General features: G+C 51.6%; 1 long non-coding RNA gene across 2 annotated transcripts; it reads left to right on the top strand.

Annotated features, from left to right (window-relative positions):
- Nucleotides 1-28,947: 28,947 nt before the first annotated feature.
- LOC138521317 (uncharacterized) lies at nt 28,948-34,911 on the top strand. Of its 2 annotated transcripts, none has more exons than XR_011283011.1 (6): nt 28,948-29,027; nt 29,246-29,362; nt 29,478-29,543; nt 29,664-29,728; nt 29,830-29,914; nt 32,932-34,911. It is a non-coding gene; the product is annotated as an uncharacterized lncRNA (long non-coding RNA). The 2 variants fall into 2 exon arrangements; XR_011283010.1 differs by lacking the exon at nt 32,932-34,911 and adding an exon at nt 30,337-30,570.
- The last annotated feature ends 37,178 nt before the right edge of the window (nt 34,912-72,089 follow it).

Raw genomic sequence — 72,089 nt, 5'->3', positions numbered from 1 at the left:
CACTCATGTCCCCCTGCACCCCCACCCCCTAGCAGTCAGTGGCACCCTCCACCAGGCCCCCACTCATGTCCCCCTGCACCCCCACCCCCCAGCAGTCAGGGGCACCCTCCACCAGGCCCACACTCATGTCCCCCTGCACCCACACCCCCCAGCAGTGCGGGGCACCTGCCAGCAGGCCCCCACACATGTCCCCCTGCACCCCCACCCCCCAGCAGACAGGTGCACCCTCCACCAGGCCCCCACTCATGTCCCCCTGCACCCCCACCCCCTAGCAGTGCGGGGCACCTGCCAGCAGGCCCCCACACATGTCCCCCAGCCAACACGTCATCACAATCCAGATCCCAAGCTCCTATGCCCACCCAAATCCCACCCCACGCCACCCCAGTCCAAACACCCAACCAAGCTTTACATCCATTCAAAATGGAAATACCCATTACATGATAGATAACAAATAAGCAGTATGCGCATGAGTACAAGTCCGTCAGACCCACACAATGGCAACACATGGCTGTGAAAACCCACATTGTGACAGGCATGAAACCAATGAGAGAAGTCCACACATTGAAGTAAGAAACAAAAATGTATTACAGTGTAAATGAAGTGAATGAAATCTAAACAAACAATAATGGCAACAAATATCAAAATGCAGCATGTCCACAAAAATAATAAATAATGAAAATGGGAATCCAAAATAACCGTAAAGAAATTGTGTCCAAAGTCACCGTCCAACAAAGCAAATCCAAAGGGAAAGTAAAGTCAAAATCCATTGCTCCATGGTGAAAAAAATAATAAAAGATGAAGGCCACAAATCCACTGTCAAACTATGTACAAAGAGCAAATCCAGGGTCCATGATCCCAACGATGTAAATGAAACCTAAAATAAAACCTACCTAACTAATAACTATATACAAAAAAGTGGGGCATATCCAAGCGCCCCAAATTAAAAAAAAGAAATGAAACCTGACACTAATTAACTATATACAAAGGCGGTGGGCTAGTCCAGCGGCTCACTCCGTGGTGTCCCGGGCCAGGGCATCATCGAACTCCTGTTCGATGTCCCGGAGGCGGTCCTGTTCCATGGCCCCGAGGGTCCGCAGGGACGCCGACATGTCCTCCTCCAACTCCCTGCGGATTGCCTCGAGGCACTCAGCCTGCCTCAGGGCTCTCTGCATGGAGTTCTCCGCCCTGACCATCGTGAGCCGCGCCTCTTCCGCCCGCCGCCGCTCCGCACCTATCTGCTGGCCCAACCTCTGCCACACGGAAGACACTTCCCGTCCTGGGTCCTCCTGCCCTCCGGCCGATGCCTGCCCCTCCGGTGTAGATTGCCCCGAGCCATGATGCCTCCCACGTTGACTCCGCTGCTGCCTCCGACGCAACTGCCTCTGCCAGCACGACGGCATCCAGGCTGATGGAATCCACCGACGCCGTCGTGCACGTGCCCTGCCCAATGATGCCGGCACATCCTCCATCTGCTGGGGTCCAGTTGCTGTGGTGTCCACCCCTGCTGGACCCCCGACTCCCGACTGTGGCAGGGATGGGATCCCCACCAAGCTGGCTGCGTTGGTCAGGGCAGGTCCACAGGGGGCCCTGGTGGCATCTGGGCCGGAATACGGCACGGAGAACGACTGGCGTATAGTCTCCACAGAGGAGGAGAGGACCGCCAGATTGGCCGACACATGTATGAAACCCCGACCACGGCCGATCCCAACTGGGCCACGTCGGCACGGTGCTCTTCGTGATGACGTGCAAGCTCCTCCCGGGAAGCATGCACGTCATCACGAATGACACCCATGCGCAACGCGACACCAATCAGGACCTTCTCCATACGGCCACGGGTCCCCTCGTCTGCAGGTGGAGGGGAGTCAGATGACATGGACATCCCCCCTACCTGCGGACGGGCCTGGGATGGGGCATCCCTGCTGGTGCATGGTGGTGCAGTCACAGTGTCAGGGACAGTGACATGCACAGGCCCCTCCAATGCGACCTGTGCTGCCTCCTGCCCCTGCCCCTGGACTGCACCACTTGCACCAGCAGGGATGCCCCCACCAGGCCCCATGTGCTCCGCAGTAGCGGCCTCCTCCTCCTCTGTGGAAACCACAAACCTGGATGGCTCCACACCGTCTTCCGCCGTTGCAAGCCCCTGTGGGGGCTCACCCACCCCTTCCGCTGCAGCTGTGGGGGCATCCCCACCGCTTTGCTCCACAGCGCCGTCTCCGCCCTCTTCTTCACTTGCCGCTGTGTAGAGGGAGACATAGAACACAAGCATCAGGGTACTGTACAATGGTCCTCTAGACAGGAAGCAATAGCAGATGAGTGGCACTGTCAAAGATCACTTCCATCATGTCCCTCCACAACACATGGGTCAGTGCAGGCAAAACACATGCAGTAACAGGCATGGCACATGCTATGGACATTTGCATACATGTCCAAGGGACTCTCCAAACATACAATATTGTTATGGAACTCGCATGCATCATGGGTCATGCCTATCACATGCACACACATCACCGTAGTTTCATCCATCTGGCCTTGTACACCCCAGACACAGTGGATACAAGGATAACTAGGCTGCATCTGTGAATCTGTTCATTGTCACAGACATGTGTCATGCATCCATGGCATTCACAAGTCACAGACACGCAGGTCAGACACACAGACATGGATACCATACATGTACATGGCATCAGCACCCATCCCTCACCCCCACCCATGTCCAGGAACAGAGACTGGCATGCTCTCATGTGTCCAATCCGCATAGGGCTCCCCATGTTGCATTTAAACACATGCACCAACCGTGTGGTTCACACATTACTGGCCTCACATGCATGACCATGATGTCCCTGCACACATACATGTGTACATGGCCTATGTCACACATACAGGCAAGCATCAGACAACCAGCACACTGCAACATGCCCTGTCTCACACAGCAATGCTTGCCCACTTACTGCTCAACTCCAGACGGGTCTGCCTGGCAAGGATCTGGGCGTGGAGCACTGGGTCTACACGTTCCAGGACCCTCAGCTGGATGGTACTCATGCGGCCCCGGCCCCCCTCCACGAGGCGACGGGCCTTCAAGAGGGTCCTGGACCTCAGGTCCTCCCAGCGCTTCTTGACTTTCTGGATGTTGCGGGTTGCCACCCCTTCCGTGTTGATGGCAACCACCAAGTCATCCCAGATCCTGTCCCGTCCTTCCTTGTTGGTGCGTAACGATCCGAAGAGGGCATCATACTGCCCCAGGACTTGCTCCACCAGGACACCAACTTCGGTGGCAGTGAAGCTGGTGCCCCTCTGCCTCTCTGGCCGGGGGTTGCCACTGGTGCCAGATGTTGCAGTGCCCGACATGGCAACCCCAGAGGCAGGAGTGGGTGGGCAACTGGGTCCTGGGGCTGGGCTGTGGAGCGATGGTATACCAGTCGGGAGTCTTCTGTTCAAGCAGGGGTGGACACAGCAACTGGAGCCCTGCAGATGGCAGATGTGCAGGCACAAAATGGCAGGGCACGGTGGCAGCAGGCAGGCAGCAGCAGATGGCTCGTGGGAGGCTGCTCGGGGCTCTGGGGGGCAGTAATTCGGCCTTCTGGGCAGGAGCGTGGTCTTCCGTGTGCTTACGCGTGGCCAGCTTGATACGGAGTGAATTGGCACGTGAAAATCCTGCACGTCAACGTGAAATTCGAGGAAAGGGCCTTAGCGCGTAAGCGCGTCAGCACGCATACGCGATTCCATTGGACCAAAGGCCCTCAGCACGTAAGCGCTTCTGTGACGTGACGCGCGCAGGTGTTTCGCTCATAGCACGTGATGACAGAGCACACGTGGAAACACTGCACGTCAGAGTATCATTGCGTGTAATTGGAGGAAAGTGCGCGTACACGCAATTGACCTGGGTACGTGTATTGCAGGGATGCGCGGGAATTCTCACACGCGATTTTCTTGGGTACGTGTATTACAGGGGTGCGCGGGAAGTTTTACACGCTCGCCAACAACACGTATCCATGGAATTGAACGGGGCTAAGGCTTGCGCACAAAATAACTTGCTAATCCGGAAACACGTACGCCAGCAGGAAGCAGGCGTACGTCGACCCGCGCAGCATAAAAGTGCGCGCCAACAACAAACAAGCTCAGACGCCAGGATGAATATACCGTTCCTAGCAGCAGTGGCCGTGGGTTACCAAAGGAGGAGGAGGAGGATAGTGAGGGCCTGAATTTTCACACCCAGAACCAGCCTTTTTGGGATGCCTGATGACCAGGTGTATGGGAGGTACAGGTTTCCACCTCACATAATACTGGACCTGGTGAGTGAGTGGGAGGATGACCTCACATCACCTACCCTGTGCTCCCAAGCACTCAGCCCCCTGGAGAAGGTCCTTAATGTACTGCACTTCTTGGCCATTGGATCATTTCAGCAGACAAGTGCGAAAGTGGGTGGGGTGTCACAGGCCACGCAGTCACGCTGCCTACACCAGGTCTTGAACATCATCACTGCACGCCCATCAGTCCGCAGGCACATATACCTGCCCAGAACACCTGCAGAAAGGCAGGCTGCCGCCCTGGATTTCTACGGTGTGGCACAATTCCCCAAAGTGCTAGGTGCCATTGACTGCACCCATGTGGCACTACATCCCCCCAGGGCATCTGAGCACATCTATAGGAACCGCAAGCACTGGCATTCCATCAACGTGCAGGTAGTATGTAATGCCAAGGGAATCATCACCTCAGTATATGCCAACTATCCAGGGTCCACCCACGACAGCTTCATTTACCGAATGTCTACCCTAAACCGGGACATAGAAGCTGGGCGGCATGGCGATACATGGCTGCTTGGTGAGTATGAATGCCACTGCACATGCATGCATGTCAGATGCAGAGTTATGTCACTACCCCACTAATGATACCCATCACCTCCTCACCAGGGGACAGTGCCTACCCTCTGAGCACCCACATGATGACGCCAATTCGGAACCCCATCACGCCTCCCGAGGTAAGATACAACACAGCCCATATTGCAACCCGGGGCATAGTGAAGCGCACATTCGGAGTGCTCAAGTCACGCTTTCGCTCCCTTGACCGTTCTGGCGGGCAGCTGTTATATGCACCCCCAGTAGTGTGCAGGATCATAGTGGCAGCATGTGTCCTGCACAATGTTGCAACACGCCGGGGCCTGGCTGTGGACATGGTGGTGCCCCCACATCCCCAACCACATGCACTCCCGCTGCGCATGGGAGGGGAAAGGGCACGGGGTGAGGAAGCCGTACGCAGCTGGTGGCTAATTACTTCACATACACATCACACCCCTGTGGATTGCACACAGCCCTGGCACATACCATCTGATAAGCAATGATGACTCGACCTGACAATTATGATGAACAAAGGGACAGTCAACTGTCAGAACCATAGCAGCCTGAGATTGTTCATGTGGAAGTGTCACAATGTGTGCATCCCTACCTACACAAACACCACCAATGCAGTGTCATCAAAAGACACACTTCCATGCAGCAAAAATGTATACCCACTTGCAAAATACAACATGAGAACAGTGCCATGTCACCCACCCCCTCCCCGGCACGGCCACACAACACACCATGGCATGTCATGCAATGTGAGAGCATACAAATTAATCCCCACAACATGCCCCAAGTGTCACCAACTACAGTGTCCCTAACGGAAACTGGCCACACATGAAATGCTCACAGTAATGCAGGACCAACTACACACATTACCAAATACTTACCAAGAATACCAATCACCTACACAACCTCCAACCTACCATAAACATGACAGTACAGACTTAAGAAATTGGTAGCCTCACTACCTGATAATGCCAGCACTTCGAACACTTCCAAGTATACAGTGTTAGCGCCACGCAAGAGTGTAGGTGCACTGCTTACAACATGGACTCCAGTCCCAAAGTAGACTGCCTTGTGAAGACATGAGAAATGGACCTGCAAATTAGGAGGATGAGATGGATGCAGAGGCACATTTCAATACACCATGCAGTGTACAATACAACAACAATATGCACTAGGAATGTATACACAGTATTGACTACAGACTGCCCACACATCAAATGGGAGTCCAACGTCACCGTGTACGTCAATGTAACTTGGGCACACCCTTTGCAAGCCCATGGAAACGGGAAGCAGGAGGGGTGTGTGTCACACAAACCCAAGCATCTGACCCAAATTCAGGACAAGCCTGCATGTGCCCAGCCACAATACAGCGTATGCCCACGGGGGCCACACAAGGCAACACACTGCCCAAAAAATCAAAAATAAAAAATCAAAAAAAATAAAAAAAATCAAAAATGGCCATTAATGGGCCCTGGGGGTGGGGGAGGCCACCCAGGAGGTCCGAGGACAGGGTGCACACCAAAACCCACCTGTGTGGATCTTGCGAAAAAAAAAAAACACCTCCATGGGCTCATGGCCTGCACGGCTACCCTATTGTGAGAGAATCACTGCTGTCGCTCTCCGCAGACTCTGCAGCTGCCTCAGGAGGTGGTGGCACTATGGGAGGCAGCCCACACAAAGCCCTAGTCTGGTCCTCCATGGCAGCAAGCATGCAGGTCTGGAAGGTCTGGTTCTGGAGGATAATCGTGCGGAGGTCCCCATGCAATAACTCACGGGATGACCGGACCTCCTCACGAGTTGCCTGCATCTCAGCTGAGAGCATACGTGTGAGACGCTCCAGCTGCTGTTCTGTCCTTGTGTTTGTTGAAGCCTCAAGCTCAACAAGAGTTGTCCTGAGGTGACGGAGTTCCACCCTCAGGGCTTCCCTGTGGCCCTGGGACTCTATGGAAATGGCTTCCCGCAGAGTCGCCAGTGCCGCCCGCCTGTCCCTGTCGGACGCCAACATGTCCTCCCTGTGTGACTGGCAGATGGAGACTGTTGCCTGCTGTAGTCGCTCCATCAGCCTTTCTGGGGGGACAATGGAAGTGGCCACCCTATCCCTGGCCTGAGCCATCATCTCTGATGATGCTGCCTGTTGGGTTGCCATACCGTATATGGATTGCTCCCATGCGGTATTGCCAGGTGGCGTACGGCCACCACGTCGGCAGGCACCACACCTGTCTGGGGCAAGGCGAACTGCGCCTTGCTGTGCCGGCACTGCCTGAGGCTGCAGGACTGCATTCCACCTCTGATCTGCTGGCCCAGGAACAGGATCAGATGTTGCGGAGTGTGACCCTGCATCCGTAACCACCAAAGGTGGACCTGCCAACACTGACATCCCCATTGAGGGTTCTACCCCTGGTGCAGGTGGGTCGGACAGAACAGAATCCCTCCCAGGAACACTCATCTGCGACGGCAGATAGGTCTCATCATCCGAATCGACACCTGAATACAGCTCGGGGGAGGTGCACCCAGAGACACTCCTTGAGAGCACGACCTGCAGCAGTTGTGGGTTCTCACCCACCACCACACCACGTCCCTCACTGGTGGTCGGTCGGCCCTGAGACCCCTCCTGGGTCTGCACCATCTCCACTACCCCAGCAGTATCAAGTGCGTCATCCCCTGCAAAGACATGAAAGAAAAGAAATGGAAACAGGCATTAGCACTATGGCACACAATTAGGGCTGAGAAGCTACAGAACCAGTACTTGATTGACACATGTCCCACATGACTAAAACCCTCCATTGCATGCACCGTCACTGCGTATGAAGGGGAGGCAAATGGCACACATTGATGACACCAAGATGGAAGATCAACTCATTTGCTGCATGCTGCTTAGCAGTGGCATCACACATTGGCCTGTGATTGGCAGGTCAAATACACATGCCATCACACAGATGGCATGTACCATAGCCATAAAGTGAAGAGGGAGAGGAGGGCACCACTTGTTCATTCAGTCTAGTTTGCTCATGAAATTGCTTTTTTAATTGAAATAGTTCAAATGTTTAACCTGGAGCTGCCAGTCCAAAATGGTCCTATAGCACAGGGACATGTCTAAACAAATGATATCCAGAAAACAAAGTCAGTCCACTTTACCATAGCCATGTCAGACATGTGACAATAGGACTGAGAAATGCCTAGTAAAAGTGGTGGAATGCAAACAATCTGCCTGAATAAACAGAGAAAAATAAGCAACAATGTTGTGGCAAGATGACACTTCAAGGGCAACTGGCGTGGTGTTGGGCTAGATGTCTACTGTTGGCAGAAGGGATACTGCTATACCCAAATGTTGGTGCACAGAATGTATTGGATGAAGCACATGGGTGACCCAAACCACTCAGGCACCCACACCCTCACCTGGCACCCAAACAGAAGCCCTCACACACACACCATGCACATGGATGACACACACATGCATGTGCACTCACCGGACAATGCCTCGTAATCTGCCAGTTCTCCAACGCCTTGGATCTGTTCCTCTGTGACGTAGGTCCCAGCAACATGCTCATGTGGAGTGAGTTCTATTTCCTCTGCTGGAGACCCACCTCCAGTCACTAGAGTAGCGGCATGACTTGAGGCCAGTTTATTCTTTGCCCTGCGCTTCAGGTCATTCCAGCGCTTGTAGCATTCAGTAGCTGTGCGCCTCACGATTCCAAGGGCACTTTTGATATCCGCGATGGTCTGCCAGTGTGCCAGACGTTGTGCAGGTGTGATCTTGGATCCTGCAATAATCACCATTTCGCGGTCATGTGCGGACACATACTCTACAAGTGCATTCAGTTCGGCCTCATTGAAGCTGGACTTCCTTGGCGGGCCGGACAGTGTAGCCGTGTCTGGGGCATCAGCCTCTACTGGACGAGCACTTTTCCTCTTCCGCTTGGAAGGTGGTGGGGATCCTGAGTGTCCTACGCCGCTCTGGACACTAGGGGCAGAAGCCCCGGTGGACTCTGTACTAGGAGTGTGGGATTGCACACTCAGCATGGGAGTTGGTGCAGGCATTAGCTCAAGTGTGATGGTGTCAGGGGGAATGTCAGCAGGATGGACTAGGACTGACACTGTCCTGGCTGGGTGTGTGAGAGGTGGGGTGGATGGAGCCGCAGCTGCCCCTGCAGCCTCCCCACCCTGCCTACTCAGGGCAGCAGATGACCTAGCTGCCCCTGATCCACGTGGCCTGATGACACCAACGTGCACCGGTGCACGTGGCCTAGACCTGCTGACCTGGAAGTCAGCCATGGAGTCACCCTGTGCCAGGTCTGGTGCCACAGTGGGCTGGTCCAACAAGGGCTGAGCATGGATGGTGTCAGCCACGCTACCCTCAACCAGGGGGGGGGGCATGGGTGTCCCTGACTGGTCCTCCACACATGGGGGGCTAGGGGCACCCTGCAAGTCACGGCCATGTCCCCTACCGGATCCACCACGGCCACCACTTGGGGCTCGGCCACCTTTGCCACCCTTACGGCTTGGTCGCCTCCCAACCATGGCATTGATGTTATTGTGCGTATGGGAGTCACTGTAAACTATTGTCCTGGGCAATTGGGGGTCAAAGGGGTTGGGTACCAGATGGTAATCGTACCCATGTGCTCTAGCAAGGCTGTATGTCACCCCTGGGGAAAGATGACGGGTCACGCAACGCACAGGCACCCCAAAAAAGGGAAGTAAGGTGCACGCAACCCCTCCTAGACCACGTGTGTGGAAAAATAAACCTGCACTACGCTGTGGCACCCAGAAATAGAAGAATGAACGTATGCGTGTCACACGCAGCCTAGAATGACCTCTGAAGGGGTACGCGACACACGGGGCAAGCACAGATGTTAAATACGTGCGTGACTCACCGTCTGCCAGGAAAAAAAGCATGAAAAAGACACGCGTGTGCGCGTTGGCAACACCCCCGACAAAAGAAGAATTGTACGCTGTCTGAGGAGACAGGACAACAGTAGAAGGGAACACTGTTTGAGGAAACAGGCCCAGGAAAAAGAGGAAAAGAGAAAAAGCTGTCAGAGGTAACAGGGAGTACGAACTTGAAACACTGTGAAGTAAATCGCGTGTGAACCGACAAGAAGTACAGATTTCACCCACTCGCTCTCCACGAAAAGCACGTACAAGGAAATGGTGTTCTACACGTACCTTTTATACACACGTCACAGACGCGCATACGCGCTGAGGCCATTTCCACCAATTACACGCTTTGACACTCGGACGTGTATTTTTTTTTTACACGCGCCATTCTCAACGGCCATGCGCGTGACGTCATGGATGCGCCTGGTGGCCTTTGGCCCAATGAATTAACGTACGTGTGCTGACGCGCTTACGCGCTAAGGGCCTTTCCTCGAATTACACGCAGACGTGCTGGATTTTCACATGCCAAATCACTCCGTATCAAGCTGGCCACGCGTAAGCACACGGAAGAGCACGCTCCTGCCCAGAAGGCCGAATTACTGCCCCCCAGAGCCCCGAGCTCCTGCCATCTGCTGCTGCCTGACTGCCTGCTGCCCACGTGTCCTGCCATTTGCTGCCTGCACATCAGCCAGGGGTGCTGTTGCTGTGACCACACCTGCTGGAACCGAAGACTCCCGACTGGGATACCATCGCTCCACAGCCCAGCCCCAGGACCCAGTTGCCCACCCACTCCTGCCTCTGAGGTTGCCATGTCGGGCACTGCAACATCTGGCACCAGTGGCAACCCCCGGCCAGAGAGCCAGAGAGGCAGAGGGGCACCAGCTTCACTGCCACCGAAGTTGGTGTCCTGGTGGAGCAAGTCCTGGGGCAGTATGATGCCCTCTTTGGATCGTCACGCGCCAACAAGGAAGGACGGGACAGGATCTGGGACGATTTGGTGGTTGCCATCAACGCGGAGGGGGTGGCAACCCATCCAGAAAGTCAAGAAGCGCTGGGAGGACTTGAGGTCCAGGATCCTCTTGAAGGCCCGGCGCCTCGTGGAGGGGGGCCGGGGCTGCATGAGTACCATCCAGCTGAGGGTCCTGGAACATGTAGACCCAGTGCTCCACGCCCAGATCCTTGCGAGGCAGACCCGTCTGGAGTTGAGCGGTAAGTGGGCAAGCATTGCTGTGTGAGACAGGGCATGTTGCAGTGTGCTGGTTGTCTGATCCTTGCCTGTATGTGTGACATAGGCCATGTACACATGTATGTGTGCAGGGACATCATGGTCATGCATGTGAGACCAGTAATGTGTGAACCACACGGTTGGTGCATGTGTTTAAATGCAACATGGGGAGCCCTATGCGGATTGGACACATGAGAGCATGCCAGTCTCTGTTCCTGGACATGGGTGGGGGTGAGGGATGGGTGCTGATGCCATGTACATGTATGGTATCCATGTCTGTGTGTCTGACCTGCGTGTCTGTGACTTGTGAATGCCATGGATGCATGACACATGTCTGTGACAATGTACAGAATCACAGATGCAGCCTAGTTATCCTTGTATCCACTGTGTCTGGGGTGTACAAGGCCAGATGGATGAAACTACGGAGCATGTCCTGGGGCAGTATGATGCCCTCTTCGGAAGGAAGGACGGACTCGGATCTGGACGGACATCATGACTGCCATCAACGCGGAGGGGGTGGCAGTCCGACTATTCCATCATGTGAAGAAGCGCTGGGAGGACTTCAGGTCCAGGACCCTCAAGAAGGCCCGGCGCCTCCTGAAAGCAGCGAATGCTAAGGGGCGCCAGGGCCACTTGTCGGAAGATCAGATGAGGGTCCTGGAACGCATATCCCCAGCGCTCCACGTCCAGGTCCTTGAGAGGCAGACCCGTCTGGAGTCGAGCGGTAAGTGTACATGCATACTGATTGTAAGCTGTGCGTGTGGTGGTGTGGCAGGAGTGTGCAGGTTGCACATGTGGTTTTATGTGGCCAAGTATGGGGGGGTACAGGGCCGTGAGGCAGACACATGCGAGGGCTCTCATGTGTGACACATGGATGGTGCTTGTGTGTGTAGGCTTGCATGGCAAAGGATGTGGAAGAATGATTGGCAGGTGTGACATGGATGCCGATCTGAACACTGCGACAGTTGGTGGAGGTGTACACATGCATGCAAGTGTGGTGGTGTGTGTGCATGTGTAGTGCACTCCCTGTGTCACATGTGATGTCTGGCTCACCTTTGCGTGATGATCCATATGTGTATGGATGGTGCTGGCTGTTGTGATATGGCTGTGGTATAGCTCATGTGTGCAAGTTGAAATGACATGTGTGTTGGGGATTGTGATGCCATGTCTGAGGTTTGCCAATGCCACTCATGTACAACTGTCATGTGTTTATGAGTCCATTATACAGTGCCCTGATGCCTGTGTTTTATTTCTCCCTGTCTGCAGCGTCAACTGATGAAGAGGGCGGAGAAGGTGCTGTGGAGCACAGCGGCAGGGGTCGCACCACCAGCCGGAGATGCAAGGCCCGGCTCCCCTCCCAGGTTGTGATCTCGTCGGGGAGTGAGGAGTCCGGTGCCGCGTCCAAGGCCGCAGCTGCCGAGGGGAGGTCCAGGAGGCGGAGGTTGGAGTTGGACTCCTCGGCAGCAGAAGGGGCAGCTGGGACCCCACAGGGCCCAACGGAGGAAGATGGCATGGAGTCATCCAGGTTGGTGGGGGGTTTGGTGGAGGAGGAGGCCGTGCAAACAACAGAGGCGGGGTCTGGTGGTGGGGATTCCACTGGTGCTAGTGGTGCAGTGCAGGACCAGAGACAGGTGGCAGCACAGGCCGCCGCGGAGGTGCCTGTGTGCAATCCTATCCCTGCTCCTGTCACTGCATCATCTTGCACCAACAGGGATGCCTACCTCCAGACCCATTCTCAGGGACGGGATTGGCTTACACCAACTGGCCTTCCTCTCCCTGCGGATGTGGCTATCCTGCAACAGGTTGAGCCTGTCCAGTGTGGGGTGGCGTTGCATCAACGGGCCATGCGAGCTGACCTTCAGTCTTTCCATGATGAGACTGCACGTCTTCTCGCATGGCTCGTTGACCGCGTTGACCCACTGGGACAGCTCACCATGGCCGGATTCCTCCGTTTCCTGGACCTTGTTCCGACCCCCTCCTCAACGGAACCCCCTATGCCCCAGTCATCCTCCATGCCATCTTCCCACCCATGTATCACCTAGGTGCCCTGTGGAGCTGCCTCTGACCGTGCGGCCAGGCTGGTGGACAACAGATCCCTGCCACAGTCGGGAGTCGGACGTCCAGCAGGGGTGGCCACATCAACAACTGCACCCCAGCTGGAGGAGGATGTGCAGGCACCATCGGACAGGGCACATGGACAGCAGCAGCAGCAGCAGCAGGAGGCTGTAGGTGGGAGCTACGACGGCTCGGGGCCTTCGACATCGGAGAGGCAGGCATCGGCCGGAGGGCAGGAGAATCCAGGACGGGAAGTGTCTTCAGTGTGGCAGCGGTCGGGCCGCGCCATAGATGCGGAGCGGCAGCGGGCAGAAGAGGCACGGCTCACGATGGTCAGGGAGGAGAACTCCATGCGGAGGGCCCTGAGGCGGGCCGAGTGCCTCGAGGCAATCCGCAGGGAGTTGGAGGAGAACATGTCGTCGTCCCCGCGGACCCTCGGGCCATGGAACAGGACCGCCTCCGGGACATTGAGCAGGAGTTCGATGATGCCCTGGCCCGCACCATCCAGAAGTGAGCCGTTGGACTAGCCCGCTGCCATTGTATATAGTTAATTAGTGTTAGGTTTTATTTATTTTTTTAATTTGGGGCGCTTGGACTATGCCCCACTTTTTTGTATATAGTTATTAGTTAGGTGGGTTTTGTTGTAGGTTTCATTTACATCGTTGGGATCATGGACCCTGGATTTGCTCTTTGTACATAGTTTGACAGTGGATTTGTGGCCTTCATCTTTTATTATTTTTTCACAATGGAGCAATGGATTTTCACTTTACTTTCCCTTTGGATTTGCTTTCTTGGACGGTGACTTTGGACACAATTTCATTACGGTTATTTTGGATTCCCATTTCATTATTTATTATTTTTGTGGACATGCTGCATTTTAATTTTTGTTGCCATTATTGTTTGTTTTGATTTCATTCACTTCATTTACACTGTAATACATTTTTGTTTCTTACTTCAATGTGTGGACTTCTCTCATTGGTTTCATGCCTGTCACAATGTGGGTTTTCACAGTCATGTGTTGCCATTGTGTGGGTCTGACGGACTTGTATTCATGCGCATACTGCTTATTTGTTATCTATCATGTAATGGGTATTTCAATTTTGAATGGATGTAAAGCTTGGTTGGGTGTTTGGACTGAGGTGGCGTGGGGTGGGATTTGGGTGGGCATAGGAGCCTGGGATCTGGATTGTGATGACGTGTTGGCTGGGGGACATGTGTGGGGGCCTGCTGGCATGTGCCCCTGACTGCTGGGGGGTGGGGGTGCTGGGAGACATGAGTGGGGGCCTGGTGGAGGGTGCACCACAGTTCTGGGGGGTGGGGTTGCAGGGGGACATGAGTGGGGGCCTGGTGGAGGGTGCCCTGCACTGCTGGGTGGTGGGGGTGCAGGGGGACATGAGTGGGACATGAGTGGGGGCCTGCTGGCAGGTGCCCCTGACTGCTGGGGGGTGGGGGTGCTGGGAGACATGGGTGGGGGCCTGGTGGAGGGTGCCCCTGACTGGTGGGGGTGGGGTTGCAGGGGGACATGAGTGGGGGCCTGGTGGAGGGTGCCCCACAGTGCTGGAGGGTGGGGGTGCTGGGAGACATGAGTGGGGGCCTGGTGGAGGGTGCACCACAGTGCTGGGGGGTGGGGCTGCAGGGGGACATGAGTGGGGGCCTGGTGGAGGGTGCCCTGCACTGCTGGGTGGTGGGGGTGCAGGGGGACATGTGTGGGACATGAGTGGGGGCCTGCTGGCAGGTGCCCCACAGTGCTGGGGGGTGGGGGTGCTGGGAGACATGAGTGGGGGCCTGGTGGAGGGTGCCCCGGACTGGTGGGGGGTGGGGTTGCTGGGAGACATGAGTGGGGGCCTGGTGGAGGATGCACCACAGTGCTGGGGGGTGGGGTTGCTGGGAGACATGAGTGGGGGCCTGGTGGAGTGTGCACCACAGTGCTGGGGGGTGAGGGTGCAGGGGGACATGAGTGGGGGCATGGTGGAGGGTGCCCTGCACTGCTGGGTGGTGGGGGTGCTAGGGGACATGAGTGGGACATGAGTGGGGGCCTGCTGGCAGGTGCCCCTGACTGCTGGGGGGTGGGGGTGCTAGGAGACATGAGTGGGGGCCTGGTGGAGGGTGCCCCTGACTGGTGGGGGGTGGGGTTGCTGGGAGACATGAGTGGGGGCCTGGTGGAGGGTGCACCACAGTGCTGGGGGGTGGGGGTGCAGGGGGACATGAGTGTGGGCCTGGTGGAGGTTGCCCCACAGTGCTGGGGGGTGGGGGTGCAGCAGGACATGAGTGGGGGCCTGGTGGAGGGTGCCCTGCACTGCTGGGTGGTGGGGGTGCAGGGGGACATGAGTGGGACATGAGTGGGGGCCTGCTGGCAGGTGCCCCACAGTGCTGGGGGGTGGGGGTGCTGGGATACATGAGTGGGGGCCTGGTGGAGGGTGCCCCTGACTGGTGGGGGGTGGGGTTGCTGGGAGACATGAGGGGGGGGCCTGGTGGAGAGTGCACCACAGTGCTGGGGGGTGGGGATGCTGGGAGAAGTGAGTGGGGGCCTGATGGAGGGTGCACCACGGTGCTGTGGGGTGGGGGTGCAGGGGGACATGAGTGGGGGCCTGGTGGAGGGTGCCCTGCACTGCTGGGTGGTGGGGGTGTAGGGGGACATGAGTGGGACATGAGTGGGGGCCTGCTGGCAGGTGCCCCTGACTGCTGGGGGGTGGGGGTGCTGGGAGACATGAGTGGGGGCCTGGTGGAGGGTGCCCCTGACTGGTGGGGGGTGGGGGTGCTGGGAGACATGAGTGGGGGCCTGGTGGAGGGTGCACCACAGTGCTGGGGGGTGGGGGTGCAGGGGGACATGAGTGGGGGCCTGGTGGAGGGTACCCCACAGTGCTGGGGGGTGGGGGTGCTGGGAGACATGAGTGAGGGCCTGGTGGAGGGTGCACCACAGTGCTCGGGGGTAGGGGTGCTGGGAGACATGAGTGGGGGCCTAGTGGAGGGTGCCCCTGACTGGTGGGGGGTGGGGTTGCTGGGAGACATGAGTGGGGGCCTGGTGGAGGGTGCACCACAGTGCTGGGGGGTGGGGGTGCAGGGGGACATGAGTGGGGGCCTTTTGGAGGGTGCCCCACAGTGCTGGGGGGTGGGGGTGCTGGGAGACATGAGTGGGGGCCTGGTGGAGGGTGCACCACAGTGCTGGGGGTGCAGGGGGACATGAGTGGGGGCCTGGTGGAGGGTGCCCTGCACTGCTGGTTGGTGGGGGTGCAGGGGGACATGAGTTGGACATGAGTGGGGGCCTGCTGGCAGGTGCCCCTGACTGCTGGGGGGTGGGGGTGCGGGGAGACATGAGTGGGGGCCTGGTGGAGGGTGCCCCTGACTGGTGGGGGGTGGGGTTGCTGGGAGACATGAGTGGGGGCCTGGTGGAGGGTGCACCACAGTGCTGGGGGGTGGGGGTGCAGGGGGACATGAGTGGGGGCCTGGTGGAGGGTGCCCCACAGTGCTGGGGGGTAGGGGTGCAGGGGGACATGAGTGGGGGCCTGGTGGAGGGTGCCCTGCACTGCTGGGTGGTGGGGGTGCAGGGGGACATGAGTGGGACATGAGTGGGGGCCTGCTGGCAGGTGCCCCTGACTGCTGGGGGGTGGGGGTGCTGAGAGACATGAGTGGGGGCCTGGTGGAGGGTGCACCACAGTTCTGGGGTGGGGGTGCTGGGAGACATGAGTGGGGGCCTGGTGGAGGGTGCCCCACAGTGCTGGGGGGTGGGGGTTCTGGGAGACATGAGTGGGGGCCTGGTGGAGGGTGCCCCACAGTGCTGGGGGGTGGGGGTGCTGAGAGACATGAGTGGGGGCCTGGTGGAGGGTGCACCACAGTGCTGGGGGGTGGGGGTGCTGGGAGACATGAGTGGGGGCCTGGTGGAGGGTGCACCACAGTGCTGGGGGGTGGGGGTGCAGGGGGACATGAGTGGGGGCCTGGTGGAGGGTGCCCCACAGTGCTGGGGGGTGGGGGTGCTGGGAGACATGAGTGGGGGCCTGGTGGAGGGTGCCCTACAGTGCTGGGGGGTGGGGGTGCTGGGAGACATGAGTGGGGGCCTGGTGGAGGGTGCACCACAGTGCTGGGGGGTGGGGGTGCAGGGGGACATGAGTGGGACATGAATGGGGGCCTGCTGGCAGGAGCCCCACAGTGCTGGGGGTGGGGGTGCTGGGAGACATGAGTGGGGGCCTGGTGGAGGGTGCCCCTGACTGGTGGGGGGTGGGGTTGCTGGGAGACATGAGTGGGGGCCTGGTGGAGGGTGCACCACAGTGCTGGGGGGTGGGGTTGCTGGGAGACATGAGTGGGGGCCTGGTGGAGGGTGCACCACAGTGCTGGGGGGTGGGGGTGCAGGGGGACATGAGTCGGGGCTTGGTGGAGGGTGCCCCACAGTGCTGGGGGGTGGAGGTGCTGGGAGACATGAGTGGGGGCCTGGTGGAGGGTGCACCACAGTGCTGGGGGGTGGGGGTGCAGGGGGACATGAGTGGGGGCCTGGTGGAGGGTGCCCTGCACTGCTGGGTGGTGGGGGTTCAGGGGGACATGAGTGGGACATGAGTGGGGGCCTGCTGGCACGTGCCCCTGACTGCTGGGGGGTGGGGGTGCTGGGAGACATGAGTGGGGGCCTGGTGGAGGGTGCCCCTGACTGGTGGGGGTGGGGTTGCTGGGAGACATGAGTGGGGGCCTGGTGGAGGGTGCACCACAGTGGTGGGGGGTGGGGCTACTGGGAGACATGAGTGGGGGCCTGGTGGAGGGTGCACCACAGTGCTGGGGGGTCGGGGTGCAGGGGGACATGAGTGGGGGCCTGGTGGAGGGTGCACCACAATGCTGGGGGGTGGGGGTGCAGGGGGACATGAGTGGGGGCCTGGTGGAGGGTGCCCCACAGTGCTGGGGGGTGGGAGTGCAGGGGGACATGAGTGGGGGCTTGGTGGAGGGTGCCCTGCACTGCTGGGTGGTGGGGGTGCAGGGGGACATGAGTGGGGGCCTGCTGGCAGGTGCCACTGACTGCTGGGGGGTGGGGGTGCTGGGAGACATGAGTGGAGGCCTGGTGGAGGGTGCCCCTGACTGGTGGGGGGTGGGGTTGCTGGGAGACATGAGTGGGGGCCTGGTGGAGGGTGCACCACAGTGCTGGGTGGTGGGGGTGCAGGGGGACATGAGTGGGACATGAGTGGGGGCCTGGTGGAGGGTGCACCACAGTGCTGGGGGGTGGGGATGCAGGGGGACATGCATTGGTGGGCAGTAGTGCAAGGTGACATGTGGGTTGGCTGGGGGGCATGGGCATGGTGGATGGGCTGCCTGCGGGACATGTGCAGGGTAGTCCCCTGTGGTGTGGGCCGCCTGCAGGGGCCATTGAGGGTGTAAAGGGAACACCTGGGAGGACCCGCACGGGCAATTCACGTGTAGTGCTCCCCGCGCACCCCTGAAATACACATATCCTGATGGAATCGCGTATGATACTTCCCGCGCACCCCTGAAATACACGTACCCTGATAGAATCGCGTGTGATACTTCCCGCGCACCCCTCAAATACACGTACCCTGCTGCTTTTGCGTGTGATACTTCCCGCGCACCCCTGGAATACACGTACCCTGATGGAATCGTGCGTGATACTTCCCGCGCACCCCTGAAATACACGTACCCTGCTGCTTTTGCGTGTGATACTTCCCGCGCACCCCTGGAATACACGTACCCTGATGGAATTGCGTGTGATACTTCCCGCGCACCCCTGAAATGCACGTACCCTGCTGTTTTTGCATGTGATACTTCCTGCGCAACCCTGGAATACACGTGCCCTGATGGAATCGCGTGTGTTACTTCCCGTGCACCCCTGATGTACATGTACCCAGGACAATCGTGTGTGAAACTTCCCGAGAACCACTGAAATACACGTTCCCCGCTTGGCGTTTGCTGTTTGGCAGCCCTGTGAACTGGTCCAGGGTTAGCGCAGCCCTTTGCGATGATTTGGGAATTTTGAAGGCTTTTCCTTACGCGAGGGCGTTCTTGGGGGCGTAACTGGCGCTGCTGCAGGGTCGCTGCGCCACTCTGCACCACGGCTGGTTTTTGAGGCTAAAATCCATCAATACGCTGTGCGATGAAAAGGATTTTATTGCACGCGGCCGGCGCAGTGTATCGCACGGCGACACTGTGCGCCAGCCGCGTGCGCCACTTTTGTGCGAAATTCTATGAATTACCCTGTTAATTTCTCTCGGAATACAGTTTCAGAACTGGGGCCATAAACTGCAAATCTCCTATCGCCCCTCATCACACATCGAGAGAGGGGAATCTCTTAAGCAGATATTGATCCGCTGAATTCAGAGTTCTTTGGGAATCAGCCCCTGAGGGTCCCTTTCTGTGCAGGGATGGTAATTTGGCACCAAAGTGGAAAGAAACTGAATTAACATTTTAGATCTGTTTGTTTATAGAAGAACTAGTCTATCATTTGAACAATTTAGTTACTATTTGAGTCTTTGGAAACTTTTAAAATGTTTACGAGTAAGGGACATTTTACAAATATGATGGTACGTTGCCTTTTCCGCATGTGAGAAAAGCCTTCTTTACAACAGTAGCCAAAAGCAGATGAGTAATCTCTTATTACTGTAACCTTTTTAATAATGCAGCTTTGGAAGGAAATCTAGCGTTTGAACATTGGCAACCCTACTTTTAGGTGCAGCTACCATGAAGGCCTTAACCGCAAAGATCTGCTTGCGGCAGACGCGTAAAGACCGCTCAGCTGAGATTCAGAGGCTAATCAATTTCAAGTCGTCTCTTGGTGGCATCACTCAACGATGACGTTAAATGGGCTGAGAAACAAGAATACATTAATCCAAGATGTGACTCTGCAGATGCAATGCATCTTTTGCTGGCTCCCCAAAATCAATTCCATTTTGGGGAGCGCTGCTTGACAAGCAGTTTTTCTGGGACAATTACTTTAAATGAAAGCGGTTCCTCGCATATTTAATGGCTTACTTTGTCTCACAGGGATAGTGCATCTGTTGGACTTTTCAGTGTATATAACGCGATAAGGAAACGAAAACGCTCCCGCAAAGTTCTCAGTAGACAAAGCAGCATTTTAGAGTTTATCTCTGAGAAAGCACATCCGCTGATGCTAATCTTTGTAGCCTGAGATTTGACCACAACCAGAGTTCCCAAGGAAATTAACGCTTAGCAAAGTTGTGAGGAATCTTGTCCAACTAACAACCAACTTGGTCTTTACCATCTAACTGGGCACACCTGACCGATACCCCAGCAAATTAAACCATTGGGTCCAGGAAGTGAAGAGGTGAAACTGATTTCATATGGATAGCTGTGACTAATAGGCCTTGATAGAGGGCATGATTGTTATGCCAAGGGAGGATAGCAACCATTACCCTATATGCACAACCCTTAAATTGGAAGGTGCAATAATAGATGCCACACCAGCGGGTTCTAATATCAATCGATCTTCTAAAAAGAGAGGCAATTGATAATGGAGGCAGATGTTATCCGTGGCATACTTGACAGAGGATTGTCTGGGCTGGCCATCATGCTTGAATAGCTGATTGGCCCAGCTGTGTGTGTGTGTGTGGGAATGTAAACAACCTATTGAGAAGATTCAACCTTTCTTCTCCACCTGCTGTAAGGCAAGAGACAAGCGGGTTGTCAAGGAGAATGCATGGCTCAACAAAGATTGTAGGGAGTCAAAGAGAGTGCGATAAGTTGCCTTAGGGAAGGTGATGCCATTCAAAATTACAAGGTAAAGGAGGGCAAAGCTTGAAATCAGCACATAATCAACTCTGAGAAGAAATGATTTCCTGAAGCAAACGGCACGCAGCCGGAGAGGCTAGTAGAGACAAAGGGCCACATTCTGAGGTCGGAGGTAACCACGCCGCTATTTGCGGCATAGCTGTCTCCGAACTCGTCCAAACTCCGGCCTGGTGAATGGAGTATTTATCGGTCCATTCCGAGGTCGGAGGGACCGGTAATTCCCCATTCACCAGGGCCATTCCCCATTCCCATTTGAGTCCCCATAGGGCTCAATGGGAAGGGGGAAGGCGGCAATAACGGTACCGTAAATTACAGTACCGTTATTGACCCCGGAGTCCCTTTGCGGGTCCCGTCCTTAACGCCTGCTAAAAGCAGGTGTTAAGGAAGGACCCGCAAAGGGAACTCGTAGTAGGGCGGTAAGGGTTTAACGGCACTGGTCTCGTTACCGGTGACCGTTAACCCTTACCGCCCTACTCGGAATGAGGCCCAAGGAACCAAAAACGATTATTGGAAATTGACCAGAGGAAATGTATCTTATTCATCCCAACAGAAAAGTATTACTGGGAAGGTGTGGCCTGCACAGTTTTTCAATGTGTGTGGTGAAGAAGCGGGAGAAGGCACATCAACAATTTCAGACACCCCAAGTATAACAGACGCTGATATGCCTTTCGTAGCCCTTACATTTACCTTAGAAGAGAATGAGGAGGCTATATTGTCATAGAAGTCTTCAAAGGCACCTGGACCTGATAGCATCCCCGTGGCCCTCTATAAGTCAGCCCCTACACTTTGGAACTCAGTCATGCACAGAATACTAGAAGCTGTGATCGGTAGAGGAACGATCCCTAGATGTTGGTAACCAGCTATAGTGGTTCACAAAAAGCGTGATAGGAATAATCCTCAGAATTATCGTCCTATCCCAGTTTTGCGCCCAATAGCCAAAATATATGGGACGCGTGTTCTGGGCATGGAAACTGAACTTCGAGAGAAGTCACTTATTTATAGCTCACAGGAAGGATTTATAAGTGAAGAAAGAACAACTGATCAACTTTTTCGACTATTTTTGCTCATCCAAAAATATGTTACTGTGAAACAAGGTCATTTGCTTTTTGATTTAATTGACTTGAAAGCGGCTTTCAATCGCATCAATAGATTCAACCTTTGGGAAGCAATAGGAGAGGTTGGTATCAATCCAGAATGTATTAATGCAGTCAGGTTCCTGTACATAGATAGCACTGTTTTTGTTAGATTTGGAGTTATTGGCCATGAAACAAACCACTTTGCCATAACCGAAGCTTATAACACGTGCACATTACTGCCCCATTTGTATTCAATTGTTTTTGCAAAAGAGTGGCATCAGAATTAGAGGAGGCCTGAGTCGATGTCACACTTTTGGTAGGCATTTGTAGCAGTCTCTTCCCTATGCGTATGATATCGTACTTATAGCCAAGACCAAAAATGCATTAATTAAACTGCTGACCATATTGAAAAACCTTTGTCAACCGAGAGATCCGGTAATAATTGTTGAGAAAATTAAGACCATGAAAATTGGGTCCTGCTGCGCTTTTAGGAACACTTTCATAATAAACTTTACATCTTTGGAAGAACTTTTATTTTCAATTGGGAATGTGTATTGCCCAAACAGTTGCACTCTGGGCAGAGCAGGTGGACAGAGCTAAATGTGCAATGGGACATGCCACTAATGCCTTGATTAAACTCAACACCAACGTAGGGAAGACTGGGTTCTCTTCTGCCCTGCTTACATATAAATCCAAAGGCCAAGCGACTGCATTGTATGGTTCAGAAGTTCGATATAAAGGCAGCATATATACCTTCGTGGTAGCAGAGAATATGCATTTATGAAATCTTTAATATCACTTCCGTCTCCTACCACAAACCTGAAGGGGCACTACACACTAGACATAAGGAGAATTGACAATATGATAACGCTTACGCCTGAGCTTTTTGAGCCCGAACACGGACAAGATCAGAGTTGGACCCTTATTGAGTTCAACTAAAGGAGACCTGTGGCTTGGTCCAAATTATGAAGGTGCCTTGGTTTAAGTATGCGTTCCTCAATTGATAAGGCCTATGTAGGATTTGGGATAAGACTGAGGATATTGTGGCAGATGAGCAAACAAGGGTGTCAGCGGCTTACTGGGGCATAAGGTGAGAATAAAACACAGTGCTCTCATTTCTAATAGCAGAGCACTGGACTAATTTGCGATTGAAACAGATTAATTTAAATCCTACCTTGATATCATTTATCAACCACGTGGTCTGGATGGAATTGGCATGGTTCTAGGACCAGGAGGTCAACCTCTTGATGCACATATTTTACATGGAAGTGCTGCAATTGGACCTGCTAATGGCATGTGCTAATTTCCTTTTCACCATTAGAAATTATGCACAATTTTGGTTTTGCCGTTATTAAAGCATAAACATTTGAATGACCTGTCTTTTCACACTAAAACAAAACGACATTTAAGTTGTATTTTCGAAGGTTCCCCATGCAGTCAACTTTGTTCTTTCAGGAAATTATGGAATACAGGACAAAAAATATTGTGGGCTTTGCAAACTAGGCTAATTTGGAAAAAGCAAGGCCAAGGCTCATAAATTCTACTAGCCCGCTCACATTGGCAAAGAGGTTTTCTGAAAGGCAAGTGCCATTTACATGGTTCTCTACATTGCTGGTGAGTATGGGGATGTTTGAAACTTGTATTTGTCAATTACTGCAAACTAGCTTTGTTGCTATATAACGAGGTGCGACATGCATTTCTGGTACTCTCTTATGAATAGTGCTAAGGTCTTCACGAGTGGCTGTGTGAATGAGCCACCCTTGCGGCAAAAATTGTTCTGTCACTGAAATTAATAATCAGATTCCGGATATGCTTCTGGGCACAGTTAATGAGTACAACTCAATCGATACGGTGGTGGAAACCAAAGATGGTGCAAGCTGTCCAACAGAATTTCTCAAGTCACTCGAACCCCCAGCAGTGATTTGATTTTGATTTTGTACAATTATAAAGCACATACCCCATGGGGACCCGGCAGAAGCCTGCATCTGGCGCAGATGATCCTTAAACACAAATCATACGGAATTGAAGAACTTGCTACAGCATGGTTTACAGGAACAGGTAGGTCTTCAATTGTTTCCTGAACATCTCAATGACTGAACTTGTCATAAGCTATCTGGAAATGAGTTCCATGTTCGGGGACCTATACAAGAGAAATGCCTGTCACCCCATGTGGAAGTTCTGGAGGAGGGAACCACCAATAGACCTTGTCGAGCAGATCATAACCTGCGGTTAGGGCAGTATGTAGCAATCTTGGATGATAGTTAAGCTGGAGCCAAGTTCTGGACACTCCTAAAGACCATACATAGGATCTTAAACACAATCCTTTGTTGTACTAGGAGACAATGAATGTTACTGTGAAAAGGAGAGGTGGCGGTTTTTCTGGGTAGATTGAAAATCAATCGCACCGCCACATTTTGGGCTACTTGCAATCTCTGAAGTTGGTATTTAGGAATGCCAGCTAAGAGGGCATTGCAGTAGCCTATGCTGACATTGACTAATGTTCCCACTACTATCGGGCGATCTTTCTATGCAATAAGAGGCAGCAGTGGTTTTAATAGTTTGAGCTGAAAATAAACTGATTTCACAGTCTGATTAACTTGTAAATTGCAACTCAGACTAGACTGCCAAATGCAGCCTAGGTTTTTGACTTTCTGAGTTTATTTGGTTGGAGCTCCAAATAAGGTGGGGCAGGGAATAGGTTTTAACACATTTGTCACTTTAGTTTTTGAACCAAAAACAATGATCTATGTTTTTTGCGGATTTAGTAGGAGTTTGTTCTCCAACATCCACTTTTGAATGTTGTCCTCACAAGAGATGATTCAGTCCAGCGCCTCCAGAGGATGTTTTAGCATGACAAAGATCTGGGTATCATCAGCATAGGAGTGATAACAGAGATTACATTGGAATAAATGTCTAGCAAAGAACAAATGTACAAATTAAATATCAACAGTGACAAAGAAGAGCCCTGCAGAACTCCACAAGTGACAGGTAGAGGGTGAGACAAATATGAACCAACTTTATCCTGTTGAACATGGTCAGCCAGAAAAGGAAGTAAACCAGGTTACTGCCTCATCAGATACTCGGGCCACTGACAGCAGTCTGGACATTAAGATATTAAAATCTACAGTGTAGAAAGCTGCCGGTAGATCCAGCATGACAAGCATGCTGACATCACCATCATCAGCAGCCTCAAGTAGATCATCCCAAACGGCAGTTAATGCCATCTTGGTGCCATGACATGGCATGAATCCTGACTGTTAAGAATCAAGGATACTGTTCTCCTCTAGAAACTTCTGGAGTTGTACCATCACAACCTTTTATGAGAATTTTGGCTGGCCACAAAAGACCAGCAATGGGGTGATAGTTGAATTGTATTGTGTAGTCCAAACTTGGCTTTTTTAGCACAGGGTTGAGGTACGACTTCTTCAATTTTGGCGGCACACAGCCTTCGGTTAGTGAGGGATTAATAGAAGATTGAACGTTTTCATTAAGAGCCAATGCATGTAGCGTGAGAAAGGCAGGAACCGGGTCATATGACTGGTGGTGGGTTTCAGATTACTTATCTGATTGGTCACATTCTCCAGACTGACCTGGGAGAAGGCACATTTGGATAGTGACTTCTGATTTCCGGGGGATGCCACCTTAAGAGCTGTATCAGTGTGTGGAGTTGCATATTGAGCAGCATTAATATTCATCCTAATGGAAAAGAAAATATTGAAGTTATTGACCACTTTTTGAGATGTTTGGAAACTGGTATTGATACAGGAAGGATTGATAAAGTGTTTAATGATACTGAACAGAACTTTAGGTCTATTATCAGCCAGATTTATCTGACTTTGAATACATACAGACTTGGCCTTGAGAATCGCGGCCATGTATGTCTTCAATGTAGAGTTAACCTCAATGTGGTCGCTCAAATTCCTAGTCTGAAACCATCTCTTTTCTTTTTTCCGATAAAGGTAATGCCACTAAATCACTTTCGACTGAAGTTTGGGTCACCCATCATGCTGCTTCTCCATCTCAACCCACCTATGCTGTGTAATGGCACAAGGCTGTGCGTAGAAAAATGGTTTCCCAGGTTAATTGAAGCGACAGTGTTGACCGGGAAGTGAAAAGGAGAAGATGTATTCATCCCTGCATTCCACTCATTCTGAAAGACATGCCGTTCAGCTTCAAACGCCCACATTTCCCGCTCATGCTGGCATTCGGTATCACGATCAACAAGGCATAGGGCCAGTCAATCAAGTGCACAAGTACCAACTTGGAATCTCCATGTTTCTTCCCTATGTCGCGTGTTCTGGAGTGGGTTCCCCCAATCAGTTGTATATCTTTGCTCCAACTGGCAAAAAAAAATGTTGTTTATAAACAAGCCTTACAGTGAACATGTACTTTGGTAATATTAAACTTTAGGTCCATAATTGTTGGCACCATTGGCATCATGTCACCCACCATGCTGCCCTGGAATCTCCATATTGTTCTCAGATACAGTCATACGTTTCAGAATGAGTTTTTAAGAAGAACAATCCTTTGTCTTGTGCAGTCCTTGGAAGAAAACATTTTAAAAATATGAAAAAATCGAAAAATGTAGTGCATTTTTCTCAAACCATTGTCTTGTGTAGTCCTTATAAGAAAACATTTAAGAAATATTAAAAAATCGAATGATGTAGTGCATTTTTCTGTTCCCCTTTCTTATGGAGCCTTTCCGAAAAGCATAAAGCTACCTTAAGTGGTTTCTAACACATAGTACCTACGAGAAAATGAAATCCCGGGCAACGCCGGGTATATCAGCTGGTATATTTTATAGAGCCTTGATTGGAGATTCCTTATAATTTTGGACTGTTTAGCCTTTGCTATTTGTGTTTCTACTGGATCACATACACACCCTGCCTGAGATTAATGCCTTGCCTCTGCTCGTGCTACCACAAAAGGCGAAGGAGGCATACATATTAGCTGTGCCTTTTCCCTTTATGATTGGGAACACTGTTGGTAGCACTGCAAGGCTGAGTAAGTGGCTTCACCAGGGCTCAAGTCGAGGGTACACGCGGGTGGATGGTGTCCACCCACTTTTTTCAGAGAGTGGACTCAGACCCCCCAGCTAAAATGAGAAACATTGAGTGTCTTCTGTGAATTTATGAAATGACACCAACCTCAGTGCTCGAACCACAGACTTAAGATTCACAGGGCAGACACTTCACCACTGCACTACAAAACCTGATGAAAAATAACAAACAACTAAAGGTGATATGTCCCATTTTGGTACTGATTGTTCCAGGGGAAACATTGGTATTGTTTTCTTGGAGTTTAAATCACGCACACCTTTAAACGTTTTCAAGAACACTGTTAGAAGAAAATATCCCCTATTTGTTTTGTGTGTGTGTGTTGATTTTTAGGAAAGGAAAATGTCATTTGTCCTGTGCAATTTGGGTGGTTATGCAAAGCCAATTCAATGAATTATGCATATTTCACCTGGATATGCTCATTTCTGGCGACGTCACATTGCCATTGCGTTTGTTAATGAGTCCCCCCACTTCTGTTTTTAGGACTTGACCCCTAGGCTTCACCATTACTCACCCTTGTACTCCTGCACAACAGAAGTCCTTTCGTCACAGTAACAGTGCACCTAAGGACCTGTCAGCACATCATTAAGATCGAAGAGATTACACTGATGTTCAATTGTGCTGATGATGAAACAAAGGTGGTGCCAGGGTAGCAAGAGGAACTGATGAGAACAAGGCAGGAAGTAATGTGTTGAATCATTATTTTTATTTTATTCTCATTTGAGTATAAAATATATCAAAATCACTGAACATTTTTAATTAATTCTTATTAAAAAAAGAGAGACAGAGAGAGGGTATCCCAGAAAATTCAACATTCTAAAAACCGAGCTAGACATCAGCACAGAGATGTCCTTTTGAAAAAAGACAATAAAGAAAGAAAGCTGGGTGAGGACCAACTGGTTTGTGCTCTCACATTCAACACACAACATAACAAAATCAAGAAAATGATATCTAATCACTGGCATTTACTCCAGTTGAATATGTTGGCACTACCTAAACCTATCTATGCCTTTAAAAGGGGCAGGAATATTAAAAACTGGGTGTCTACGGCAGAATGGAATCAAATACAAGAAAAACAACCCACTATTACAGCGGCCTGGGGTATGCCCCCTTTTGTGGGACACTACCCTTGTGGCAATTGTTGCAATTGTTCCAGCACTTCATCTATGGCCACTATTAATATTCATGAAAGGGATTGGACGCTAAGGCAACATACCACCTGCCTTAGTTCCAAGGTAATATACGTAATAATATGCCCTTGCAAAAAGGCTTACATTGGAAAGATATCTCGATCAGTCAAATGACGTATAAGTGAGCATAAATCCAAGATTAGAACTGGCCAAATGACTGCCCTGTTGGTTATGCACTTCTTAGAGCTGAATCACAGTCCAGAAGATTTAAAATGGTGGGCTTTAGAAAAGGTTTTCGGTGCGGATGCTGCCAACACTGTAGCACGTTTGTCCCAAAAGGAACAGTGGTGGATATACCACACGAAAAGTTTAAGCAGGTGGATGAATCAGTAAGAGGAAAGAACTGATTCTCTATTCCTTGATGTGTTCTTTTCAGCTGACTTTTCTGGAAAGACTGTCTCTTTATAGTTCCTATTTTTCATTCATGTTTTCTCTTTTGTAGCATGCACCTTTGGGGTGGCACGCTGTACTTAATCTATAGTGACTTTGAAGATTCTTATGATTTGTATTATATATATATAGAGTCGTGGCTATTAAGCAGTACTTTTCTACTCTTCTCTTTTCGAGCACGAGATCATTTCAACTTTTCTCTTTTTTCTTTTTGATTATGGTCCTTTGGTCCGTGTTGTCCTCTTTCGTGCCCCTGAGGTATACCTTTCTTGATGTTTCCACTCAGGTTCCACTCTGTCGTGAAGCACGTGGCTATATATTTGAATGTTAAACATTCTATTATTTTGAACAAGGATTTCATGGAGATAGTCCTTCGTCAATTTTTACTTTAACTTCCACACTCGCCATAGCACTAATATGCATGCCATGTTATGCACAGGACTCGATCACCGGCTCTGTCCTTTATTTGTGTTTACGTACGTGACAGCCGCATTAAAAGACGGACTTATGCTTTACTTTTCGGGCGCTGCCGTTTGGACGCCAACCCCTCACGTGTTCTATTCGGGACTCGAGCTGGGATCGAGGTAAAAAGTCTGCCCCGTGCGCATGCCTTTTTTTATACTCTGTCTGGCAAAGTGAGAGTGTAGTGAATCGCTTTATGATAAATGTGCTTTCTCAGTCAAGCCACATCTTCGTGTATGATTCCATCAACATTCTGGAATCATACACGAAGATATAACCATGGTAACAACTAACATTCTTACAGAGAGCTCTTTTGCTCACTCTACTTTTTCTTTTTCAGACTCTAAAGGGGCGAGCCTCCGTTACGGCTTTGAAAACAGAATACTGCTTTCACTTCCCCTCTGCATTACGCACCCGATCTCGTAGCGCACAGGAAGCTGCTGCTATACTTAGTTAGGTGAGATTAACTCCTTCACCTTCTTTATCTATAGCCGTCCTTTGCACTATGATATTTTGCTAAATCCTGGGTATTGACCTATAATACGTTCTGTTTCCCTCTCTCTTTTTTTTAGAGAAGCATCTTTTCAATACTTGTGAAACACAGTTTGCATATGGAAAGAAAAACCTTCGGACTGAAGGTATTGCATCTTTCTTTTTGATTCTTTATCCCTTGTAGCTTCTCTCTACGCTATGACACCTTGCTAATTCTGGGGTATTGATTCACTATACAACCGTTCGGTGTTTCCCTCTTTTTATAGAAGCATTGTTGGAAATACTTGTGAAACACAGTTTACATATTGAAGGAAAAGCCTTCGGATTGAAGGTATTGCTTCTTTCTTTTGACTCATTTAGATCGTTGTTCGTGCCTTATGTGCATCAGGGTCCTTGACTTGAATTTATTTTATGTTGTATTTTCTATATTAGATTGAATCTGGGGAACTATTACCACAGAGCATCTCCAGAGACCACTGGGTCCTAAGCCTCATGGCGAACCATTTGGGGTTTGCAGGTAGGATCCAGATCATAGTTTGGCTGAATCACGGCATGGTTAGGGTGTTCGACTGTAGTTGGAGCTACTGCACGAATTGTTAGTGTAGAAGAATAGGGAAACTATGCTTTAATAAAATATGTTCTCTATCTGTTTGACCATTGACCCTAAAATCCCTAAGGGGTTTGGATGGATTATAGAAACAACACATATATGTATGCTATAGTTTCTTGGGCATTTGCTTGATTAATACATCTTGCGAGTATGAGGACTGAATGTATACAGAGGGTCCGCATAAATGGCTTAACGTTTGGGTAAGAGGTGGACCACAACAGGTCCCTCCCCTAGTTTTGACCTAAAATATTGCTAGACAAACTGAGTGAGAAGAGACAGGAGTTTTGTGTTTTTTAACAATATTTTAACTGCATGCTATTTGTTTTTAGAACTTTGTTAATGTTCACCTATCCTGATGAAGACACACAAAATATGTCAAGTCAAAACTATTTGCCAACTGGGAAGCCATTTTTCTAAAGAAGATGTATATGCTGGGGCACCAATAGTTGATATTTTGTTTGGAGTGAACTATTGTCAGAAATATATATGGAAATGAATTGGATTTTTATTTCAAAATAATTAAATGTTTTAGGAATTATGTTAGTTTGAATGAATGAATGAATGAATGAATGAATGAATGACGTTAGGATGATTTTTGAATAAGAATTAATTAAAAATGTTCAGTGATTTTGATATATTTTAAACTCAAATCAGAATAAAATAAAAATAATGATTTAACACTTATTACTTCCTGCCTTGTTCTCATCAGTTCCTCTTGCTGCCCTGGCACCACCTTTGTTTCATTATATGGTCTAACCTCAAGGTGCCAGTGGCGGCTGATGAGGTTCCCATCTTGGGTTTGTTCAATTTTGCTGATGAACATGTACACTAAGAACCTTTTCATTAAATGGTGGTTCATAATCTTTGTTTAATAACATAATTACTATTAACCAACAAAACATTACCTTTTTGTGTCGAGCTGAGGAGGATAAAAGGTTTATCCATATGTCAGATTATTCACATTTTTACAGAGGTGCAAAAATGCCTGCCAATTTAGCACCAATGCTGCTGCTTGTGTAATAGGGAAGGGGGCAGACAGGTTTTCCCAATAGGCGTTATTTAAGAATGTTTGCTTCTTAACATGAAAAGAAATGCAGTCCACTGATTTCTCTTCATGTTGTGCAGCAAACGTAGTACTAAAAAAAGTGGGATTCATTTTTTGCAGGATACGATTTGGGACGAAATCTGTTTGTTTCATTGTATATTATCTCAGCATTTGTTCAATTTCTTGCATTGGTGCAAATGGTAGATAAGCTGGCGGCACTCAAACCTGTGATTGGCTGATTGCACAAAGATATTTGCTGCAGGCACGCTGACTCACTGAACTATTTTACACCGCACTGACTGACAGAATTGTGAAGCAACTGAGGGGGGCGTGAGCTTCCTCATTGTAATTTTGTTGTGGTATAATCACTGCAGTGTCCTTAATAAAAAGGATACAAACCTCTTCTTGCATCAATGAATGCAGGCATGTGGTTACATTTTATTTTTTAGATGTGGTTGTCTAGATGCATTTTTGGTTCCTCTTCTACAGTGATTGTGCTGGTGAACAAACTTCCTGTACATGTTGCTCTTAGCAAGGTCTGGCCTTGTCATTTCTTACAGTGCACGATTTGCACACAAAAAATATATGTGTGCCCCTACAGAGCATATATAGAGAAGGCTTGTGCCGGCGCCACCCTGTGCCTCCAGCGATGCGCCCAATACCAGCACTGAAGCCATGGCCTGGCAGAATTTGTGGCTCATTACAAGTATGCCAGTATTCTTGCGGTAAATCTACCAGAATAACGCCAAACGGATTTACCAATATCTCCACTTGGTCTGGCGGAATGTCCACTGGATTACGAGTGGTGGTAGCCGGTGTAACTCCCCATTTCATGGAGTCCCATTGGAATCCATGGGGGATTTTGCCGGAATTACAGGCGCCGGTATTACCAGCACCTGTAATACCGGCGATGTTTGCCGGTAAGGTGCCAGAATGACCTCCAGCTCTTAGCTGGAGGTCATTCCGCCACCTCAGCAGCAAACTCGTAGTTGCCCAGTGCAGTAATGTGCCGGTATACGTTAATGCTGGCACGTTATTACTGCACCCAGCAGCTTGTAATGAGTCCCAATGGGCCTCATTACACGGATGGCGGTGAACCATGGCGCTATTAGCGGCATGGTTCATGCCGGTAAAATACCGGCACCGCCTTGGTGGAAAGGGGAATTACCGCCCTATTCCAAGGTTGGCGGGGTGGTAATTCCCCCTTCCACCATTGCCCTTCCCCATTCCCATTTTTGCCCCATAGGGCTCTATGGGAATGGGGAAGGCGCTAATTACGGTACCGCAAATTGCGGTACCGTAATGAGCTCCCTGGTCCCTTTGCGGGTTGGTTTTTAACGCCTGCAAATAGCAGGCGTTAAATTCCCCAACCCGCAAAGGGACCTCGTAGTAAGGCGGTAAGGATTTACCGGTACAGGTAAAATACCGGTACCGGTAAACCCTTACCGCCATCCGTGTAATGAGGCCCAATGTCTGGTGTCCCCCACACCTGCCCACCATCCCTCCCATGCCGACTGCCAGACATATGGGGGCAAAGAGGGGGCCAAGGGTTGGGGAAGGAGGAATTTTGCTTAACATATATTTCGTTTTAATGTCTTGTACTTATTTCAAAACATGTTCAATCTTTACATCCCGTATGAAATTTGGAAGAAATAAATATTGTTTAAAACAAAAAAAACACTTTCAGATGTATAAATTGAGCACAGCCATTTACACTTCAAAATGAGCATTGGCAAAGCCAAAGGTTTTTGCTTTTCTAAAGGCAGACATGTTGCCCCATGGAAATAATTTTAACATCAAAACTCTATATTATAATTTTCTACATATGAGCCCAATACAATGAATATGTTACTAATGTGGCGTTTTTCCCTTGCTCCAGGGAGGGACTGGAATGGAGGATAACGGCCTGGCCTGGCAGCGCGAAGCGATCGGCCCGAGCAAGAAAAAATAATTCGGCAAAAACCCATCGAAAAAAACAATGTCGATGAATGAACATAGGGCAATGCAAAGGGCATGTAACCACAATATAAGTATCTAGTGAAATGAAAAGCAAGGTCCAGGGTTGCTTACTCAGGTTTGTATCCAACCCTCTCCTTAGGGCACAAATCCTACTGTGTTACCCTATTCACCCTTTCATCCTTTTTCTGCTCACACTGCAGGGCACCTTCCCTGCTACACAACTATTCATGCCTTGTCATCTCACACGCAACACCTTCTCATTTGAACAATGTTGTGGAGTATTTTCTCGTTCTGCCTTCTTAATAATCTGGACCTGCAACCCTCCCCTCCCCCTTTCTCTCTCTCCCCAAGTTTCAATGATCATGCATTTCTGAGCTCCCAGGGCACTCCCACCACCCAGCCAAAGGAGACCGGCTTTAGTACTATTATCGTCTCTGCACCCCCAGCTCTGAAGGTTGCCTTTCATTTTGCAACACGCTCATAACTGGTGTAAGACACTCTTTTAAAATGTTCCTCTTCCCTCTTTATGAGCGTGTATAGTCTGTGAACTTCTACATATGTCTGGCCTGTGGAATGTTAGCAGACCCTGCAGATGGCCTTCAGAATATTTCATCTGGATAAAGTACCAATTCTGCCATAGTTTTATCAATATATTTTGTATGAGTTTGGCATTGCACGTTTGTTTTTGCTCTGTGAAATTGACACTGATTGCTGATTGTGCAAACAGATGAGGAATGGGGGACATTTCTTTGGTGATAGATCATCTGCAAGTTGTGGTCTTATGCTTCTCTTTTTACCCAGTGTCACCAAACTAGTAAAAGCTCATGGCAGAGCTGTATCCCACAGACTTAGCAGGTGAGTGGAACCGTAAGAGGGTCCGTGGCACCACTGATATGCTTAAACTACTGACAATCCTTGCAAGGACCATCTACCATGTGAGATGAGACAGCAACCAAGCCCAGCCTCTTCTGTCTTTACACACCCATAATGCCAGGTAACCACCCAATCACCCCTACCATACCTTTTATCCAAGTCACATATTCAACTTTCTCTCCAACCCTCTCCCTAGCCCATACCTTTCATCCTTTTCCATGACTCACCTTTTTATCTCAAATTCTTTTTTTTTTTGCTGATCGCATATTTTTATCCAACCCCTTCCTTAATCCACAATTTGCACATTTTGCCGCGTCTCAACTTTAGGAGGAATTTTCCAAACCAGCCCTTTGGGAAAGGTCAACGTAGTTGGTGAACAAGGTCAAATATACTATAGTCTACCAAACGCTCCTATCCACAATATTCCGAAGAAGCCTGTGTGGGTGAAACGCGTAAATCATTCTGCCTAAGTCCATTTATTACTGAAAATAAATAAATGCAGTTTAAATGGTGAAATCTGGTGTGAAGCTTCAGATTACCTGAAGACTCTGGTGATCATTGTCTGGACGAGTGCTGTTTAATGTAGGGAATTCCTACATCAGAATGAGAACATATATATATATATATATATATTTATATATATATATATATATATTGTTTATTGTGATTTAGTTTATTCAACTTTTCACAAATTAATACTACAAAATATCAATTAATAGAAAACAGAAGATAAAAGATGCACCATGGCAACTCATTGACAACTTGGGCACCACCTCATGCTGGTGAGATTGCCTAAGAAGATGAATTTGTTATGTCAAGTTTCCTTTTTTATGAGTCTAGCAAAGCTTAGCAAAGTCTTGATATGTTATTTGTGCTGTGAAAAATTGTCTGATTTCATGTGTCTTGCTTGGTTGTCCATTTGTTTTAATTTGTATCTTATTCTTATGGATTTTATGTACTTGATATTTTGAAAGGTTGATTTATTTCAGCCAATACAAATCAAAATAAAAAAAATTAAAAAATTAAAGATACCTCCATCAGTAAAACCCAAGAAAGAAGGGAGCCCAGGAGGCCCACCAGCACCCCCCCCCCGACCCCCACAATACAATTCCCAGGATGATTGCAATTTTCCTCTACATCAGTGAACATAGATATTACACAGTTGGTCTGATAGCACAGCGAGTAGATAGCTCGCTTTGACATTTGTACAGAGCCTGCTGACGAGATTCGAATCCCAGCAGGGCCAAACTCAGCCTTTCATCCTTCTGAGGTCGATAAATGAGCACCACACACCGTGGGTAATAATAAGCACCGCTCAGATACCTGAGGGTTTGTAGCGCTATATAAATGCAAAATTAATATATATATACACACACAAGCTGGTAACAATCTCTGAAGGAAACTACACTACACCTTACCCTCCAACACATTAAACAGCTATTCCATAAAGCAAGGCACAAACTGTAACTGTAAAGTGTCAATAAAAGAGAAGAAATAGCAATGTATATATTAATTATGACACATGAACCTCTCTTGAGCAGTCCTTCCCTAGCAGGTAAGTAACATATTCAATTACTCAGAGTCAATGTCCAGGACAGTACGTGGTTGTAGGGTAAGAAGTCCCCAGTTCTCCTCTACATGTATTGCCAGAGCCAACAGGTAAGTACAGGTGTCTTTCAAAACACTTCTTGAAGAAAGCAGGCAAGCAAGCAAAACTAGAAGTGGTCCCCGAGACCCACCACACCCTGGGCTACACAGCGGGGAAACCTAGGCCACAGCCAGGTAATGGTAGTGCTGTCGAGTGGACTTTGCACACATTCAATCCGTATGGTGAAAGGCGGGCACAAGTGGTGTAGTCACGCTTGCATCTCAGACTCCTATTCATTTGGTGATCACCACCCAGGCACACAGAATCACTGAGAACACTACGTCCCCAATGTTATTTCTGTTGTTAGTGGTCCAGCTGTCACAGGTGCAGTGGTTAATGTTGGTATTAGTATTCGGTCTGGCTATGCAGTGGTTTTGATCTCCAGTTCTGGGAGTGTCTCTGGCAGACCTTGAGACCACCAGCACACAGCAGCAAAAGAGGTGCACTAAGCAAAACCCAGCTGAGAGGTCAGCAGGCCTGAGTTATGGCAGCTGCAAAGAACTGGCTCCATCATCACAGTTGAGAACAGCAGCAGCAATGTTCCTGGGCTACAAATCAAAGATCTGCAGAGTCCCATGCACCAGCTCAGGGCGGTGACAGTACCAGCAGAGAAGCATGGTCGTACAATGCCCAGCCCCAGGATGGTCCATGATGGTCCAGGGACACTTCCAAAGTCCACCGATAGCAAGGAACTGATACTGGGTGTAGGATCAGTTGTTTCAAGGTGAAATCCAGTCCTGGTCTGCTGGCTCCACTGTCTCCGAAGTCAGTGGACGCACTTCCATCTAAGAGGACACTATCATTGAATTAGTACATAGTGCTGCCACTGATGGAGGCCTGGGCGTTTGCTGCATGTTGCTCCCAGGACCCAAGGGGCACTAGCACAACTTCAGATCCAACATCTCTGGGTACAGAATCTGAAGAGAATGATGTCCCTGTGAGTATACTTCTATCCTCTTGGGAGAAGGCCAGATTCACAGAGTGGACCTCCAACATCTTACCCTTATGTCTGCAATTTCCTTTCCCATGGACAATTGGTTCACAAGCCATACATGCCCCAAATGTCTTAAAGAATGGGAGCGTACCCTAGCTAGACTCTTTTATTGGGACCGGAAGCCCCACTATCCTTACCATGGCCACCCTGTGATTTACCCGCGTTATTCTTTACTGGGCCTCATGGGATGCATGTGCATCACTAGTACCGACCTCTATCGATTTTCTTCTTTGCCTCTTCAGATTTATGGGACGTCCCCTTGTCCTTACGGGGGCACCCTACGGAAGAGGCATAGGTCTGCAACTACTGTCGATGCCTTTGGGTCTAGCGCCATAGAGTCTGCTAGCTGCTGCTTAAACTCAAGGGACCAAGGATTAAAAATAGGTTACAGCATGGTCAAACTGATGAAGCCTTCAAAGGAGGCTACTTAAAGACCATCCGCCCATCCACTCAGGTTTTTAAGGGAGCCACTCCCAAAAGTAACCATGTTACATGGTCCTTCTCCTTATAGTCTCTGAACTTCATGAGTATAGGGAAGGGGTCTCCTCAAACTTCAGGTGCGGAGCCTATTTAGATTTGTCATAATCTTTTCTTTCAGCCGCATGCAATCGCAACAATGCACTACATCTACTCTGGGGGAGTCTAATAATGAACTATGTAAGCTGATCAGAAGCACTAATTCCTTGCACCTCTGAGACAAACTCAAAAGCAGTCACCCATTCAATGATGTCCTTCTTCTCATCATAAGCAGATGCTTACAGAAACTTGGATCAGGAGAGGAACAGCAGCCAACACTGGAGCTATTACCACCATTTTGATTGGCAAAATTAGTTTCCATCTTGAGATTTTATAACTAATTTCTCTCTATTGCCTCTCCCCGCATGTTCTTCTCAATCCTACCAGCTTCAATCTGGGTGAATTTGAGCCTTAGTTCAACGTCTTTGGTTCACAGCTTTTCTTTTCCCAGAGGTAGACTCTGATGGGCTAGACGCAGGTCTAGACAATGGAGAGGTGGTTTCACAGGGACACAATCTTGGGTCCTGCACCAGCATCACCCCAACAATCATCAGGGAGACTAATAGCACTAGATTCGCAATGGCCTTTGGATTAACTAATTCATAGGACCAGAGGTACACAAACCCTTGACAACCCACAATGCTTTCTATAGTTCTACTTTGTTCTTAGCCAGGGATTCTGCAGTGTAGGCTTCCATGTCTATGGATTCTTGCAGTATATACTATCTTCAATATTAGTCCTTTGTGTCCTTATTAATGTTGACCAATCTGTGATGCCTCACAGAGTCCCACACATCTGTATCCTATCACTGGGAACCAATTGTTAAGAGGGAATTTCAGAAGCATCCCAGGACAAACCCTCAAAAGGGTAACGTAGACAGGGCAGAAAGGCAGGCTTTAGGAGATCAGGTGCTGGGGTGTAAGTAGAGTTAACAACACATTGATGAATCCAAGTAATGAAGCAGCGCACAAATGTATATACATATACTATTTATTGTGCCTTAATCACACATGCAAGTAAAATATTCATGCAAGTAAAACTCAAGTATACTATATACGATAAAACACTCATATCTTCACATATACAAATATATAGAATACATATATATATATATATATATATATATATATATATATATATATATATATATATATATATATATATATATATATATAAAAAATGTAATGAAAACACTTTGTTAAGGGGACGTCATGGTTAAGTTGCGCCTATGAACCTATGAAATTCTATGAAAAACCTTTGTTAAAGGGACATTCTGGTTACAAGTAAAACGGAAAACCCACAGAAATTCACCAGTTATGGTAAGCTAAGCAACCATAAATCGTGCCACCACCGTGCACAGCTAAGACTAACACCCAGGACATCAAAGATGACATCACAAATTTCATTGATGACATCACATATCTGGCCCACTTGTTTTTGTTCACTGACATATATAGGCCAGGTGGTTTTGTTCACTGACAGTCAGAATATTAAAATTGAAAAAGGTGCTATATATCTAGACGTTAATCTTGTCATATGTTCTTTAAGTACTTTCCTTAGGGTTCGGTCTCAGCTCATGGTGCACATACATGGGTAAATGAGCAGGCCTCAAACACACAATTCATTTGTATACATGAAGATAAACTTTAATGTCATTAACATTTTCTGATGATGCTGTTTCTTTCGTCCTTACTTTAGTTTCCCTATATGTGCCTCTGATTTGTATGCATTGTGGTTATTCATATGTATTGTTTGTACCAGCACAAGTGTTGTAAGTCTTGAATTGTTAGCTAATTATTACATGTTTAACATTACTCAACATTCTGATACGATAGCATTCATTACTGTAATATCCAAAATTACAAGATTATAAATAGTGTACTTCTATGGTGCATGCTGCAGTCATTGCCTATGTTTATATATGATTACGTTTCTGCATTAACAACAACACTCCAATACAATGATTTTAGAAGAGTACATTCTTTAATAGATTTACAGGGTAATTCATGGAATTTCGCACAAAAGTGTCGCACGCGGCTGGCGCACAGCGTGCCCGTGCGAATGTCTGCGCCAGGCGCGTGCGCGAAAATCGATTTCCGCGCACAGCGTATTCATGGATTTTCGCATCCAAAACCAGCCGTGGCGCAGCGTGGCGCAGTGACCCTGCAGCAGCGCCAGTTACGTCCCCAAGAACGCCCTCGCGCAAGGAAAAGCCTTCAAAATCCCCAAATAATCGCAAAGGGCTGCGCTAACCCTGGACCAGTTCACAGGGCTGGCAAACAGCAAACGCCAAGCGGGGAACGTGTATTTCAGTGGTTCGCGGGAGGTTCCACACGCGATTGTCCTGTGTACGTGTATTTCAGGGGTGCGCAGGAAGTATCACACGCAAAAGCAGCAGGGTACGTGTATCTCAGGGGTGCGCGGGAAGTAACACACACGATTCCATCAGGGTACGTGTATTCCAGGGGTGCGCGGGAAGTATCACACGCAAAAACAGCAGGGTACGTGTATTCCAGGGGTGCACAGGAAGTATCACACGCAAAAGCAGCAGGGTACGTGTATTCCAGGGGTGCACGGGAAGTATCACACGCAAAAGCAGCAGGGTACGTGTATTTCAGGGGTGCGCGGGAAATATCACATGCAAAATCAGCAGGGTACGTGTATTTCATGGGTGCGCGTGAAGTATCACACGCGATTCCATCAGGGTACGTGTATTCCAGGGGTGCGCGGGAAGTATCACACGCAAAAGCAGCAGGGTACGTGTATTTCAGGGGTGCGCAGGAAGTATCAAATGCGATTCCAGCAGGGTACGTGTATTACAGGGGTGCGCCGGGAACACCACACGTGAATTGCACGTGTGGGTCCTCCCAGGTGTTCCCTCTACACCCTCCACGGCCCCTGCAGGTGGCCCACACCACAGGGGCCTACCCTGCACATGTCCTGCAGGCACCCCATCCACCATGGCCATGCCCCCCAGCCAACCCACATGTCACCTTGCACTACTGCCCACCAACGCATGTCCCCCTGCACCCCCAGCCACCAGGGGCAGCCTCCACCAGGCCCCCACCCATGTCTCCCATCACCCCCACCCCCAGCCATCAGGGGCAGCCTCCACCAGGCCCCCACTCATGTCTCCCATCACCCCCACCCCCCAGCAGTGCAGGGGCAGCCTCCACCAGGCCCCCACTCATGTCTCCCATCACCCCCACCCCCCAGCAGTGCAGGGGCAGCCTCCACCAGGCCCCCACTCATGTCTCCCACCAACCCCACCCCCCAGCCACCAGGGGCAACCTCCACCAGGCCCCCACTCATGAACAACTCATGTCTCCCTGCACCCCCACCCCCCAGCCACCAGGGGCAGCCTCCACCAGGCCCCCACTCATGTCTCCCATCACCCCCACCCCCCAGAAGTGCAGGGGCAGCCTCCACCAGGCCCCCAATCATGTCTCCCATCACCCCCACCTCCCAGCAGTGCAGGGGCAGCCTCCACCAGGCCCCCACTCATGTCTCCCACCACCCTCACCCCCCAGCCACCAGGGGCAGCCTCCACCAGGCCCCCTCTCATGTCCCCTATTACCCCCACCCCCCAGCAGTGGAGGGGCAGCCTCCACCAGGCCCCCACTCATGTCTCCCTGCACCCCAATGCCACCAGGGGCAGCCTCCACCAGGCCCCCACTCATGTCTCCCACCATCCCCAGCCACCAGGGGCAGCCTCCACCAGGCCCCCACTCATGCCTCCCATCACCCCCACCCCCCAGCAGTGCAGGGGCAGCCTCCACCAGGCCCCCACTCATGTCTCCCACCACCCCCACCCCCAGCCACCAGGGGCAGCCTCCACCAGGCCCCCACTCATGTCCCCTATCACCCCCACCCCCCAGCAGTGCAGGGGCAGCCTCCACCAGGCCCCCACTCATGTCTCCCTGCACCCCCACCCCCCAGCCACCAGGGGCAGCCTCCACCAGGCCCCCACTCATGTCTCCCATCACCCCCACCCCCCAGCAGTGCAGGGGCAGCCTCCACCAGGCCCCCACTCATGTCCCCTATCACCCCCAGCCACCAGGGGCAGCCTCCACCAGGCCCCCACTCATGTCTCCCATCACCCCCACCCCCCAGCAGTGCAGGGGCAGCCTCCACAAGGCCCTCACTCATGTCTCCCACCACCCCCACCCCCCCAGGCACCAGGGGCAGCCTCCACCAGGCCCCCACTCATGTCCAACTCATGTCTCCCTGCACCCCCACCCCCCAGCCACCAGGGGCAGCCTCCACCAGGCCCCCACTCATGTCTCCCACCACCCCCAGCCACCAGGGGCACCCTCCACCAGGCCCCCACTCATGTCCCCTATCACCCCCACCCCCCAGCAGTGCAGGGGCAGCCTCCACCAGGCCCCCACTCATGTCTCCCACCACCCCTACCCCCAGCCACCAGGGGCAGCCTCCACCAGGCCCCCACTCATGTCCAACTCATGTCTCCCTGCACCCCCACACCCCAGCCACCAGGGGTTGCCTCCACCAGGCCCCCACTCATGTCTCCCACCACCCCCACCCCCCAGCAGTGCAGGGGCAGCCTCCACCAGGCCCCCACGCATGTCTCCCACCACCCCCACCCCCCAGCAGTGCAGGGGCAGCCTCCACAAGGCCCTCACTCATGTCTCCCACCACCCCCAGGCACCAGGGGCAGCCTCCACCAGGCCCCCACTCATGTCCAACTCATGTCTCCCTGCACCCCCACCCCCCAGCCACCAGGGGCAGCCTCCACCAGGCCCCCACTCATGTCTCCCACCACCCCCAGCCACCAGGGGCACCCTCCACCAGGCCCCCACTCATGTCCCCTATCACCCCCACCCCCCAGCAGTGCAGGGGCAGCCTCCACCAGGCCCCCACTCATGTCTCCCACCACCCCTACTCCCCAGCCACCAGGGGCAGCCTCCACCAGGCCCCCACTCATGTCCAACTCATGTCTCCCTGCACCCCCACACCCCAGCCACCAGGGGTTGCCGCCACCAGGCCCCCACCCATGTCTCCCATCACCCCCACCCCCCAGCAGTGCAGGGGCAGCCTCCACCAGGCCCCCACTCATGTCTCCCATCACCCCCACCCCCCAGACACCAGGGGCACCCTCCACCAGGCCCCCACGCATGTCCCCTATCACCCTCACCCCCCAGCAGTGCAGGGGCAGCCTCCACCAGGCCCCCATTCATGTCTCCCTGCACCCCCACCCCCCAGCAGTGCAGGGGCAGCCTCCACCAGGCCCCCACTCATGTCTCCCACCACCCCCACCCCCCAGCCACCAGGGGCAGCCTCCACCAGGCCCCCACTCATGTCCAACTCATGTCTCCCTACACCCCCACCCCCCCAGCCACCAGGGGCAGCCTCCACCAGGCCCCCACTCACGTCTCCCATCACCCCCACCCCCAGCAGTGCAGGGGCAGCCTCCACCAGGCCCCCACTCATGTCCCCTATCACCCCCACCCCCCAGCCACCAGGGGCAGCCTCCACCAGGCCCCCACTCATGCCTCCCATCACCCCCACCCCCCAGCAGTGCAGGGGCAGCCTCCACCAGGCCCTCATTCATGTCTCCCACCACCCCCCAGCCACCAGGGGCAGCCTCCACCAGGCCCCCACTCATGTCCAACTCATGTCTTCCTGCACCCCCACCCCTCAGCCACCAGGGGCAGCCTCCACCAGGCCCCCACTCATGTCTCCCACCACCCCCACCCCCCAGCCACCAGGGGCACCCTCCACCAGGCCCCCACTCATGTCCCCTATCACCCCCACCCCCCAGCAGTGCAGGGGCAGCCTCCACCAGGCCCCCACTCATGTCTCCCACCACCCCCACCCCCCAGCCACCAGGGGCAGCCTCCACCAGCCCCCCACTCATGCCCAACTCATGTCTCCCTGCACCCCCACCCCCCAGCCACCGGGGGCAGCCTCCACCAGGCCCCCATTCATGTCTCCCATCACCCCCACCCCCCAGCAGTGCAGGGGCAGCCTCCACCAGGCCCCCACTCATGTCTCTCACCACCCCCAGCCACCAGGGGCACCCTCCACCAGGCCCCCACTCATGTCCCCTATCACCCCCACCCCCCAGCAGTGCAGGGGCAGCCTCCACCAGGCCCCCACTCATGTCTCCCTGCACCCCCACCCCCCAGCAGTGCAGGGGCAGCCTCCACCAGGCCCCCACTCATGTCTCCCACCACCCCCACCCCCCAGCCACCAGGGGCAGCCTCCACCAGGCCCCCACTCATGTCTCCCACCACCTCCACCCCCCCAGCCACCAGGGGCAGCCTCCACCAGGCCCCCACTCATGTCCCCTATCACCCCCACCCCCCAGCAGTGCAGGGGCAGCCTCCACCAGGCCACCGCTCATGTCTCCCACCACCCCCACCCCCCAGCCACCAGGGGCAGCCTCCACCAGGCCCCCACACATGTCTCCCATCACCCCCACCCCCCAGCAGTGCAGGGGCAGCCTTCACTAGGCCCCCACTCATGTCTCCCATCACCCCCACCCCCCAGCCACCAGGGGCACCCTCCACCAGGCCCCCACTCATGTCCCCTATCACCCCCACCCCCCAGCAGTGCAGGGGCAGCCTCCACCAGGCCCCCACTCATGTCTCCCTGCACCCCCACCCCCCAGCAGTGCAGGGGCAGCCTTCACCAGGCCCCCACTCATGTCTCCCACCACCCCACCCCCCAGCCACCAGGGGCACCCTCCACCAGGCCCCCACTCATGTCCCCTATCACCCCCACCCCCCAGCAGTGCAGGGGCAGCCTCCACCAGGCCCCCACTCATGTCTCCCTGCACCCCCACCCCCAGCAGTGCAGGGGCAGCCTCCACCAGGCCCCCACTCACGTCTCCCACCACCCCCACCCCCCAGCCACCAGGGGCAGCCTCCACCAGGCCCCCACTCATGTCCAAGTCATGTCTCCCTGCACCTCCACCCCCCAGCCACCAGGGGCAGCCTCCACCAGGCCCCCACTCATGTCTCCCACCACCCCCACCCCCCAGCCACCAGGGGCACCCTCCACCAGGCCCCCACTCATGTCCCCTATCACCCCCACCCCCCAGCCAGCAGTGCAGGGGCAGCCTCCACCAGGCCCCCACTTATGTCTCCCACCACCCCCACCCCCCAGCCACCAGGGGCAGCCTCCACCAGGCCCCCACTCATGTCCAACTCATGTCTCCCTGCACCCCCATCCCCCAGCCACCAGGGGCAGCCTCCACCAGGCCCCCACTCATGTCTCCCATCACCCCCACCCCCCAGCAGTGCAGGGGCAGCCTCCACCAGGCCCCCACTCATGTCCCCTATCACCCCCACCCCCCAGCAGTGCAGGGGCAGCCTCCACCAGGCCCCCACTCATGTCTCCCTGCACCCCCACCCCCAAGCCACGAGGGGGAAGCCTCCACCAGGCCCCCACTCATGTGTCCCACCACCCCCACCCCCCAGCCACCAGGGGCAGCCTCCACCAGGCCCCCACTCATGTCTTCCATCACCCCCACCCCCCAGCCACCAGGGGCAGCCTCCACCAGGCCCCCACTCATGTCTCCCATCACCCCCACCCCCCAGCAGTGCAGGGGCAGCCTCCACCAGGCCCCCACCACTCATGTCTCCCACCACCCCCACCCCCCAGCCACCAGGGGCGGCCTCCACCAGGCCCCCACTCATGTATGTCCAACTCATGTCTCCCTGCACCCCCACCCCCCAGCAACCAGGGGCAGCCTCCACCAGGCCCCCACTCATGTCTCCCACCACCCCCACCCCCCAGCCACCAGGGGCACCCTCCACCAGGCCCCCACTCATGTCCCCTATCACCCCCTCCCCTCCAGCAGTGCAGGGGCAGCCTCCACCAGGCCCCCACTCATGTCTCCCTGCACCCCCACCCCCCAGCCACCAGAGGCAGCCTCCACCAGGCCCCCACTCATGTCTCCCACCACCCCCACCCCCCAGCCACCAGGGTCAGCCTCCACCAGGCCCCCACTCATGTCCAACTCATGTCTCCCTGCACCCCCACCCCCCAACCACCAGGGTCAGCCTCCACCAGGCCCCCACTCATGTCTCCCATCACCCCCACCCCCCAGCAGGGCAGGGGCAGCCTCCACCAGGCCCCCACTCATGTCCCCCAGCCAACATGTCACCACAATCTAGATCCCTGGCCCTTATGGTCAGCCTCCAAATGCCAAACACCCACCCGAGTATTGCATCCACCCACTTAGAAATGGCAAAACATGATAGAACCACAATTGCTAGTTTGCAAATGAACACATGTCCCTCACATACACCCAATGGGTGTCAGTGAATGTCAAAACCCATATCATGATATGCATGAAACCAATGAGATGATAGTACACATTGAAGTTTGAAGAAAAAATATGTATTAAACGCAACATAAATTGAATCAGAAATAAAGAAACAATAATTGAAATTTAAAAAAAAAACAGCAGGTACGTGAAATAATGCAAAACCACAAATCATAATGCAAACGAAAGGTGTCCAAAGTCACAGTCCACAAAAGTTAATCCAAAACCGAAATCAAAAACCATTGCTCCATGGGGAAATCATAAAAAAAAAATGAAAATCCAAAAGTCAACTATATACAGATAAACAATCCAGGGTCCGTGATCCCAACCGAAGAAATGAAACCTATCTAATAACACTACCTAAAAAAATAAACTATATACAAAAATGTGGGCCATTGTCCAAAAGGTCCAAAAAAAATGCTAAACCAAAGGAAACATAACACTAACTACAGAACTATTTACAAGGGCAGCGGGCTAGTCCGACGGCTCACTTCGGGATGTTCCGGGCCAGGGCATCATCGAACTCCTGCTCAATGTCCCGGAGGCGCTCCTCCTCCATGGCCCGAGGGTCCGCAGGGCCGTCCACATGTTCCCCCCCAAACTCCCTGCGGATTGCCTCGAGGCACTAGGCACGCCTCAGGGCCCTCCGCATGGAGTTCTCCGCCCTGACCATCGTGAGCCGTGCCTCTTCCGCCCGCTGCCGCTCTGCATCTATGGCGTGGCCCAACCGCTGCCACACGGAAGACACTTCCCGTCCTGGGTCCTCCTGCCCTCCGGCCGATGCCTGCCCCTCGATGTCGAAGGCCCCGAGCCATCATGGCTCCCACCACGTTGCTGCTACTGCTGCGCCTCTGCCCGTGCACTGCCTCCTGCTGCCTGCACATCCTCCGCTGGCTGGGGTGCAGTCGTTGATGTGGCCACCCCTGCTGGACGTCCGACTCCCGACTGTGGCAGGGATGCCTCCTCCATCAGCCTGGCCGCACCGCCAGAGGCAGCTCCACAGGGCACCCAGGTGACTGATGGGTGGGAAGATGGCACGGAGGACGACTGGCGCATAGGGGGTTCAGTTGAGGAGGGGGTCTGAGCAAGCCCCATCAAACGGAGGAATCCTGCCTGGGTGACCTGTCCCAGTAGGCCAACGCGGTCAACGAGCCATTCGAGATGACGTGCAGTCTCCTTATGAAAAGACTGCAGGTCACCTCGCATGGCCCGTTGACGCAACGCCACACCAGTCAGGACAGGCTCAACCCGGACCCGGATAGCCACGTACGCAGGCAGAGGAAGGCCAGTTGTCGTGAGCTCATCCCCTGCCTGAAAACTGGTCTGGACGTAGGCATCCCTGCTGGTGCAAGATGATGCAGTGACAGGATCAGGGACAGGATTGTACACAGGCACCTCCGCGGCGACCTGTGCTGCCTCCTGTCCCTGGTCCTGCACTGCACCACTAGCACCAGTGGAATCCCCACCTCCAGACCCCGTCTCTGTTGCTTGCACGGCCTCCTCCTCAACCAAACCCCCCACCAACCTGGATGACTCCATGCCATCTTCCCCCGTTGGGCGCTGTGGGGTCTGTATTGCTCGCCAATTGTGCACGGACAGTAATTTATCACCAGTGCCGCCGCAGAGCCAATACTTTGAACGCAGGTAGACAACGCAATGACTTACAACCACACGCACGCTTAGAGAGTAAGTAGCACTTATACGGCTATTTATTCATAGTTAGGCATATATACAATACAAGCATAGATCAGATAAATCATAGGAAATTAGCAGTAATACATCACCATGGGCGTAACTTGACGAAACCTCATCTCGCCAGAAGCGGCTGAAAGACCCCGATAACAGCCAGGCCAAGAGCACAACAGCCCACAGGTATATCGGACCAGGGCGTCCCCCCTCCGACTGAGGTCTTTGTGCTTATCCCGTCTGACCGTTGAGGGTTTCCGCATATATGCCCTCCTCAACAAGGGGTGGCAACTTCTCGAACCTTCTGGCAAATGCGCTTGCGCATTGATGGGTGACCGTTGGTTGCCAGCTGGGTCAACCAACAGTAACCTCAAGGTGCACAGCGCTTCCCTCTCCTAAACGCCCCGGAAAACAATTCCATAACTCATCTCAAAACCTTGGCGCAAGCATAGCAAACCAAAACAAACTTTGTTATCAGGTACCAGCCGGCACCTGAGGATCTTAGCTTTCCCAGCACCGTGTCCTTGGCTGAGAAGGCCTGCATTCCAAACCCATCAGCGAATAACGTTGAAAACATGTTGTTTCGCAAAGAAAGTGCAGCTTTCCACTGAGGCATGGATAAATATCCATCATGGCTCTGAGTTCCCCCAGAATGCACTGCGCACCAGCGCCATGTTTTTTAGCTCGAACACCACAATCCACCCTTGGATATTTACCTTCCATAGCCCAGTGGCAAAGGAGGCAGTCTTTGAAACCGCCGAAATATTAGAACCAAGTTGGGAATACATTGAATACAACAACAACAAGCTATTATGATAGCTAATATAATACAAATGCAAGCAAAAGCATAACGCAGTGTACCTCCAATATCAGGAACCCATGAAAATAACCAATCCCACCAATTCCCAGTATGCTCTTGGGACACTTGAGAAATGAGATCTCTCAAACCTCGGATATGACTTTCAATGGATCGTGAATGGTCACTTAGATTGAAACAACACATACCTTCAACTGCGTTACAGCCTAAATTATGCTTCAGCAATAAGTAATCAACAGCAGCTCTGTTTTGCAAAGTAGCTTTTCTAATAACTTTGCTGTCAAGGAGTAACTCTTCTAAAGCTTGAGAAGTAGGATTGAGTCCTTTTACTACTAAACATGCTAATTTGATCAAAGACTTGTACCCCCCAGCAGCTAAACGCCACACTCCCACTAATGAAAGGGTTAATGCTAGAACTTCAGCTTCTGATAGCAAATGCACATGGGAATCACAATCGGGGGATAGACCCACAGATTTGAAAGTTGATCTTTTGCTTCGGGATATTGCTGGGTGTAAAGCAAACATCATTAGTCCTAATCGAGTTAAGGCACATGGACCTCCAGAAATGTTAGCTGGAATGTAAGTGTATGTGATGTTACCACATGAAAAGAGCCATCCTGTTGGAAGTTTCACATGATTCAAATGACTGGCAGCTATCACGGTATGATTGCAAGACATAGTATTATTCACACTGGTACATGTGCTTGGAACTCGTGAACACAATCGTTTCTCGAACACAGTTTGATTTTTCTGTTTGGTTAAATTTAGCTGTTGGCATTTGCCAATTTCTTTAGTATTACAGGTCATAAAGTAGCACACATCGCCTTGAGTTATATTGTAGGTTATAATGCGTGTCAAGTTTCTCCATTTGCGATCCGTTTCCTGGCAAAACCTGCAGTACTCATAGACAGAAAAGGATTGTCTGATATCGGAATCTTGAACTAACGAATCATTGTGTGTGACGCCAAAAATGTGCTTTAGAACTGGAACTGGCGTCGGCACTGCAACTAAACATGTAGTCAGTAAAGCTTCAGCATTGGGCACATTGGTTAAGCAAAAGTGCGTAATGTTGAGTACTTGTTGTGCCAGGTATGTCCACATATTCTCCGTTTGGGTAATCATCGGGGAATATTTTCGCCGTCCTAAAGACGCCTCTTGCATAGCTGGCAATGATGTTGTTTGCACTTGCACCTGACGTGTTCGTCGCCTTCCATGAATCCATGTCGTTGGTCTGGCTGGCTTTTCGGCATCGGTATCGAGCTGCTTTTGGACGTCATTGCTCCTCATCATCGGTCTCCCATGGATCATTGGCACAGATATGACATTTTATATCCGGAGCATCATGCCGTTTGACTCTCCCAAATGGAGTCCATTTAGTTCCACAATCACACCAGCCAGACACAGGATCTACAAGGCAAACCCAGAGAAGAGATATCAGTGTTGAAAATCACTCCCTTAGGTAACATTTGTCTGCGGGCACATACTGCCATTTGTCTTTACCAGGTTCCATTATTAAGACTATCTGGTCTTTGCCTGATGCAATAACATCTGCGGGCACTGGTGGACCACTTGGCCTTTCGACCTACACCTTTGCACCCGGTATCATGCTGTCTGAAGAGCCAAAACCACGATCCCCACGGGTAGTTAACACTGTGGGAGGCTCCCCTTTTTTAATCATGGACAACTTAACAGGGATGATAATTAGCTGAGCCACTCTATCACCCTTATGACTCGGTAACACTTGGTCCCCACTATTCATCAAAATGACTTTGATCTCGCCTTGGTAATCAGCATCAATGACCCCTCCAAGCACTTGAACTCCCTTCAATGCTAGTCCAGATCTAGGAGCAATCCATCCCATATGCTCTGGAGGAATTTGTACCCCAATCCCTGTTTCAATCACAACAATCCCTCTCGGGTCTAATCTGATTTCTTCATGAGAATACAAGTCTACGCCTGCTGACTCGGGAGTCGCCCGATAGGGAGCTAAAGAGCCCGGGGTAATTTCCCAGTACAATAGAGTCTCTCTAACTAGGTTAGGTTGAATCTGTAAAGCAGGAGTCATTAGTCGCAACAATGGAGTCTCATGATTGTTCACCGGTCTATTATTCAACACTTGCACCGCATCAAACACACGATCACGCCAACCTGCCAAACTGCCATCTCCAGACTTGCGTATCTGTTCCTTCAACAACCCATTCATTCTTTCAATTAACCCTGACGCTTCCGGGTGATAGGGCACGTGGTAAAGCCACTCTATACTCTTCTCCTGACAATAGTCCTGAATTAATTTTCCTTTGAAGTGTGACCCGTTGTCACTTTGAATTTGCAAAGGCACTCCGTAATGCAACGTGATCTGATCTAGCAACTTAATGGTATTCAGTTGTGTGGCACGCTTGCATGGCAAAACCATCATGTATCCAGAGTAGGTATCCACAATAGTGCATGCATACTGACAACCTTTGCTGATTGGCAGAGGACCGATATAATCGATCTGCCAAATTTGACCTGGTAATTTTCCTCTTCGCAACGTGCCGTGAACAATCTGAGGGATAGGCCTATGCTGTTGGTGTTGGCACACCGGACATTGCAAGATAACTGTTTTCACTACCTCTAAAGGAATACTAATTCCTCGAGCTTGTGCCCACCTGATAGTAGCCTTTTCTCCAAGGTGCCCACATTTCTGGTGAGCCCACTTGGCCAAACCCTCCAAATCGTCTTCCTGAGCCTCCGCATCCACAGATGAAATCTTGGTGTGTTCATCTGCAACAGAATTAAACCAACGTTCCAATGAATCTGTCGCACAATGCACATCCACATGATACACCGTGATAGCATTTCTGCAATATCTTGCCACAATTCTTTTCCCCACAATTCTTTCGAATGAATCTTCCACCCATTCTTTTGCCAGGTTGGCAGCCACACCGCCAACCCATTCGCCACTGACCATGAATCTGTGTACAAATGACATCGACCAGGGGTCTCTTGTTTCAATGCTTGGTAAACTGCGTAAAGCTCTGCAAACAGACTACTCTTCCCTTTCCCTGACGTTGTCAAAATCTTTTTTGTCTTGGGATTATATGACACCGCTTTCCAGTATCGCTCTGTTCCCACATATCGGGCTGAGCCATCAGTAAACCAGGCATGCTCTGTCTGCTCTACGGTCAAATCGCCATATGGTACTCCCCATTTCACGGGAGACTCGCGTTTCTCAGACACTTCTGGTGGTATGTAATCCGAGGGCGGTATGTTGGCTACTTGCTCATGTAACTTTGCAACCCCACCCTTTCCTGATTTGGCTCTGTCTTGAATGTACCATTTCCATTTAATTATGCTGGCTTCCTGGGCATGTCCTATTCTGTGTGTTTTAGGAGAACTCAACACCCATTGCATGATCGGTATTTCTGGCCTCATCAATATATCATGGCCCACCGTCATTTGCTCAGTATCAACCAGGGCCCAGTAACATGCCAGCAACTGCTTTTCAAATGGAGTGTATGAGTTACCAGCATCGGGCAACTTACGACTCCAAAACCCCAATGGCACACGTTTCCTGTCCTGTTTCTGCCACACACTCCTGTTAGCATAATTGTCTTGTACAGACACATTCAATTCCACTTCGCCTTCCTTTAATGGCGATAGATCGAGCACCTGCTGCACGGTGTCTTTTGCCAACTCAAATGCTTTTTGCTGCTCTTCCCCCCACTGAAACTCATATTTCTTTCGTGTCACTTTGTAAAGGGGGGCCAGTATCTGCCCTAAATGGGAAATGTGCTGTCTCCAGAACCCAAACAGCCCTATGAACTGTTGAGCTTGCTTTTTATTCATTGGCGTGGTAAACTCAAGTATTTTCTGTCGGGCCTTCGGCACCATTTCTCGATGCCCATTATGCCACTGAATTCCTAGAAATATCACTGTCTCAGCTGGGCCTTGAATTTTGTTCGGGTTAATCTCCCACCCTTCCTTCTTCAATCCTTCCATAATGACTTCTAACTGGTTTTGCACACTGCCCTCATCCTTGCCCTGAATCAAAATATCATCAATGTAGTGAGAGATTTGTATGTCCGGTTTACACGGTATCTTGTCTAAGTGCTCTGCCACCAGCCGGTGACAGATAGTCAGGCTATGTATGTACCCCATAGGTAACCTTGTGAAGGTGTACTGACGCCCGCCCCAAGAAAATGCAAACTGCTCTTGACACTCTTCAGCAATTGGCACAGAGAAAAATGCATTGGCTAAATCTACCACTGCATACCAAGTCCCTTCAAACTTTTGGACATTTTCAATCAAGGTAATGGCATCTGGGACTGCGGGCACCAAGGGAGGAGTGTGTTTATTTAACTCGCGGTAATCCACCGTCATCCTCCAAGACCCATCCCCTTTTTTGACGGGCCAGAGGGGGTTGTTCCAGGCGGTAGTGATAGGTCGTAACACACCCGCCTCTACATACTCTTTGATGGTGCCTGAAATTTCCTTGTGCCCCCCAGGAATGCGGTATTGCTTCACTGCTACCCGCTTGGTCGCCACAGGCACATGTACTGGGGGCATCTTCAATTTGCCTACTGTAATGGGTGTACAAGTTAATGCACTCACCCCAAACTGGTATGTTTTACCTCCAAGTCCCAAAGTCACCCCTTCCAGAATGTCAAAGCCAATTATGTACTCAGGTATCGGGACAATCAACACTTGGTACTTCTGCCTAGCCAAACTGCCTATTTTCATTTCCACTTCAGTTTGTACTGCGGGGGTCTCCTTCCCCCCTAGACCTGTAATAGTAAAGTGTCTGCCTTTGAATCGTGTTGGATTTCCGTGAATCAGAGAGGCCTCCGCCCCGGTGTCTATCAATGCTCGCACCCCTTGCGTATTTCCTGGTCCCCAAAAAATCTTAACATTAACATGGGGCCGCCTGTCCACCTTTATGCGAGCAGACGCTGCCGGAGCTTGGCCATAACCCTAGTCAAATTTTGAATGAGTGTAACCTGACTCTGCCTCTAGCATCGCACTCACCACCTTTCTCAAATCAGCATATGTCGGTTGGTACGGGGAAGGTGTCCCCATAGACCCCTCCTCATGTTCTTCCTCAGGAGGGGCAGAAGGTGTGGTGCCCCTCTGTGGTTTAGTCACTAGCTGTTTCTTAACCTGTTTGTAGCGCTCCTTGGCTGCAAGCCCTCTCTTTCTGTATAGTTCGTACATGACCCTGGTTTCAATGCCATCAATTTCTTCCCGTGGCACACCATCTTTTAACAGGGCCTAAAACATGTCTTTTCTGGACACTCGGGAGTCTCTACTATCTTGCCTCCTGCCTTCAGTTCTTCTCTCACTACGCCCCTCTCTCTCCCGTGGCTTGTTGTCACTCTTATCCCACTCCCCTAAATCTGCCAGTTGCCGAATGGCATCCACTACTTCATCTGTGGGTTTGCCCGTCATACCTACGAGCAAAGTCATAATGACACTTTTGTATGCGGGCGGTGCAGTTCTGATCACCATGTTTCTAGTTGAAACTGAGAGCGACACGGCCCCCATGTGTCCTGGAGCATCTATATGAATTGCCTCTTTCATATCATGCTCTCTGACCTTTTGAATCGCCTCTTTCAAAGTATACCACTTTGTTTCCTCACTAGGCCAATCTGTGGTAATGGGGTACTTGCGGTTACATGCTTGGGCTTCTAAGTTCAACAAAGACATTTGTGAAAGTTGGCCATTTTCATCAGGGGGCGGCCCTGCCCTTAAGACCTCCTGTACATTAGTGTCATTGGACAAAGGCAAAAAGCGCGGTGAGTCTGCAGCATCTACGAACAACCCTGCAGCTCCCCCGTCTAGCAGTCTCACCATCCATGTCAATAAAGGTTCCCCTGACTTTTGCCTCAAACGAGTAATGATTTCTCCAACCTCCTGCTGAGTGTAATCTTCCAGCGTGGTTAAATCCACAACCCCGCCTCCAGGGTCCTGCGGGTGGGGCCCAGCACGGCGTCTTCTAACCGGCTTGGCTGCCACTGCCTTTTGATTAATTTCTGCTTTGGAATCTGACTCATTTGCCGAGCTACTCTCTGGGCTTGTTGAGTCAAAGATGTCTCCATCCCATTTATCGGGATCCCAATTTACATCTGCGGTAGAGATTACCGCTGCCACTTTTCTTTGGTTGACCCCTCCCCGTCTTTTTCTATACTTATATCGGGCTACTCTGACTGCTGCCCTTTCAGCCACAGCCTGATATTTGTCAGCTTTGTCTTTGAAAAGTTTCATCTGAATCTGCTGCATTAACGCAATCTGTTTCTCAGCAGCTAACTCTTTTTCCAGTCGCAAAATATTATCCTTCATTTCCACATTTTTCTGATGCATCTTGCGGTAGGCATGCAGGAGAACCCAACCCCGCCTGCCTAGCGCGGCGCATTCCTTTCCCCTCTCTACTGAAATCTGTTGTAAACAAGACATTACTTCTGACGGATCAGCGTCTCCCACTTCATCATCCCATGTTTCACACAGCCCCGCACCGCATGCCCATAACTGAGCCAACTTTTCATATGGGCTTTTCACCCACCCTGGAATCATCACATCGGGACATTCACCGCCAGCGAGAACTCCCTTTTTCTTGAACAAACTATTCATCACTGCAGTAATGTACAAAGCCTCTGTATATATATATAAATATTTCTTCCTACACCGCAGTCACTTGCGCAGACACGCACACACACACAGAACGGATTAACACAGTCCAGCACACTCTGCCAAAAGTAAACAACCTTTCGCTCGCATTGTAAGCAAAACCTATCTGCGTTCAAACGGATTCTTTAATATTTGGAACAATTCATCACAAACATCCCATCCTCGTCGCCAAAGATGTATTGCTCGCCAATTGTGCACGGACAGTAATTTATCACCAGTGCCGCCGCAGAGCCAATACTTTGAACGCAGGTAGACAACGCAATGACTTACAACCACACGCACGCTTAGTAAGTAGCACTTATACGGCTATTTATTCATAGTTAGGCATATATACAATACAAGCATAGATCAGATAAATCATAGGAAATTAGCAGCAATACATCACCATGGGCGTAACATGACGAAACCTCATCTCGCCAGAAGCAGCTGAAAGACCCCGATAACAGCCAGGCCAAGAGCACAACAGCCCACAGGTATATCGGACCAGGGCGTCCCCCCTCCGACTGAGGTCTTTGTGCTTATCCCGTCTGACCGTTGAGGGTTTCCGCATATAAGCCCTCCTCAACAAGGGGTGGCAACTTCTCGAACATTCTGGCAAATGCGCTTGCGCATTGATGGGTGACCGTTGGTTGCCAGCTGGGTCAACCGACAGTAACCTCAAGGAGCACAGCGCTTCCCTCTCCTAAACACCCCGGAAAACAATTCCATAACTCATCTCAAAACCTTGGCGCAAGCATAGCAAACCAAAAAAAACTTTGTTATCAGGTACCAGCCGGCACCTGCGGATCTTAGCTTTCCCAGCGCCGTGTCCTTGGCTGAGAAGGCCTGCAATCCAAACCCATTAGCGAATAACGTTGAAAACATGTTGTTTCGCAAAGCAAGTGCAGCTTTCCACTGAGGCATGGATAAATATCCATCATGGCTCTGAGTTCCCCCAGAATGCACTGCGCACCAGCGCCATGCTTTTTAGCTCGAACACCACAGGGTCCCAGCTGCCCCTTCTGCTGCCGAGGAGTCCAACTCCGACCTCCGCCTCTTGGACCTCCCCCGGCAGCTGCGGCTTGGGACGCGGCACCGGACTCCTCACTCCCCGACGAGATCACAACCTGGGAGGGGAGCCGGGCCTTGCGTCTCCGGCTGGCGGTGCGATCCCCGCCGCTGTGCTCCACAGCACCTTTTCCGCCCTCTTCATCAGTTGACGCTGCAGACAGGGAGAAATGAAACACAGGCATCAGGGCACTGTACAATGGACACATACACACATGACAGTTGCACATGAGTGGCATTGGCAAAGCTCAGACATGGCATCACAATCGGTAACACACATGTCATTTCAACTTGCACACATGAGCCATATCACAGCCACATCGCAACTGCCAGCACCATCCATACACATAGAACAGCATGAGCAAGCAAAGGTGAGCCAGACCTCACATGCAACACAGGGAGTGCACTACACATGCACGCACACCACCACACTTGCATGCATGTGTACACCTCAACCAACTGCCGCAGTGTTCCGTTGGGCATCCATGTCACATCTGCCAATCAGGCTTCCACATCCCGCTGTCACATGCATCCATGTTGCATCACTGTTACACCCTTGTCAAATACACACACATGCACATGTACACAGTGCTGATACATGCTGCTGAAAACAACATACATGCGTGACATCACGACCATGCCCACTTACATACACATTCATCCAAACATGTGTGCCCACGCAACTGCATTTGGCATGCAAGCCTACACACACAAGCACCATCCATGTCTCACACAAGACAGCCCTTGCATGTGTTAGCCACACGGCCCTGTACACCCCCACCCATACTCGGCCCCATACAAACATATGTGCAACCGGCACACTACTGGCACATCACCACACGCACAGCTTACAATCATGATGCATGTACACTTACCGCTCGACTCCAGACGGGTCTGCCCCTCAAGGACCAGGACGTGGAGCGCTGGGGATATGCGTTCCAGGACCCTCATCTGATCTTCCGACAAGAAGCCCCGGCGCCCCTTAGCATCCGCTGCCTTCAAGAGGCGCCGGGCCTTGTTCAGGGTCCTGGACCTGAAGTCCTCCCAGCGCTTCTTGACATGTTGGAAGTCGCGGACTGCCACCCCCTCCGGGTTGATGGCAGTCACGATGTCCGTCCAGATCCGAGTCCGTCCTTCCTTGTCGGCGCGCACACTTCCATAGAGGGCATCATACTGCCCCAGGACTTGCTCCACCAGGACACCAACTTCCCTGGCACTGAAGCTGGTGCCCCTCTGCCTCTCTGGCCGGGGGTTGTCAGTGGTGCCAGATGTTGCAGTGCCCGAAATGACAACCCCAGAGGCAGGAGTGGGTGGGCAACTGGGTCCTGTGGCTGGGCTGTGGAGCGATGGAATCCCAGTCGGGAGTCTTCGGTTCCAGCAGGGATGGTCACAGCAACAGCACCCCTGGCTGATGTGCAGGCAGCAAATGGCAGGGCACGTGGGCAGCAGGCAGCAGCAGATGGCAGGTGGGAGCGTGCTCGAGGCTCTGGGGGGCAGTAATTCGGCCTTCTGGGCAGGAGTGTGGTCTTCCGTGTGCTTACGCGTGGCCAGCTTGATACAGAGTGATTTTGCACGTGAAAATCCTGCACGTCTGCGTGTAAATCGAGGAAAGGCCCTTAGCGCGTATGCACGTCAGCACGCATATGCGATTTCATTGGACCAAAGGCCCTTAGCGCGTAAGCGCGTCTGTGACGTGACGCGCGCAGGTGTTTCCCTCATTACACGTGATGACAGAGCACACGTGGATTTCCACCAATCGCGTGTGAAACTTCCTGCGCACCCCAGAAATACACGTACCCAGGCCAATCGCGTGTACGCTCACTTCCCTCCGATTACATGCGATGACACTCGGACGTGCAGTTTTACCACGTGTGCTCGCATATGCGATTTCATTGGCCCAAAGGCCACCATACGCAGCTGTGACGTCACGCGCATGGCTGTAGAGAATGGCGCGTGTTAAAAAAAAGAGATACACGTCCGAGTGTCAAAGCGCGTAATTGGTGGAAATGGCCTCATGGCGTATGCGCGTCTGTGACGTGTGTATAAAAGGTACGTGTAGAACGCCATTTCCTTGTACGTGCTTTTCGTGGAGAGCGAGTGGGTGAAATCTGTACTTCTTGTCGGTTCACACGCGATTTACTTCACAGCGTTTCCAGTTCGTACTCCCTGTTACCTCTGACAGCTTTTTCTCTTTTCCTCTTTTTCCTGGGCCTGTTTCCTCAAACAGCGTTCCCTTCTACTGTTGTCCTGTCTCCTCAGACAGCATACAATTCTTCTTTTGGCGGGGGTGTTGCCAACGCGCACACGTGCATATTTTTCACGCTTTTGTTCCTGGCAGACGGTGAGTCGCGCACGTATTTAACATCTGTGCTTGCCCGTGTGTCGCGTACCCCTTCAGAGGTCATTCTAGGCTGCGTGTGACACGCATACGTTCATTCTTGTGTTTCTGGGTGCCACAACGTAGTGCAGGTTTATTTTTCCACGCACGTGGTCTAGGAGGGTTTGCGTGCACCTTACTTCCCTTTTTTGGGGTGCCTGTGCATTGCGTGACCCGTCATCTTTCCCCAGGGTTGACATACAGCCTTGCTAGAGCACTAGGGTACGATTACAATCTGGTACCCAACCCCTTTGACCCCCAATTGCCCAGGACAATAGTTCACATCGACTCCCATACGCACAATAACATCAGTGCCATGGCTGGGAGGCGAACAAGCCGTAAGGGTGGCAAAGGTGGCCGAGCCCCAAGTGGTGGCCGTGGTGGATCCGGTAGGGGACGTGGCCGTGACTTGCAGGGTGCCCCTAGCCCCCCATGTGTGGAGGAGCAGTCAGGGACACCCATGCCCCCCCCTCCTGGTTGAGGTTAACGTGGCTGACACCATCCATGCTCAGCCCTTGTTGGACCAGCCCACTGTGGAACCAGACCTGGCACAGGGTGACTCCATGGCTGACTTCCAGGTCAGAAGGTCTAAGCCACGTGCGCCGGTGAACGTTGGTGTCATCAGGCCACGTGGATCAGGGGCAGCTAGGTCATCTGCTGCCCCGTGTATGCAGGCTGGGGAGGCTGCAGGGGCAGCTGCGGCCCCATCCACCCCACCTCTCACACACCCAGCCAGTACAGTGTCGGTCCAAGTCCATCATGCTGACATTCCCCCTAACACCATCACACTTGAGCTAATGCCTGCACCAACTCCCATGCTGAGTGTGCAATCCCATACTCCTACTACAGAGTCCACCGGGGCTCCTGCCCCTAGTGTCCAGAGCAGCGTGGGACACTCAGGATCCCCACCACCTTCCAAGCGGAAGAGGAAGAGTACTCGTCCAGTAGAGGCTGATGCCCCAGACACTGCTACACAGTCCGGCCCGTCAAGGAAGCCCAGCTTCAATGAGGCCGAACTGAATGCACTTGTAGAGTATGTGTCCGCACATGACCGCGAAATGGTGATTGTTGCAGGATCCAAGACCACACCTGCACAACGTCAGGCACACTGGCAGACCATTGCGGACATCATAAGTTCCCTTGGAATCGTGGGGCGCACAGCTACTGAATGCTACAAGCGCTGGAATGACCTGAAGCGCAGGGCAAAGATTAAGCTGGCCTCAAGTCATGCCGCAACTCTAGTGACTGGAGGTGGGTCTCCAGCAGACGACATAGAACTCACTCCACATGAGCAGGTTGCTGGGACCTACGTCACGGAGGAACAGATCCAAGGTGTGGGAGAACTGGCAGATTACGAGGCATTGTCCGGTGAGTGCACATGCATGTGTGTGTCATCCATGTGCATGGTGTGTGTGGGAGGGCTTCTGTTTGGGTGCCAGGTGAGGGTGTGTGTGCCTGAGTGGTTTGGGTCACCCATGTGCCTCTTCCTATACATTCTGCGCACCAGCATTTGGGTATAGCAGCATCCCTTCTGCCAACATTAGACATCCAGCCCAACACCACGCCAGTTGCCCATGGAGTGTCATCTTGCCACAACATTGTTGCTTATTTACCTCTGTTTATTCAGGCAGATTGTTTGCATACCACCACTTTTACTCGGGATTTCTCAGTCCTATTGTCACATGTCTGACATGGCTATGGTACAGTGGACTGGCTTACTTTACTGGACATGATTTGTTTAGACATGCCCCTGTGCTATAGGACCATTTTGGACTGGCAGCTGCAGGTTAAACATTTGAACCATTTCAATGAAAAAATCTATTACATTAGCAAACTGGACTGAATGAACAATTGGTGACCTCCTCTCCCTCTTCACTTCATGGCTAGGGTACATGCCATCTGTGTGATGGCATGTGTATTTGACCTGCCAATCACTGGCCAATGTGTGATGCCACTGCTAGGCAGCATGCAGCAAATGTGTTCATCTTCCATCTTGGTGTCATCAATGTGTGCCATCTACCTCCCCTTCACACGCAGTGACGGTGCATGCATGGGAGGGTTTTAGTCATGTGGGACATGTGTCAATCAAGTACTGTTTCTGTAGCCTCTCAGCCCTAATTGTGTGACATAGTGCTAATGCCTGTTTCCATTTTTTTTCTTTTATGTCTTTGCAGGGGATGACGCACTTGATACTGCTGGGGTTGTGGAGATGATGCAGACCCAGGAGGGGTCTGAGGGCCGACCGACCACCAGCGAGCGTGGCGTGGTGGTGGGTGAGAACCCACAACTGCTGCAGGTCGTGCTCTCAAGGGGTGTCTCTGGCTGCACCTCCCCCGAGCTGTATTCAGGTGTCGATTCGGATGATGAGACCTATGTGCCGTCGCAGGTGAGTGTTCCTGGGAGGGATTCTGTTCTGTCCGACCCACCTGCACCCGGGTTAGAACCCTCAATGGGGATGTCAGTGTTGGCAGGTACGCCTTTGGTGGTTACGGATGCAGGGTCACACTCCGCGACATCTGATCCTGTTCCTGGGCCAGCAGATCAGAGGGGGAATGCAGTCCTGCAGCCTCAGGCAGTGCCGGCACAGCAAGGTGCAGTTCGCCTTGCCCCAGGCAGGTGTGGTGCCCGCCGACGTGGTGGCCGTCAGCCACCTGGCAATACCGCATGGGAGCAATCCATATACAGTATGGCAACCCAACAGGCAGCATCATCAGCGATGATGGCTCAGGCCATGGATAGGGTGGCCACTTCCATTGTCCCCCCCGAAAGGCTGATGGAGCGACTACAGCAGGCAACCGACTCCATCTGCCAGTCACACAGGGAGGACATGTTGGCGTCCGACAGGGACAGGCGGGCGGCACTGGCGACTCTGCAGGAAGCCATTTCCATAGAGTCCCAGGGCCACAGGGAAGCCCTGAGGGTGGAACTTCTTCACCTCAGGACGACTCTTGTTGAGCTTGAGGCTTCAACAAACAGAAGGACAGAACAGCAGCAGGAGCGTCTCACACGTACGCTCTCAGCTGAGATGCAGGCAACTAGGGCGGAGGTCCGGGCATCCCGTGAGTTGTTGCATGGGGACCTCCGCACACTTATCCTCCAGAATGAGACCTACCACACCCGCTGTCATGATCTCTGCTTCCAAAATATCAGGACTTGCCCGACTCCCTTGGAAGCAGACCCATAACCCCGGTTCCGAGTGCCAGCCAGTCCCAATTGGGACCTTTTGGACCATGTCCTGGCGCCAGTGGCACCAGGCTCATAAAGATGCCCAGTCCCAGCGCTGGAAGCGCCGGGCTCATAATGCTTGGGTGGACTTACCTGCAGCAGACCATGCTGCTTACTTACCTGCCAATTGAACCCCTGATCCTTTTCTGTTTGGGACTACTTTTCCTGTTGGGTGGGGCAGGAGCCACTCCCTAGGTTCAGAACACTGGAACTCTTCTGGAAAGCAGGAACTCTTTTCTTACCTAGGCGTGGCTGTGGAAGGAGACACCTAAGCACTACAGGAGGCTATTTAAACCACACCCGATGGATGAATCTTGCTTTGCGTTATTCTGCATTCTCTGCAGCAGAACGCTCATCGTGTCTTCTGCTTCTGATCCTGGGCCTAAGGGAACAAAGGCTTACCATCCTGGAACCCAGTCTTCAGCAGCATCTGTAAAGACAAAGAAAGAACAGGTTAGCACTACGGTCTTCAGCGGCAGCGCATCTCTTACCTAGTCCATCGGCTGTCACCAACGCCTCGCGCTGCATTCCGGCATCTGAAAGACAAAGGCTTACCTACTCTTCGCATGCTCCGGAGGTCTTCGCACTGCATTCCGGCATCTGAAAGACAAATGCTTACCAGCTCTTCGCACGCTCCGGAGGCCTTGGCGCTGCATCCCGCATCTGAAAGACAAAAGAAGGTGCGTTTAAAGACATTGGGCAACTTTATTACTCACGTGCCATTACTCCTTCCCACGCCGAATCCAGTGGGTATTCCAGCACCCTTCAGCTTCTCTAAAGCTCCGAAATTGTACCTGCAAGATAAAAGGGACAGTTAGTGCGCATCGTGAAGCAGGCTACAAGCGCTTACTTGCGTGCTTCCAGGCGCTTCTATTCCTCACGCGGGTTCGATCCTCAACTCTCATTAGCCCGCCATCCGCCATCGCCGGAACCCTGCAAAGCAAGAGATATCATTACAAAAGACTTTTAAGACATTTGAAGTGCCCAGAACTTACCGTTCGTGCAATTAACGACGGACAGCAGTCCTCTGAGGTCAAGAGGCCTGCACCCTTATCCAGTGAAGAAACTGGTTACGGCACCCTGCCCCGAGGCAGATGGAGAGCTCGGCGTTCACTTACCTAAGGTGAGGGCGTTAACCTTTGGGGTTCTACAGGAGAAGAGAAAGGGAAGAGGAGAGACGCACCCAATAACCCCAGTTCATTAATCCCATATTTTCTATCTGCAGACATCTTACTCTTCGAGTCAGACATACAGTGCACAGAGGTCCAGCCCAAACAGCCAACCGTGTGTTACACATCACCTTTGAAGATACGGCATTCACCCAGTCAAGACCGGCGCCTCTGCGGGAATCAGGTGAGCGTTACAGAACGCAAAGCCTACCGCAAAACTCCCACCCAGGCGCTATGGAAACCTCGGATACCGACCAGCTAGCCCAGTTACTTGGGGAACTAAGAGCAGAAGTGCATGCAGCCCGTCAGGAAACGAATGCTCTAAGAAGGGAACTGATTATTTCCAAGGAGCGAACAGACGATCTCGCTAGACAATTGCTACAGTCACAAGCCGGACAAACTCCGTTACCCGCATCAGGGGCAAATCTTCCTTCAACATCCTCTACGAACCCAGTGCAGATCAACCTACCTGGGAATGTACCTCTGGCTCCGCCCGAACGATTTTCTGGTGACCCAAAGAGGTTTGCAGTATTTATTAACCAGTGCCGGTTGCACTTCTTATGCCGGCCAGCAGCCTTTCCAACTGATCAAGCTAAGGTAGCTTTCGTACTTTCGTACCTTAGTGGCAATGCGGCAGACTGGTCGATCCCTCTAGTTAATCAAGATGATCCGGTTCTCCATGATTTTCAAGCTTTTCAGCTCAGTATGGAAAAACTGTTTGCAAGACATTCACAGGGGCAGGCCTTCAACAATGAGCTCCTTTCATTGCGACAGGGTAATCAAGACCTTTTGGCTTATATTGCGTCTTTCAACAGACTGATAGTGGAAACTTGATGGCCTGAGGACAAAAGGATTAAGCTGTTTTATAGAGGTCTACGTGGAGAGCTCAAAGATGTGTTAGCCCAAGTAGTGAATCCCCCGCAAGACTGTTCGGACTATATTGACTTAGTCGTTCAAATTGACCACAGACTGCAGAACAGGAAGGCCGATCGTTCCAAGTTTGATGCTCGAGTATTTTCCAAACCACCAACTCCTACCAAAGGAGTAGACTCCGGGGAACCCATGCAAATAGGGGGCCCTGAAAGGACCACTAACACAAAAGGAGCGGGAAAGGAGAAAACAGCTGCAATTATGCCTCTATTGCGGAAACTCGGCGCACTTTCTTTGAGACTGTCCGGTGAAACCAGCCAAGAAGGCAGTAGGAGCTGCAGTTACCAGGGTCACAAACTCTGAGCAGGGAAACGACCTCGCCCGACAAGAATAGAGGTCCTCTTGCCGAGCGTTAAAACCAGTTCCGTGACCAAGCATTTCGTGATACCTATGGTCCTCATTAGCCCTGAACATCCAGATCGATTACATGCGATTGAAGCTTACGTCGACAGCGGTGCCATCGGCAATTATGTGGATCATGAAATGGTTTTGAGGATGAATCTGACTCTTTGTCCAAAGGCTGTAAAGGACGTCATTACTACGGTGGATGGTACGGAGATAGCCTCCGGACCAGTAACGCATACCACCCAAGAAGTGACGCTAGTAAGTCAAGATGGACACCATGAGAAGATCGTGTTCGATGTGATCAAGGCCCCTCAGTTCCAGATTATTCTAGGAATTCCTTGGTTAGAGAAGCACAATCCTCAGATCGATTGGCGAGCAAGAACGGTTCAGTTTCCAGAATGTGTCTCTACTTGTCACCCTCGACCTGGTGTTGCACTGGCACCAATTTCCTCGGAGACTCCCCAGTTACCTCCCGAATACCTAGAATTCCAAGATGTTTTCCGGAAGGATCAGGCTAACTCTCTACCTCCTCATAGGTCTTATGACTGCCAGATAGACCTGATACCTGGATCTACTCCTCCTTGTAGTAGAATTTATGCCCTCACCGAGCCTGAGAATCTTCACCTCCGACAATACCTGGATCAATACCTAGCACATGGGTTTATTCATCCTTCCAAGTCCCCTGCTTCCTCAGCTTTGTTCTTTGTTCCAAAAAAAGAAGGGGACCTTAGAACTTGTATAGATTATCGCGCCCTGAACCAGATCACCGTTAAGAATAGATATCCGTTACCTTTGATCCCTGAACTCCTGGACCAAGTCAGAAAAGCATGCATATATACAAAGCTGGATCTTAGAGGAGCCTACCACTTGGTACGAGTAAAAGAGGGCGATGAATGGAAGACGGCCTTCCGCACCAAGTATGGGCTATTTGAATATCAGGTCATGCCCTTCGGACTTTGCAATGCCCCGGCCGCCTTTCAATAATTTATGGACGATGTCCTCAGAGAGCTCATAGATGTGTGTGTTGTTGTTTACATTGACGACATCCTCGTTTATTCTTCATCGGAAACTGAACATCGGAAACACGTGAAAATGGTCCTCGAGAGATTGCGTCAACACAAACTTTTCGCTAAGTTGGAAAAATGTGTTTTCAACGTGACTGAAGTTGAATTCTTGGGATTCATATTATCACCTAGCGGAGTGCGTATGGATTCAAAGAAGGTCGATGCAATTCTCAAATGGCCATCGCCATCCTCCGTAAAAGGTGTTCAAAGCATGGTAGGCTTTGCTAACTTTTACCGCAGGTTTAACCCCGAAATCTCTCGAATAGTCCAGCCCATCACCACCTTGTTAAAGAAAAACAAATGTTTTGAATGGTCTACCGAGGCGGAACAATCTTTCCAGAATTTGAAGACTAGATTTATCTCTGCACCGATCTTAAAACATCCTCGCCCAGAACTCCCCTACATCGTTGAAACTGATGCTTCGAGCCTTGCCATGGGGGCAGTTCTATCACAAAAGGACCCAGTAACCAATCAGTTGCATCCCGTGGCATTTTGGTCCCGCAAATTCTCGCCTCCTGAAATCAATTACACTATTACTGATAAGGAACTTCTAGCTATCAAGTCCGCCTTTAAGGCTTGGCGGCATTATCTTCTGGGGGCCCGACACACCGTTACTGTGATTACAGATCACGAAACCTGCAATATTTGAAAACCGCAAAAGCTCAATCCTCTAGGCAACTCCGTTGGGCACTATTCTTTGCCGAGTTTGACTTCATAATTACCTATCGACCTGGTACAAAAAACGGTAAAGCTGATGCCCTTTCTCGGATGGGAGTGGAAGAACATTTGATCAATCCTAAACCTGTACCTATCATTCCCGAACAAAGAATTCTAGGTGTAATCGCCACACAATCCATAGAGGAAGTTAAGGATAAAGCCAGGCTACTGGTAACTCCAGCAGACATACAGAATTGGCATCTGCAGGGAAAGGACTTTACGGTGAAGGACAACCTATTATATTTCCAAGAACGGTTATACCTGCCCAGCACAGATTTACAGAAAAAGGTAATCTCTTGTTATCACGATTCTTTAATGGAAGGACATCCCGGTATGACCAAGACCTCGGAAAAGATCAAGCGCTACTTCTGGTGGCCGTCTTGGAAAAAAGATATCAGAGACTTTATAATGTCCTGTGGAGTATGCGCCCAAAACAAGAGTCAAAAGGAAAAACCAGCCGGCCTCTTACGCCCTATTGACATCCCGCCTCGCCCTTGGCATACGCTTTCTATGGACTTCATCACCGATCTACCTCCATGCTCCGGATACAATACGATCCTAGTAATCGTGGACCTATTCTCCAAGATGGCGCATTTCATTCCACTCAAAGGCTTACCAACAGCAGCAACTCTGGCCCGAGAATTTCTCGAAAACATCGTCCGACTGCACAGTTTTCCTTCAGTTCTAATTTCGGATCGAGGTAGTCAATTTATTTCTCGTTTTTGGCGAAGTTGCTGTCGGTCGGCTCAAATTGATGTGAGACTTTCGACCAGCCACCACCCTCAAACCGACGTACAAACCAAGAGGACCAATCAAACTCTGGAACAGTATTTGCGCTGCATGCTACAACAAACTGAAAAAACTTGGAAAGATATCCTTTGGATAGCCGAATATGCCTACAATAACTCTGTCCACTCGGGAACTGGGAAGACCCCGTTTTTTCTTTTATACGGTAGTCACCCTCGAACCTCGGAGTTGGATCCACTCCAAGATCTTGGAACACCAGCAGTAGACCACCTGCATTCTACAATCACCCAAGCCTTTAAGGAAGCCGTTTCTCACCTTCAAAGGGCTAAAGAACAATACAAGAAAGGAGCAGACCAACATCGGAAGGAAGCCCCCCAATATCAAGTAGGAGATCAAGTCTGGTTATCCACCAAATATCTACCTCTAAAAGGACCACGCACATTCAACCCAAGATACCTTGGTCCCTATTCCATCACTACCATAGTAAATCCAGTAGCGGTCAAGTTGGACTTGCCCCCTCACATGAAGATACATCCGGTCTTCCACGTCTCTCTATTAAAACCCGTGCAACCTCAAACCCGACTAACTACATCTCCAAAACCTATTCTAGTTGATGGAGAACTCGAGTTTGAAGTCAAAAGCATCCTGGATTCCAAGATCTCCAAATCTAAACTATTTTACCTGATTGACTGGAAAGGCTACGGTCCCCAAGAAAGATCCTGGGAACCTGCAGAATATGTCCACGCGCCTCGTCTAATCAAAAGATTTCATTGAACATTTCCTAACAAGCCCAAACCCCCGGAGAAGCCCGGTTTGGGAGGGGCCTTGAGGGGGGGTGCTGTCATGATCTCTGCTTCCAAAAGATCAGGACTTGCCCGACTCCCTTGGAAGCAGACCCATAACCCCGGTTCCGAGTGCCAGCCAGTCCCAATTGGGACCTTTTGGACCATGTCCTGGCGCCAGTGGCACCAGGCTCATAAAGATGCCCAGTCCCAGCGCTGGAAGCGCCGGGCTCATAATGCTTGGGTGAACTTACCTGCAGCAGACCATGCTGCTTACTTACCTGCCAGTTGAACCCCTGATCCTCTTCTGTTTGGGACTACTTTTCCTGTTGGGTGGGGGCAGGAGCCACTCCCTAGGTTCAGAACACTGGAACTCTTCTGGAAAGCAGGAACTCTTTTCTTACCTAGGCGTGGCTGTGGAAGGAGACACCTAAGCACTACAGGAGGCTATTTAAACCACACCCGATGGATGAATCTTGCTTTGCGTTATTCTGCATTCTCTGCAGCAGAACGCTCATCGTGTCTTCTGCTTCTGATCCTGGGCCTAAGGGAACAAAGGCTTACCATCCTGGAACCCAGTCTTCAGCAGCATCTGTAAAGACAAAGAAAGAACAGGTTAGCACTACGGTCTTCAGTGGCAGCGCATCTCTTACCTAGTCCATCGGCTGTCACCAACGCCTCGCGCTGCATTCCGGCATCTGAAAGACAAAGGCTTACCTACTCTTCGCATGCTCCGGAGGTCTTCGCACTGCATTCCGGCATCTGAAAGACAAAAGCTTACCTGCTCTTCGCACGCTCCGGAGGCCTTCGGCGCTGCATCCCGCATCTGAAAGACAAAAGAAGGTGCGTTTAAAGACATTGGGCAACTTTATTACTCACGTGCCATTACTCCTTCCCACGCCGAATCCAGTGGGTATTCCAGCACCCTTCAGCTTCTCTAAAGCTCCGAACTTGTACCTGCAAGATAAAAGGGACAGTTAGTGCGCATCGTGAAGCAGGCTACAAGCGCTTACTTACGTGCTTCCAGGCGCTTCTATTCCTCACGCGGGTTCGATCCTCAACTCTCATCAGCCCGCCATCCGCCATCGCCGGAACCCTGCAAAACAAGAGATATCATTACAAAAGACTTTTAAGACATTTGAAGTGCCCAGAACTTACCGTTCATGCAGTTAACGACGGACAGCAGTCCTCTGAGGTCAAGAGGCCTGCACCCTTATCCAGTGAAGAAACTGGTTACGGCACCCTGCCCCGAGGCAGATGGAGAGCTCGGCGTTCACTTACCTAAGGTGAGGGCGTTAACCTTTGGGGTTCTACAGGAGAAGAGAAAGGGAAGAGGAGAGAGGCACCCAATAACCCCAGTTCATTAATCCCATATTTTCTATCTGCAGACATCTTACTCTTCGAGTCAGACATACAGTGCACAGAGGTCCAGCCCAAAGAGCCAACCGTGTGTTACACATCACCTTTGAAGATACGGCATTCACCCAGTCAAGACCGGTGCCTCTGCGGGAATCAGGTGAGCGTTACACCCGCATGCTTGCAGCCATGGAGGAACAGACTAGGGCATTGCGTGGGCTGCCTCCCATAGTGCCACCACCTCCTGATGCAGCTGCAGAGGGTGAGGAGAGCGACAGCAGTGATACTCCCACAATAGGGTAGCCGTGTAGGCCATGAGCCAATGGAGGTGTTTTTTTTTTTCGCAAGATCCACACAGGTGGGTTTTGGTGTGCACCCTGTCCTCGGACCTCCTGGGTGGCCTCCAAGGTCTTTTTTTTTTTTGGGGACAGTGTGTTGCCTTGTGTGGCTCCCGTGGGCATACGCTGCATTGTGGCTGGGCACATGCAGGCTTGTCATGAATTTTGTTCAGATGCTTGGGTTTTTGTGACACACACCCTTCCTGCTTCCCGTTTCCATGGGCTTGCAAAGGGTGTGCCCAAGTGACATTGACGTACATGGTGACATTGGATTCCCATTTGATGTGTGGGCAGTCTGTAGTCAATACTGTGTATACATTCATAGTGCATATTGTTGTTGTATTGTACACTGCATGGTGTATTGATATGTGCCTCTGCATCCATCTCATCCTCCTAATTTGCAGGTCCATTCCTCATGTCTTCACAATGCGGTCCACCTTGGAACTGGAGTCCATGTTGTAAGCAGTGCACCTACACTCTTGCGTGGCGCTAACACTGTATACTTGGAAGTGTTTGGAGGGCTGGCATCATCAGGTAGTGAGGCTAGCAAATTTTTAAGTCTGTAATGTCATGTTTAAGGTAGGTTGGAGGTTGTGTAGGTGATTGGTATTCTTGGTAAGTATTTGGTAATGTGTGTTGTAGGTCCTGCATTACTGTGAGCATTTCATGTGTGGACATGTTTCCATTAGGGACACTCTAGCTGGTGACACTTGGGGCATGTTGTGGAGATTAATTTGTTTCCTCTCACATTGCATGACATGCCATGGTGTGTTGTGTGGCCGTGCCGGGGAGGGGTTGGGTGACATGGCACTGTTTTCATGTAGTATTTTGCGAGTGGGTATTCATTTCTGCAGCATGGAAGTGTCTTTTGATGACACTGCATTGGTGGTGTTTGTGTAGGTAGGGATGCACACATTGTGACACTTCCACATGAACAATCTCAGGCTGCTATGGTTCTGACAGTTGACTGTCCCTTTGTTCGTCTTAATTGTCAGGTCGAGTCATCGTTGCTTATCAGATGGTATGTGGTGCCAGGGCTGTGTGCACTCCACTGGGGTGTGATTTCTATGAGAAGTAATTAGCCACCAGCTGCGTACGGGCTGCCTCACCCTGTGCCCTCTCCCCTCCCATGTGCAGCGAGCGTGCATGTGGTTGGGGATGTGGGGGCACCACCATGTCCACAGCCAGGCCCCGGCATGTTGCAACATTGTGCAGGACACATGCTATGATCCTGCACACTATTGGGGGCGCATATAACAGCTGCCCGCCAGAACGGTCAAGGGAGCGAAAGCATGACTTGAGCACTCCGAATGTGTGCTCCACTATGCCCCGGGTTGCAATATGGGCTGTGTTGTATCTTACCTCTGGAGGCGTGATGGGGTTCCGAATTGGCGTCATCATGTGGGTGCTCAGAGGGTTAGGCACTGTCCCCTGGTGAGGAGGTGATTGGTATCATTAGTGGGGTAGTGACATAACTCTGCATCTGACATGCATGCATGTGCAGTGGCATTCATACTCACCAAGCAGCCATGTATCGCCATGCCGCCCAGATTCTAGGTCCCGGTTTAGGGTAGACATTCGGTAAATGAAGCTGTCGTGGGTGGACCCTGGATAGTTGGCATATACTGAGGTGATGATTCCCTTGGCATTACATACTACCTGCACGTTGATGTAATGCCAGTGCTTGCGGTTCCTATAGATGTGTCAGATGCCCTGGGGGGGACGTAGTGCCTCATGGGTGCAGTCAATGGAACCTAGCACTTTTGGGAATTTTGCCACACCGTAGAAATCGAGGGTGGCAGCCTGCCTTTCTGCAGGTGTCCTGGGCAGGTATATGTGCCTACGGACTGATGGGCGTGCAGTGATGATGTTCAAGACCTGGTGTAGGCAGTGTGACTGCGTGGCCTGTGACACCCCACCCACTATGGCACTTGTCAGCTGAAATGAACCTGTGGCCAAGGAGTGCAGTACATTGAGGACCTTTTCCAGGGGGCTGAGTGCTTGGGAGCACAGGGTGGGTGATGTGAGGTCATCCTCCCACTCACTGACCAGGTCCAGTATTATGTGTGGTGGAAACCTGTACCTCCCATACACCTGGTCATCAGGCATCCCAAAAAGGCTGGTTCTGGGAGTGAAAATTCTGGCCATCACTATCCTCCTCCTCCTCCTTTGGTAACCCACGGCCACTGCTGCTAGGAACGGTATATTCATCCTGGCGTCTGAGCTTGTTTGTTTGCGTGCACTTGTATGCTGCGCGGGTCGACATACGCCTGCTTCATGTTGGCGTACGTGTTTCAGGATTGGACCATTTATTTTTCGGCGCGTCGTAGGCGAACGTGTGAATCTTCCCGCCCACCCCAGGAATACACGTAGCACGCTCTCCCAGGCCCAGTCGCGAGTAAATATTCCCGCCCACCCCTGGAATACACGTACCCCACTCTCACAGGCCCAGTCGCGTGTGGAAGTTCACGCGCACCCCGAAATACACGTACCCAGTCCAATTGCGTGTGGAACTTCCCGCGCACCCCGAAGTACACGTACCCAGGCCAATTGCGTGTGGAACTTCCCGCGCACCCCGTATTACACATACCCAGGCCAATCACGTGTGGAACTTCCCGCGCACCCCGAAGTACACGTACCCAGGCCAATCGCGTGTGGAACTTCCCGCGCACCCCGTAATACACGTACCCAGGCCAATCGCGTGTGGAACTTCCCGTGCACCCCGAAGTACACGTACCCAGGCCAATCGCGTGTGGAACTTCCCGCGCACCCCGTAGTAGACGTAGCCAGGCTAATCGCGTGTGGAACTTCCCGCGCACTCCGAAGTACACGTACCCAGGCAAATCGCACGGCTGGGGGGTGGGGGTGATAGGGGACATGTGTGGGGGCCTGGTGGAGGCTGCCCCTGGTGGCTGGGGGTGGGGGTGGTGGGAGACATGAGTGGGGGCCTGGTGGAGGCTGCCCCTGCACTGCTGGGGGGTGGGGGTGCAGGGGGACATGAGTGGGGGCCTGGTGGAGGCTGCCCCTGGTGGCTGGGGGGTGGGGTGGTGGTAGACATGTGTGGGGGCCTGGTGGTGGCTGCCCCTGGTGGCTGGGGGGTGGGGGTGATGGGAGACATGAGCGGGGGCCTGGTGGAGGCTGCCCCTGGTGGCTGGGGGGTGGGGGTGATGGGAGAAATGAGTGGGGGCCTGGTGGAGGCTGCCCCTGGTGGCTGGAGGGTGGGGGTGCTGGGAGACATGAGTGGGGGCCTGGTGAAGGCTGCGCCTGCACTGCTGGGGGGTGGGGGTGGTGGGAGACATGAGTGGGGGCCTGGTGGAGGCTGCCCCTGGGGGGGTGATGGGAGACATGAGTGGGGGAATGGTGGAGGCTGCCCCTGGTGGCTGGGGGGTGGGGGTGATGGGAGACATGAGTGGGGGCCTGGTGGAGGCTGCCCCTGGTGGCTGGGGGGTGGGGGGTGGGAGACATGAGTGGGGGCCTGGTGAAGGCTT

Source organism: Ambystoma mexicanum, chromosome 13 (assembly GCF_040938575.1).
Source record: "Ambystoma mexicanum isolate Mex_15411 chromosome 13, UKY_AmexF1_1, whole genome shotgun sequence".
In the NCBI taxonomy this organism is placed as follows: domain Eukaryota; kingdom Metazoa; phylum Chordata; class Amphibia; order Caudata; family Ambystomatidae; genus Ambystoma; species Ambystoma mexicanum.
Note: the sequence above shows the minus strand (reverse complement) of the source record. Positions and strands in the feature narration are given on the sequence as shown.